This window comes from Sapajus apella, unplaced genomic scaffold (assembly GCF_009761245.1).
Source record: "Sapajus apella isolate SASKATOON/1434 unplaced genomic scaffold, GSC_monkey_1.0 scaffold55, whole genome shotgun sequence".
Lineage (NCBI taxonomy): Eukaryota > Metazoa > Chordata > Mammalia > Primates > Cebidae > Sapajus > Sapajus apella.
In genome coordinates, this window is record NW_022436995.1 from 2,832,931 (window position 1) to 2,905,019 (window position 72,089).

The 72,089-nt window shown below is 35.1% G+C and overlaps 1 protein-coding gene and 2 long non-coding RNA genes across 3 annotated transcripts; 1 reads left to right on the top strand and 2 right to left on the bottom strand.

Moving 5' to 3' along the window:
* Positions 1 to 10,915: 10,915 nt before the first annotated feature.
* LOC116527530 lies at positions 10,916 to 29,623 on the bottom strand. The gene is made up of 3 exons (XR_004258598.1): positions 29,610 to 29,623; positions 18,469 to 18,471; positions 10,916 to 10,991 (listed from the first exon to the last, which is right to left on the bottom strand). It is a non-coding gene; the product is annotated as an uncharacterized LOC116527530 (long non-coding RNA).
* Positions 28,727 to 29,851, bottom strand: RPL10L (ribosomal protein L10 like). The gene has a single exon (XM_032244513.1). It carries the CDS (start codon positions 29,546 to 29,548, stop codon positions 28,802 to 28,804), a length of 747 nt encoding a protein of 248 aa, XP_032100404.1. The 5' UTR covers positions 29,549 to 29,851; the 3' UTR covers positions 28,727 to 28,801.
* A 4,597-nt stretch (positions 29,852 to 34,448) lies between these two features.
* Positions 34,449 to 50,618, top strand: LOC116527531. The gene is made up of 3 exons (XR_004258599.1): positions 34,449 to 34,539; positions 40,986 to 40,991; positions 50,607 to 50,618. It is a non-coding gene; the product is annotated as an uncharacterized LOC116527531 (long non-coding RNA).
* Positions 50,619 to 72,089: the final 21,471 nt, after the last annotated feature.

Here is a 72,089-nt window from a genome sequence, read left to right on the forward strand (position 1 = left end):
TTTTCTTTTTTGGTTGTGTCCTTGTCAGTTTTGGTAACAGGGTAATGTTGGTGTCATAGAATGGGCTTGAAATATTCCCTCCTCTTTAGTTGTTTCGACCTTTGAGTGGAATTAGTATTATTTCTTCTCAAATATTTGATAGAATTCATTGGTAAAACCATTAGGCTCTAGGCCTTTCTTTGATGGGAGACTTTTTATTATGGTTTCAATCTCATTATGTTTACTGACTTGTTGAACTTTTTTTTCATTTCTTCATGGTTCAATCTTGGTAGGTTATATCTGTCCAGGAATTTATCCATTTCTTCTAGGTTTTCTAATTTGTTCAGACATAGTTGTTCATAGTAGTTTCCAACGATTATTTGTATTTCTGTGATTTCAGTTATTATGTCTCCTTTTTGTTTTCTATATTTATTTATTGGGGCCTTCTCTCTTTTTTTTTTATTCTTAGTCTAGTTACAGGTTTGTTGCTTTTGTTTGTCTTTTCATAAAAACAACTTTTCATTTTCTGTATCTTCTGTATTTCTTTTTGGTCTTAATTTCAGTTATTTCTGCTGAAATCTTTATTCTTTATTTCCTTTTACTAATTTGTGGTTTTGTTTTTTCTTGTTTTTCTAGTTTTTTTTAGATACATTTTTAGGTTGTTGTTTATTTGAAGTCTTTCTGTTTTGATATGGGCATTTATTGACGTAAACTTCCCTGTTAGTATGGCTTTTGCTATATCCTATAGATTTTAATATGCTGTATATCCATTTTCATTTGTTTCAAGAATTTCTTTTTATTTTTCTTCTTAATTTCTTCATTGTTCATTGGTTATTCTGGAGCAAGTTGTTTAATTTCTAGTCCATTGTGGTCAGAAAATTATTTGATATAATTTCTATTTTTTTGAATTTGTTGCAAGTTGTTTTGTGACCTATATTAACTTGTTAAATTGACCAGATTTTTGCAAATGCATCATATGTTTATTGGTCTGCATATGGTATCACATTCAAACTAAAAATTACAATAATTAAGTGGTTATAAGTACATAGTTTTGTTTAAATGAGACCTTGGGAATAGCTGACATTAATTAGTGATGTATTAAAATATCTAATCATATACTGTATCCCAACCACACATTCTTTCTCCTTTATGTCTGCAATTCTAATAGTGAAAACTACACATTTTCAGCCATTTAACCTTAGAGATACTGAGCTATTTTCTCTTCCTCTTACTACCTCTACATATTTAATTATCAGTCCTGCATTCTCTACAAATCTTTCTTTCAATTTTTAATATAATATTGTTCATCTTATCTCTTCTTTTAGTGATTGTATCAACTGACTGTTAATCTTCTTCCACATGTAACTTGTTTTCTCTTCTATTGCTAAGTTAATTTCTTAAGGCAAAACCATGATTATAGTCAGACGCTGTGTCATAAATATATTCTCGATTCTTTATGGCCAACAGAATAACATAAAATATATAACAGATCATAATCTAGTCTGAATCAGCCTCTCCTATCATGTCTGTGGAATTTTAACAAACTCTTCACTTACATTTTCACAATTAAGCACTGTTATTCTTCCACGTAGGTCTTGGCCATTTATATCATGACTATGTACCTTCAACTTGGAATACTCTTCTTTTCATCTCCAATATCAATATGTAACCTATCCTTGAAGGGGCAACTGATATTCACCTTCATATTTTAAGTTTCATTCTCTATTGAAAAATATTGATCTACTATACTTTATCAGCAATATAGAATAGATCAAAATATACCATGTCTTAACTATCTGTATGTGCGTCTTATCTTTATGCAGTAAGCTATAAAATCCTCAGGCATAGAAAACATGCTTCATTTATCCTTGCACCCTTATCTAGCAGAATTTCTGACAGATACTTGTAGAATATTTATTGAATTGAATTATTTGATGACATATAAAATGTCCAAACTAGCACATTGCCTTTAATAATTCCTTCTCACCTATGGTACCTCCACGTAATTAGAAGTGACCTGGCTGTCTATCCTCATGCCTTAGAGAATATTTCCTGAACTCACTCATTCCATTTAACTGAAATTTGCTTTATTTACTTCAGGTAGCTGCCCACACACTCTTCTTCAAAATCTCCTTGAATTTGGTGCTTTCTATTTCTCTTTCATTCCCAAAATTTTCATGGAAGTTTATCTTTTATTCAAAGAAACTTTCTTTGGCTTCTCTTGACCATTTCTTTTTTATCCTTTTGTACACACACACACACACAAACACACACGCATTGCTGTGGGACTTGGAAGTTAAGACTTGGCCAGTTAATTACTTTTGTTATTGTGTGGTGCTGACTATCATATTTTTATGTCTGGGTATTTTAGGTATTGCACATTTCTTAATAGCAGTAAGAGTCAGAAGGAAACATATGCACTGATTATTAATTTTACTGATATAAATCCAAAAATTAAAATTAAATTTATTATAGGAAAAGCAAGCAAGTTTGGTTAGGACAAAATAATAAAGAGAAAGTATTGTTCCATATTCAATCACCATGGCATTTTTCCCTCAATTTTTTCCATGTTAGAACTCTTGTATATTTTGCTCACATATTGCCTATGTGATCTTTAATATTTCCTTCTTTAGTTAAAATACTTTTCTTTCTCTTTTTTATCCTTTTCAGGATGTACGTATTTATATCAAAGAAAAACAAGCACACTTAGTGTCATTCAAGTAGAGATTTGAAGAAGTGGTTCTGCCTGATGCTTTGCATCCTTCATATTCTCTCATTCCTAGAACAAAAAGGAAGTAAATGAAGTTGCTAAGAAGTTGGAAACACAATTGTGCAGTGAAGAAATCAGATAACTTATGAGCAAATCCCCAAAGTGAGTTTCTTATTACTACATAATACAGCCTTCAAATTAGTTTGATAATCTCCAAGACAAAGAGAGAAGATAATTTACATTATCCTTACCACTACTTATATAGTTGGCCAGAATATTAGGTGAATGTCTTTATAAATGTGGAAGAGGAGGTGGCCATATGAGTCTCTTGAGCCATATTCCCTCAATGGCTAGAGGATATGTCCAGTGGCAAATATGTTTTGATTCAATATTTGTGTGCTGAACACACAAAATAAGATATGAACAACTGGGGTGTGAGGACTGCTCAGTAAAGGGTAGTAATTTGTGAAGTCTAATGTGAGCAGACAAATAAATATCAGGGAAACCAGAAGAAATAACTGGTTATAGACAAATAGAAATGTCAAGAAATTCACCCAAACTATAACTGACCAACTAACACTCAGATAAGACAAGATACTGAGAAAGAGAAAGAGATCAGTACTTAATGAGGAGAAATTTGAAGGCATGTCCAAAGCAGTAGGTTAACAAGGTGGAATGGAGTGAAAATTTTTCAAATGACTAAAGGCTAGAAGCATTAAATCAAAGAAAAATCAAAATTGTATAGTTGAAGTGTGGATATTAGGAAAGGAAGAAAAAGGATAAACATAGAAAGAGAGTAAAATAACAAAATCCAGTGGAAAAGGAAAAATATGCAAATGACACAAATTCTTGCGCTTTTGGTAAGATGATAGAGAAAACAAATAAATATGAGTTATTTATGTAGCTCACCAAATTGAGATACATAATTTCCACTAATCACTTTTTAACATTCAGTAATATCTAAGAAGGCAGGTTAGATGCAGCAGGTGAGTATTAAAACATTAAAGAAACACACATAAACATGCACAAATAAAACTCCTGGGTTGCTTTTATTATATAGTAATAAACAAAAAAAATGCCTTCAAATAGGAAAAAAATAAAAACAAAATGAAAAAGAGAAAGATGATGAAATTTTGGAATCTAAAGACTAGAAACAAATGTTTGAAAAATTGTCAATGTAGAGGAAATGCTCTGTACAAAGGCGTCTTTTATGAGATTTGTAGTAATTATCACCGAGAAGAAAAATGAAAGCAATAACATCAGGATAGGAAAGGAGGACTGTGACCATGAGGTTGAGTAACAAGGAAAAAATCTAAGGAATTAGTAAATATTTAATAGAGAAAACCACCGAAGGGAGGAGAAAGAATATGGAATTTAAATAAGCAAACAGTTAAAGGAAATCAACATAAAAAAGATTATGACATGACACAAATGCATTGTGTACCTTTGTGCAGTCCTGAGACAAGGTATATATAAGTTATACATAATTTGGTTATAGCTGATTTACAGCGTTTCACCTCAATAACTCCATGAGTGACAGAAATTTGAAAATGCTATCCCTTTGGGATATTTTAGTGAGGCATGATGAAGTAAAAAGGCTGAGGTTTGCAATCATATCTGATTTGGCCATGCTACATCTATTTGAGCTGAGGGTGGATGGCACAGTAAACATAATGGAAAGAAAACAAAGGAATGTGACAAAGAAAATAATAATTAAGCACATGTAAGCCTGAGAGAAAGAAAGAGGATAACACTTCAATAGTCAGCAATTTTGTATCCCAGCCACTAAGTATTGGCTAAAATCTTCCATTGAAATTCTGCCCTGCGCTACTTCCTTCATTGCGAGCAAAGCCATTCATCAGTTCTTTCATGCTGGTTCAATTAAATCCTATAGTGCTCCCAGGCAATGTAGCATCAGCTCTGGTGAAGAATTTCAATTCCGTAAACAGGCCTGTAAATATGCTACTGTGGATAAATTGGCCATCAGGGTGATAGAGAGTAGCAAACGAAAATGTGTGATTACAGCTAGTTTTAATGTGCTAGAAAGCTGCTGAGCCATTACTGTGAGCAAGAACAATGCTTTTGCCTCCTCTGCTTATCTAGTGGTTTTGCTCTTTTTCCATATTAGCTCTTTTCAGGCAAATACACTTTGTCTGATTTGTATTTCTCACTTAGTTACTCTCACAATGACCTTGACCTAGATTTTTTAGAACTAAAATCTAACGTACCCTTCAAGTCCATTCTCTACCATGTATCATCTTCATCATACTTCATCCTCCTAGGGTCTCCAATCTTAGAGTACTGGAAATGTAGGCTGGCTTTCTGTTTTGTTTTTAACCTTTAAAATAACTAGGAGAACTCTGACCTATCTTCACCTTTGAGTTTTTCTACTTTTGTATCTTTGTTTTTATATAACACTTAGACAATCAACTTCAGGGTGTAGTGGGAAAAATGATTTAATTTTTTTTTACTGTCATACCACTTGTCTTCAAAGCAAATGTCTTTTTAAAAAGTAATTTGTTTAAAGAAAAAAATACTACCGTTGTATAAAGCTATCAAAAGGGCTGTCCTCTAATAACCTAGTTATCTTAAAAACTTCCAGAGATAAGACTTGGACATTAACAGAAGGAAATAACTTTGTGGAAAAAAAGTTCTGTAACTAACTTATATCTATCAAATACAATGAAATTTGTTCTGCCAAGAGAGGTAATTGCAGGATTTTCTATGTTCAATAAAATAAACAACATGTTAAATCTTGGATTTAAGGGTTTTCAAATATAAAAGCCCCAGGAAAGGCAGCTATGTAATTGTTCTGACATCACTAATCACTATGTACTGAACTTTAGAATTCCACATATTTTTTCCTAATACAAAATTCATGTGAAAGTGGATTTTATGTTGAATATTTTAGGTAAAATCATAAATCAGAAGATTTCTATAATCTTCAATAGCCATTCACCAGCAAGGGAGGCAGCAGTCTCTGTGGCTGCTACTTTACTTAGTATTAGCAATCACAATTCTGCTCACCTAAAAATGCTGTATAGACTGGGCATGGTGGCACACACCTGTAATCCTAGCACCTTGGAAGACCAATGCAGGAGGATCCCTTGAGGCTAGGCAATATAGTGAGATCCTGTATCCATAAAAAGTCAAAAATGTAAAAATAAAAGCTGAGCCTGGTGGCGCATGCCTGTAGTCCCAGCTAATCAGAGGCTTGAGATGGGAGGATCACTTGAGCCCAAGGGGTAGAGGTTGCAGTGAGACATGATTGTGCCACTGCACTCTAGCCTGGGCAACAGAATGAGATATTATCTCAAAAAGAAAAAAAAAAATGCTGTGTACCTTCAGTGCATTGTTCTTTCAACTGTATTCTAAGAATTCAGCAGAGAAGACTCAACTCTACTGCTATATTTACAAGTAAATATATTTAAACAGAGTTAGATTAATACTGTCCTTGACTCTAACATCAGTCTTTTAATTATGTTTCATTATTTAAATGAAGTATGATAGAAGTGTGTTAGGTCACAGATTGATTTGTCAGAGAGGCATTTGAAACAATCTAAAAATACAAATTTTTTAAAATAAGAGGCACGCAGAGAAATGTTTTAGATCAAAGTAGCATTTGAAATAAATGGAGAAGAATATTTGAGGCTACTAAATGGGAATAAAGGCTGAGATACGTTCCCTTTATTTCAGTGTCTAGGATTATGATACACTTCTTAGACCTGCATGTCTTTTATTCAGAGTGAAAGAAAATGTGTTCTTATCCTTTATGTAAAATGAAAGTAACTATGTTATGATTAGTTCTATTTAAAAACATACTTCAGTCAGATGTGGGGTTTATGCAAGTTCAGAATTAATGATTTTAAAAAGAGATCTTATTAGATTTTATCAGAGCCATCTATGAGCATTCCAAAACTTTTATCTTTTACATTTTTATAAATATTCACATAATTGTCAGAGGTAACAGACCAAGTGGCCTCAGAATAGCTATGCAAACTGCAGTGCAATGATGAAGTGATTTAGCCTAGATTTGGATTGAAATTACAGATCTGCTATTAACTAGATGTAAAAGGTCATTTAATAATCGATAAGGTATTATTTAACAAGGAATATACATCTTTCCCAAACCCTGGTTATTTGTTTATCTCTCAAACTTCAGTTACTTCATTTGTAAAATAAGAAATAATAGTAATAACTCATTGGATTTTGAGAAGCTTAAGTCACATAGCACAAGAAAAATTCTCAGCATAGTGAGTGTTACAACAAATGTTAACTAAGCTAATGAATCATAATACATTGATTTAACTTGCAATAACTAGCACAATGAAGTGATTTTTCCTCCTTTTGTGATATAAATGCTGCCTCTATAAAGTGGCATACACATTTTTAATACAAATTTCGAAATAAGTGCTCTGAGATTCTACAGAGGTTGATGAACTATACACCCCATTGTACAAATCAAACTCGCAGGCTGACTTTTAGTCTTATTTGGAAGACAACCTCCCCATTTGTTTTCAAGTCTGTGGTGGCTTTTGAATGTCAACAAAAGTGTTGAGTAGTTATTACAGACACTGTATGGCCCACAAAGCCTAGAATATTTACTATCCTACCCTTTACAGAAAAGTTTGTCAACCCCAGGTCTGTATCATGCTAAACATCTGGATTTTTTTAAGCTCAGTAATTTCATGGGAATTTCAGAGTTTTCTCAAAGGTTTTATTATTATTAGCATATTCTTTCTGTCTGTAGGATGTCAGTGAACCAAAACATAACATGCTGAGACAGAAATATTAATTCCCTGCCATCCCTTGTCTGGTGTTGTTTTTCTCCCAGTCTTTCCTTTCTTAGCTAATGGCACTCAGTTTTCTAAGGCAATTTTTTATTTGTTTTTTGCTTCCACCCCACCCTATCTAATCCACCAGCATGTTTCATAGAACCTGGCCCCAAAATACTTCCTGATGCTCATCTCTCCTCTTCATGGCGTTACCCCACTCTATTTCAAGCTATCTGTATGAGTTTCCTATAGCTACTGTAACAAATTGCTACACACTTAGTATCAACATAAAGCAACACAAATTTATTATCTTATGGCTCTCATGGTCAGAAATCTGAACTAGGTTTTACTAGGCTGAAATCAAGGTGTCCACAGCTGGGTTCTTTTCCAGAAGATCTAAAGGAGAATCCATTTTTTTATTTTCCCCACCTCTAGAGAGGTTCCCTTACATCTTAACAGCCAGCAATTGCCACTTGTGTCTTTCTCATAAAAGAGCCATCTCTCTGGTTGTGACTCTTTTACCTCCCTCTTCCCCATATAAGGACCCTTTAACAATCCTGGATAATCCAGGATAATCTAATCTTAGAATCAGATGATTAGCAACCTTAATTCTATCTACCACCTTAACTCCCATTTGCCATTTAACTTAAACCATTCACATGCTTCAGAAACTAGGAAGTATGCCTTTCATGGTGGAGGGATGTTATTCTGTCTTTTTGTTGAGTTTAAATTATCCACCTGGACTACTGCAACAGGCTCTGACCTGTTGTTTCTATTTATATTCCCTTAAAATCTATTGAATCCCTGATGTCACCATATATATCATAAAACCATAAGACTTCATGAGATCATGCCTCTTCCCTAATAAAAACCTACCAGCAGCTTTCCACTTTATACAGAATAAATGCCCAAACACTTTATGGAGCCCTTCAAGGCTGTGTGTGATCTTCTCTGTTTATTTTTTCCATGGATCACTTCCATCAATTTCCAGAAAGAAGGGTATTAAGACAGCACCTTGACCTTTCCAAGCTTATTATTACTTCTATACCTATGTACTTCTTCAGTCTTTTCCCAAATCTTCACATGGTTAGGTCTTTTTTGTCACCTAGGTCCATGTTCAAAGGCCACTTCTTCAGAGAATTTTTCTGGCACCCAAACTAAAAGTGCCCCTCAACAAATAATTTACTCTACTACAATACCAGCTTTATTTCCTTCCCTAATTTTTAATTTGTTTGGTTGTTTATGATCCATCTTTTTATGTCAGATTTAACTGAGAGCTGAGACTTCATCTATGTTGTTGAGGATGCCATGTCTGTACATTGAGTAGGATGAGGAACAAATAATAAATATTAGATGAGTAACTAAAAGAAAGAACAAAAGAGCTGAAGCTGACAATCATGATGAAAACTCTCTCTGCCACTAGTATACCTCATTTAAAAAATAGGTTTAATAATTAATATGGATTGTAATAGTAAATTCACAGTAAATATTAGCTGTTATCATCATATTATTATTTCTCCAGTAGTACTGGTGCTATAATTTTATGCTCAAAGGTACAAAAGTGCTCTAGAGCAAGGGTAAAGGGTACACAGGCATGATAATGTAATTGACAGCTAATAATTATTTCATATTTTAGCATTTTATAATCATAGGAAATAATTTACAGAGATTATTGAATTTAAGTTTTATCTTCAATTTTACTTAAGAAGAAACTAGCCCTTTATGAATTTAAGCAACTACAAAGTGGTAGAGATGTGAAGCAAAATCCATGTTCTCAATATCTAAATACCCAAAGAAACTCATGAACTCTGTGCATAAGAGTTCAAATGCCACACAGGAAAGAAAATGAAAATGAATCAATAATAACAGAATGGATTTTGAATTCTTAAAACAATTAAACAAATAAACAAAGACGGCTATAAAACAAGGCAACAAATTCAGGAAAAGTTTATTAGATGTATAATGACTAGAAGGTAGAACCCTCTCCTACACACCACTCAGCTGTTTCGTTGAGTTCTGCCATAAATTTCAAAAACAAATTAGTAAAACTCATATTCTTAGTTAATGCTGACTTAAATAAAAATTCAAAAATGACTATAGTTGCTTATTGCTTAAACAGAAGCCTTTCCCTAAAACTAAATTAAAATGTCTTCAGGGACTCCATGTTTGGGTCCCCTTCCACAAACACTCTCATGGAAGCTGTCTTTCTCTCTCCTGGATTTCCCCTCTGGAGTCCCCTTCCGCACTCTCGTGGAAGCCTGTCTTCCCCTCCTAAACTCCATTCTCTCTATTCCCTTCCACTCAGTGTGGAAGCTGCTTTCCTCTCCTGGATTCCATCTTTCTGGATTCTCTCACTCTGTGAGAGTTAGCTGTTTCTCTCTCCTTCTCCTGTTTCTCTCTAAATAAATCACTTTCTACAAAAAAAAAAAAAAAAAAGTCTTCATCTATAAAAAGAGCTTTCAAATAATGATAAACAAGAGTAGTCATGAAATAGAAGCTCTGTCATGAAGTAAGAAGTATATTGCCATTTAAAAACAAAAAATACCGCCACAAAATGCCCAGAGTTACAAATCACATAGCAATCATAGAATAATGGATCTCATATCCGTTCTTGGAGTGCATCACTTGTCAAACAAAGGGGGCTCTCTCCACTTCTTTTACTCTGTGCTACTGAAGCACTACAAAGTCTTCACATGTGCAAGGAAACCACAAGTACGAATAGGTTTATAAGAAAGGAGAATAAAATTAGGCTGTATATGATGCACAGTGAGTGGAACATAATGTAATAGAGAAAGACTAACATGGACATCTCAATGGTTTGAAATGAGACATAACAAACAGGTAGAAAAGATAACTTTGCGACATTCATCTCTCACACACAAAAAGAGAGCCATCTATTGTGTTAAATGTGACAATATTAATAATGTAAGTGAACATGAAAAAAACACTAGTGTTACTATTTGGAAAATGGTTATTTTGATGAAAAATTGTGCATTTTTTCTAGCACAATATTTAGCTTTGTGTCATTTGTGTTCATTATAGCTGTTTTACAAATTTATAAATTGTAAGCTACTGATGGCAAAGCAAGAAAGTTCTTTTCATTAGGTATACAAACTGTGTCTTGTCAGGGAGTACCTTAACTGACTTCTCTCCCACCGGTAGAAGAAGTTAGTTTTACCTCCATTTATGAATTCAATTTAATGTTCCTCTTCTATAATTATGGCTGTTCTTTAGATCCTCTTTTGAAGCCATTATAAAATTTTCCTGGTTTTCTCATTATTAGTTAAATAAAATGTCTAGCATGCATTCATATTTATATCTGTATGATAGTCCTAATTTTACCTTTTTTGAAAATTATCTCATAACACTAATGTCTGTATTAACCATGCAAAGCCACCATGACTATACATAAATCTACCTTTTTTTTTTTCTTTTTATAAGGGGCTTTTTCCCTTTTGCTTGGCATTTCTCTCTCCACCACCATGTGAAGAATAATGTATTTGTTTCCCCTTCTGCTATGATTGTAACTTTCCCCAGGCCTCCCCAGCCCTGTGGAACTGAGTCAATTAAACCTCTTTCCTTTATAAATTATACAGTCTCAGGTATGTCTTTATGAGCAGTGTGAGAACAGACTAATACAATGCCCAAGAGTACCTTGCATAATCTTTTTCTATGGGGATCTGAGAGACTCTTTCATTGCTGAATATTTAGCATTCAGGCATGCAACTGATGACAAGACTTTTAGTCTCAAGTAATCCTCTGGTGTTGGCCTCTCAAAATGCTGGGATTACAGCAATGAGCCACCACACTCAGCCCTTTGTTCAGGATTCTTGATCTATGCTCATCAAGAATATTGACCTGTAGTTTTCTTTTTCATTGTGTCTCTGCCAGATTTTGATATCAGAATGATGCTGGCCTCTTAGAGTGAGTTAGGAAGGAGTCCCTTTTCCTGAATTTTTTGGAATAGTTTCAGTAGGATTGATTTCAGCTCTTCTTTTTATGTCTGATAGCATTTGGCTGTGAATCCTTCTGGCCCAGGGATTTTTCTGGTTGGTAGGCTTTTATTACTGATTAAATTTCTCAACTTTGTTATTGGTCTGTTCAGGGTTTCAATTTCTTTCTGGGTCAATCTTGGGAAGCGTATGTTTCCAGGAATTTATCTCTTACTTCTATGTTTTCTAGTTCGTATGCATAGAGATGTTCATAATAGTCTCTGAGGATTTTTTTTATGGTTTTGTGGGATCGGAGGTAATGTCCCCTTTGTCCTTTCTGATTGTGCATATTTGAATCTTCTCTCTTTTTTTCTTTATTGATCTAGCTGGTGGCCTATCAAATTTATTTATTCTTTCAGAGAACCAACTTTTAGTTTCATTGAATTTTCATATGGTTTTTCATGGTTTTTGATTTGCTCTTGTTTTTCTATTTCCTCTATGTGTGATGTCAGTTTGTTAATTTGATATCTTTCTTACTTTTTAATGTAGGTATTTAGTACTGCAAACTTTCCTGTTAACACTGATTTAGATATTTCTCACAGATTCTGATATATGGTACTTTTGTTTTCATTAGTGTCAAAGAACTTTTTGATTTCTGGCTTAATCTGTTTACTTCAAATATTCATTCAGGGTTAGGTTGTTTAATTTTCATGACATTGTATAGTTTGAGAGATCTTAGTACTGATTTCTACTTTTATTGTACTGTGGTATGAGAGTGTGGTTTGTAAGATTTGTTTTAAATTTTTAGAATTGTCTTATAGCTGAGCATGTGGTCAACTTAGCACATATGTCATGTGCAAATGAGAAGAATGTATATTCTGTTGCTGTTAAATGGAGTGTTCTGTAGATGTCTGTTGAGTCTAGTTAGTCAAGTATGGAGGTTAGGTCCTGAATATCTTTGTTAGTTTCCTGCGTCAATTATCTAATACTGTCAGTGGAGTATTAAAGCCTCTCATTACTATTGTGTAGTCATTTAAGTCTCTTTGTATATGTCTAACAATTTGTTTTATGAATCTGGGTACTCCGGTGTTTGGTGTGTATCTATGCAGAATATTTAAGTCTTCTTGTTGGATTGAACTCTTATCATTACATAATGCTTTTTTGTCTCTTTTCCATTTCCTTTCCTTTTTTATTTTATCTTATTTTATTTTGAGACGAGGTCTTAGTTTGATGCCCAGGCTGGAGTGTAGTGGTGTGATTATGGCTCACAGCAGCTTTGACCTACCAGGCTCAAGTGATCCTCCCAACTCAGCCTTCCAAGTAGATGGGATTGCAGGCATATACCACAACACCTGTCTCATTTTCTCATTTTTTAGAGACAGTATCTTGCTTTATTGCCCAGGCTTGTCTCAAACTCCCACCTCAAACAATCCTCCCACTTTGGCCTCCCATCTTTATCCTTTTTGATTGTTGCTGGTTTGAAGTCTGTTTTGTCTGAAATAAGAATGGCAACACCTGCTCTTTTGTTGTTTACCATTTGCTTGGTAGATTTTTCAACATCTCTTTGCTCTGAACTTGTGGGTGTCATTGCATGTGATATGGGTCTCTTGAAGATAGCACACAGTTGGTTATTTATTTATTTATATCCTATTTGCCACTCTTTGCCTTTAGCCCATTTACAATCAAGATTTATATTGATTTGTGCAGATATGATTTTGTCATTGTGTTGTTAGCTGGTTGTTATGCAGTAATTGCTTTATAATGTCAATGGCCTATGTACATACCTGTGTTTTGTGGTGGCTGGTAACAGTCTTTTGGTCTTTTAGCACTCCCCTAAGGACCTCCTGAGGGTAGACCTGGTGGTAAGAAATTCCCTTAGCATCTGCTTGTCTGAAAAAGATTTTATTTCTCCTTTACTTATGAAGCTTAGTTTGGCTGGATATGAAATTCTTGTGTGGAATTTGCTCTTTAAGAATGCTGAGCACAGGCCCCCAATCTCTTCTGGCTTGTCAGGTTTCCACTGAAAGGTCTGCTGTTAGTCTAGTGTGCTTCCCTTTGTAGGTGACCCACTGTTTCTCTCTAGCTGCCTTTAATATTTTGTCCTTTGTATTGATCTTGGACTATCTAGTGACTCTGTGTCTTGGGGATAGTCATCTTGTATAGCATCTCATGGGGGTTGTGTGCATTTACCAAATTTGAATGTTAACATCTTTTGAGATGTTTGGGATATTTTCATGGATAGTATCCTCAAATATGTTTTCCAAGTTGCTTGTTCTTTCTCCTTCTGTTTCAAGGATGCCAACAAGTTGTAGGTTAAATCTCTTTACCTAATCACATATTTCTCAGAGGTTTTGTTTATTAATTTTTTATTATCTGACTGAGTTAACTCAAAGAACTATTCTTCATACGCTGAAGTTCTTTCCTCAGCTTGGTCTATTCTTCTGTTAATACTTGCGATTGCATTATGAAATTCTTGATGTGAGTTTTTCAGCTCTATCAGATCAGTTTGATTCTTTCTTAAAGTGGCCTTTTCACCTTTCAGCTCTTGTATCATTTGACTGGATTCATTTTACTAGATTCCTTAGATTCTTTGGATTGAGTTTCAACTATCTCCTGAATCTCAGTGATGTTTGTTGCCATCCATATTCTGTGTTTGTCATTTCAGCCATTTCAAGTTCATTAAGAATCATTGCAGGGGAGTTAGTACAGTCACTTGGAGGTAAGAAGACACACTGGTTTTTGAATTGTCAGAGTTTTTGCATTGGTGCTTTCTCAATTCTCATGTGTGGGCTGATGTTCCTTTAATCTTTGAACTTACTGTCCTTTAGCTGAGATTTTTTTTTTTTTTGAGGCAGAGTCTTGCTCTGTTGCCCAGGCTAGACTGCAGTGATGCAATCTTGGCTCACTGCAACCTCTACATCCTAGCTCCAAATGATTCTCCTGCCTCAGCCTCCCAAGTAGCTGGGACTATAGGTACGCCACCACACCCAGCTAATTTTTGCATTTTTAGTAGTGACAGGGTTTCACCATATTGGTCAGGCTGGTCTTGAGCTCCCAACCTTGTGATCTGCCCACCTCAGCCTCCCAAATATCTGGGATTACAGGCATGAGCCACTGCTCCCAGCCTGGCTGAGACTTTTTGCTTTTGTTTTCTTTGATGCTGTTGAGGGTTTGACTGTAGCATAACTTGGATTCAGTCAAGTGGCTTTGTTTCTGGATAATTTTAGGGGGCCAAGGCTCAGCTCAGCCCTCCTCGGCTTTGTGCTCTCTCCCTGGATGGCTGAGATCAGGCCCAAAGCTTTGTTCTCCAGCCCCTCAAAGTTAAGCACCCACTGCATTTGAGGAACCTGGGTATTCCTGGTGTGCTTGCAACAATACTCCAATGGGCAGTGTCTGCAAGAGCACTTTGTCAGAGCAGTAACAGTGGTGTCTGCAATGTGCATTGGCAGGAGTGGGGTAACTGTAGTGAAGTCCATGCATGCACAAACACTGCTGGCAGTGGGGCACTGAGGTCCACTCATGCAGTGGCAAAGTGGTGTTGAGAGGCTGCAGGTGGTTGACTGCCAGGAAAATGGTGTGGGAAGCTATGTGTGGGTGCATGTTGGAGGGGGACCATCTGCAGAAGCTCTCCAACAGTTAGGTAGGAACTACCTGCAAATGAGCTATGGTGGTTGCTGCCAGGAAGTACTCCATTTGGGCATCCAAGGTTGTGCTTCAAGCAGACATGGCCAGGGAGGAATCCCAGGAGAGGCTGGTAGACAGGGGTGCATTCAGATCAGACTGGCTCCATCCCATGGGCAAGGTTGCCCTTATCTGTCCAGGTTTGACAGTCAACAAAAGCCAAGGCCACCTAAAGGTATGTTGTGAGCCTTGTGGCTTGGCATCCCTTGCTGTGCTCCAATGCCAAACCTGTATTCAACACAATCTGGAGTCCTGTCCCTGCCACCTTTCTAAGGTGGGAAAAATGTCTGTGGAAGTTGTGGAGTCTCCTGAAACTAGAATTCTGGAAGTATGTGGCAAGAGTAGGCCACTTCTCACCTATTTAACTCACCAAGAGCCACTGTGGGCCAGAAACGAGTCGTGGTGCTCAGCATCCCAGCTTCCTCCCACTTCAGCCCAGGATCTATGTCCACCCTCCATCCATTCTCAATGCCATCCTTTCTAAGACCTGCTCAGAGTATACCTGTCTTCTTTATGGTCTCATGTCTTGGTGGGAGATGCTCTTCTTTGCTGTGTCCATTGGCCACCTTAGTTCTTCTCCAGAAAAAATATTTTTAAAGAAAATATAAACAGTAGAAACAATAGAGGAATTATCTTAATGAAAATTTTTTTGAAAAAATACAAGCAATAGAGAAAATAATATGTATAAATAGACTAAATTTCATTTGCATGTATCCAAATACTATAAAGAAGTTGAAATGGTGAATCACAGATAAGTAAAAGACATAAGGAACATATAAAATATATTTCATATTTTCAAGTCTAATATTCAGAAAAACTCTGTGTCCAAAGGCAAAATAAAAACAGTTATGCAGAATATTTCCAAAAGAGAGCATATGTCATTGCACAAAAGAAGGAAAATGAATGGCCAAATCGCATTTGAAAACCTGTAAAAGCTCCTTAGAAAAATGAAAATCAAAATATTTAGATATCATTTCAATGTTATAAAATTGTTTAAAAGCATAAAAAGTCAAAAAAGTTATGAGAAATAATTGCAAATGGGAATCTCACACATTGCTGGTAGAAGAATAAATTCACATGGTCTTTTTGGAAAAGGTTGTAGCATTATTTGGCAAAATTGAACCATTGTATCACCTGCAATTCTATTCATATATGTTTTCCCTAAAGAGATTTTTGTACTTATATACCAAGAAATCTACAATATATGTGGTTTCTTCTAAAGCACATGGAGTAATAAAGGAACCACTTTTACTCAAGTTTAAAAACAGTTATACATACCATAATTATGAACCCCATTTTGAGCTTTTATCCCAATTCTGATAAGTTGATCAATTACTGTATTAATAAGAAGCCTATTATCCCTTTTACATACCTGAGAGTATCTTCTTAGTCTTAATAATACTTCTATCTGAAACTAAAGTCCTGTGGCTAAATCCAATTCTTAACGATTTTTTATCCTAGTAGTTATGGAGATTTTTTTCTTGCACTGAGACTACCAACCTCACTGGGACTGGAATTTCCATAACATTCCCACACCAGCTTGTAAAGATGCCTAGAGACTTCTTGAAATTACACCACTTATAATGAGAGCTTTGCCTATTGTTATCTGTGTCCATATTTTTAGTTAGAATGTTCTATGTTTTCAGATGAAATTGAAACTTCATCCCAGGGATTCCATTTCCAGGTCCCATTCTGGCTCAGTCAGCCACATCCCACTAAAGGTATTTAATATTCAGATTTACCTGATAAATGGAACATATTTATCTAATAATACATCTGTATTAATATATTATTTACCTTTCATATAGCTACTCCATATTTGCATGAATAATGGATTAATTAGGGGTTGATGATAATGAGCCTTATTACATTATTCAGACTACCTTTTGTTGTAAGACTTTTTAGGGGTATTATTGTAATTTGCAAAGAGTAAGCCTTACTAGAAATTATATACATAATTCTTAATTCCTTCTTATATATTAACATCTGATCAATATATTAATTTTTCTCAAAGTTCAAAATATTATGCATGATTATTTAAATATCAAAAAATTTTTTGACAAATAGTTGATATTTAAAAGGTTTCATTCCAGAAGTGATTTTTCCTTTCTTCCACCCTTAGTTGATTGGCCTGGGATTAGACTGGATTGAATATGAAACTTCAAAATTTGCTGGAGTACTGAGTTACTGATCATCTCAAATATATGTATATGTAAAAACTGTATACACATATACGTATATGTATGTGTGCATGTATGCCTGTGAGTGGGGGGAGGGAGAGAGAAAAAAATTCTTACAAATCAGAATCTAGCATGAAGAATTTGCATTATGTGAGAATTTGATGCATCGGTGGGGTTAAATTCAAGTGAAAGACAATGCCTAGGTCAACATTCTTTATGATCTTACAGTAGCATTCCATGTTTTTTAAATGGGTTTAATTTATACAGCTCATTATTTCATTTTATATGCCTCTTAAAATACATGAAGAGAAATTAAAATGCCTTCTCTACATTAATCATAGCTTTTCATGGTTCATTAAATCTAATATAATATATACCAATATCCTGCTGTAGCTTATAAGTTGGAAATAATGAATTGTTTTGGTATTTCTATACTGCTATAAAATAATTACTTTATAATATTCTTTCTCATAACATAAAAATATTCACCTGTGAAATTAAAATTATGATTAAATGCCTTAAAATATATTAACATATAATTTAAATGAGATACCATCTCATGCCAGTTAGAATGGCAATTATTAAAAAGTCAGGAAACAACAGGTGCTGGAGAGGATGTGGAGAAATAGGAAAACTTTTATACTGTTGGTGTGAGTGTAAATTAGTTCAACCGTTGTAGAAGACAGCGTGGCGATTCCTCAAGGGTCTAGAACCAGAAATACCATTTGATCCAGCAATCCCATTACTGGGTATATACCAAAAGGATTGTAACTCATTCTGCCATAAAGATGCATGCACATACATGTTTATTGCAGCATTATTCATAGAGGCAAAGACTTGGAACCAACCCAAATGGCCATCAATGATACACTGGATAAAGAAAATGTGGCAAATATACACCATGGAATATTATGCAGCCATAAAAAAGGATGAGTTCATGTCCTTTGCAGGGACATGGATGAAGCTGGAAATCATCATTCTCAGCAAACTAACACAGGAACAGAAAACCATACATTGCATGTTCTCACTCAAAAGTGGGAATTCAACAAAGAGAACACATGGGACATAGGGAGGGGAACATAACACACCACAGCCTGGGGGTGGGGGGCTAGGGGACGGATAGCATTAGGAGAAATATCTAATGTAGGTGACAGGTTGATGGGTGCTGCAAACCACTATGGCACATGTATACCTATGTAACAAACCTGTACGTTCTGCACATGTAACCCAGAACTTAAAAGATAATTTTTAAAAAGTTAAAATATGTCAGAATTGCATAAGCTACAATAGTTATTTCACATAAATTTTATGTGTCTTCAGAAAAAAATCAGAATTAATACACCAGGTTATACTGGATATGAGGGCTATTACATACTTTTCACATTTAGATTCAAATACTTCATCATTGTTGGATTTACTGAGAAAAGAATAAATACAATGTTTACCTTAAACATGAATTTTAAAGATAGCATCAAGAGATTTGGAGATTCTGCAATCAAAATCAGTTGCACCTGAATTTCATAACCCGAGTAATGACATAAATTAGTTTAGCTAATACATAGTGAATTCCTTTTAAGTTCTGATATTTGATAAGAAAGAACAATAATAAGAAGAAACATTATTCATAGTGTACCATGTCCTAGAAGCTGTGCTAAGTGCATATTCTCATAAATACCATTATAATGTTTATTTTACAGTTGGGAAGTTTATGAAGCTTAGGCTCTGAAAGATCCAATAAACTGCTTAAGATGAAAGGAGAAGTAGTAGGCAGAATGAAGATCCAAACAGAAGTCTATATATTCCTATATATTTGCTCTTTTCAATAGTTACATCAAACCAACTTTTGATTCTTTTTCTGATTTTAATGATCAATAATGGCCATAGCAATTACAGTTTGCTCAAGGAAGAAGTACTAAGAGTAATATAGAACAGGAGATTTATTATGGACATTATACTTTGCATAATAATGAGAACGACTGGGAAAATAACAGTCTTGAAAGAGACAGTGTGATCACATAAAAGTCACCTAAGTCACTCATATGGTTTGTATCTATGTCCTTTCCCAAATCTCATGCTGAATTGTAAAATGTTGGAGATGGGGCCTGGGAGGAGGTAATTAGATCATGGGGAAGGTTTTCCCCTTCCTAGTGTGTTGTCATAGTGAGTGAGTACTCATGAGATCTGGCTGTTTAAAGATATGTAGCACCTGCCCCCTCTCCCTCTTGGTCCTGTTCCTGTCGTCTAAGATGCCTCCTCCCACTTTGCCTTCAGCCATGATTGTAAGTTTCCTGAGTCCTCCCCAGAAGCAGATGTTGCTATGCTTCCTGGACAGGCTGCAAAACTGTGAGTGGATTAAAGCTCTTTTCTTTATAAATTACCCAATCTCAAGTATTTCAGTTATAGCAGTGTGAGGATGGACTAATACAGTCACCAAGTAGGGACAATGAAATTTCTTGAATGTGATTGCCTCTTTTCTGATGGTGAGCACACAATTGCTACAAGTTAGTAAGGCAGGCAATTGGGAGGAATAAAAAAAAAAAAAGCAAAGTAAAGGTAAGTATCTCACAGGACAAATGGAACTCACAAGGATAAATGGAACTCACAAGGATAAATTGAAATCCGTGAAAATAATCTAAAATCCAAGTCTGTCAGTACATCTAACTCCAACAATATCTGTGAAAAAAGGTCTGTGCCACTCGGCACAAAGATGCACTTATGCCTGGCCCAGGTCTACGAGAAAGTTAAGGGCAAGATCTAGCAAAGGCTGGAGGAACTAATGTTGCTGGCATCCTTCAATTCAGTGAGCCAACAAATCAACCACAGCATTTCTGAATCACAATGATGCCTGGGGCCCTGCACCAATTTTATAATTGTTGCTTCATTTCTGCCTTCCAAGTCTTATGTCAATTTCTCCATAGGGTGATTAAGCATCCTATAGAGAAGAGAAATCTGGAAAATATATTTCCAGCTTATGTAAGATAAGGCAATAAAAAACTACCATTTTGTACAAAGTATTTTGGATCTTAATTTTGGAAGCAGACAATAAAACTAGAAAGACTATATGATGTATGAATCTGTATACATCAATATGATTCCAGGGTATAGACATCATGGCATTTTTAAAGAAACAGAAGAAATTAAAATATATCACAAGACTTCCACTTAGCAGTATGGTAGACTATGTACTGTTAGTGATCCTCTCTTCTAGAAATAACCAGATTCTGCCTACAGTCTTACCTTTTAATACATTTCTAGATTCACTAGAAAATAAATAAATCTTCAAGGACTTAAAGGACTTAAAACAGAAGTAAACAAACAAGTGGGAACTGGAGCAGAAAGTTGTGAATGGTTAGTACATGTAAGGTGGTGGATTTATCAGGGACAAACAATTACAAAACCTGAGGGCACAGCAAAGTCAGAAAGCTCAACCTGAGTACGACACATTTTTATCTTTCATGACAGGAGAAATTGGTTTCAGGATGGTAGCATCCTAGGGAACAGGCAGAATCTACTACAAATTTTCTCCGGTGGAAAAGTGTAAGAATTAAAGAAAGAGGAAAGAAACACAAGTAAAAAGTACCCAACCTTGATCTTGGTATACAAGAGAATAAGTTAAGCAAAGTATAGACCCACAAAAATAAACAAAAACAAAACAAAACACACTACTATGAAATAGGAATGAAAGCATAAATAACAAATAATAAATTTACATTTCCCAAGACCTCCATAATAAAATTATTAATTTTAAAATATAAAGTAATCTATTTTTAAGTTTATAAATTTAATACATTTTTGAAGGCAAATGACTAGTGATTTTACAAGCTGGATTTTCAAACTTAAAATTGTTGGAAAGGAAAAGTTCCAAGAAGAGCCCAGAAATACTGATGAATAATGACCCAGGAGGACCTGCTTGGAAAGATAAAATTTTATAAAGTATCCTCCATAGACTATCCCTGTTCCTCCCCTGCCATACTATGCCCAACCCATGCCACCGCTATCCTAAATTTTCACAGTTAGCATAACTTTTAAAAACTAGATTATATATTTATTTACATATAACACAATATTTCCTCTGGTTTTTCTGCTTTTTGAATTTAAAAAAAAATGGCATAATACTATTTAGAGTCTTATTTTCTTTTTTCATTCAATAGTTTCTGAAAGTTATGCGTTTCAGCTGTAGATGTCGTTCATTGATTCTCACTGTGCATAGTAGCTCCCATTGTGAATATACCACAATAGATACGTATTCATTGTCCTCTTTATGTAAATTAAGGATAAAAAGTGTTTGCTATTATGAACAATGCTATGAAGGCTCTTTGCATATATCTACTGGTTCATATAATTGAGAGCTTTTCTGCAATAGATATCTATAGTGTTATTACTGGATCTTAGGACATAGCTTTTTCAAATCAATTATGTAATAAATTATTTTCTCAAGTTCAAGGGCCCATGGACTTCAAATTCACTAGTTCTGTCAATAGATCCTAATGGTGTTTGCCACAAATATGTCATGAACTGTACTTATGAATATAATTTTTAAAGTCTTTTAATGTAAAAAAATAGAATGAGGAATTTTTAAAACCTTCCAATGTAAAATTGGGGTTTAATAATAATAGCTTTTGAGCCTATTTATCATTAAGGATCTAGAAGAGAAATCTGAACTCTAGTGTGTCTAAATCAGGACTATAAGTCTAAAGGAAGTAAACTTCCAATCTTAGAACAGAAAAAATAAAATGCTATATTAACCTGAGTCCAGCAAGAAGACCATAAAAATGTCTGAACTCAAAAATATCCCCCAAGCTATCACCAAACCGAAATGTCAATACATTGAACATAGAACTTACAAAACTGACATAGATCAGTGAGTGCTCAGGTATTAAAATAGAAATATTCACTTAAACATTTCCCTGTTCAAAAGGAAGACTCCTTTGAATAATGTTTCTGATATATACACAATCCTCAGGCTTATATCAGCTGTCTCAAATTAAGCACCCAGAGATCGGGACTCTACATTCTTCATCTCACACATTTCTAAAATCACAGCTTACATTTGGGCAGTAAATCTCAATTATTGTATAAAAATTAGTGAACCATGCCACATGGCAAAGATATATGTAATTTGTAATGGCACGGCTGTTGAAAAGAATTGCCTATATTTCCAAATAAAAACCCTAATTAGAGGAAAAAAAAATATTTTTTAAAGTCTCAACTGTGCTTTTAGGTATGGTGATTTTTGACCTTGTAGACTGTTATATTTTGACAACTTAAAATTATCATTTGAAAAATGTATTCAACTATGAAAATGACATTTTTACTAATGTCATTTTTAGCAGTTTTGTTTCAAAAATGGATGGCTTACAATTGCAGAGTATTGTCATAAATTGAAGCAGTCCATTGTGTGTGTAAATCAAATCCCTATTGAGTAGATGGAAGATAGGCTGATTGATAGGCGTTATGTATGGGAAATTTGGGAGATGTATAGGTAGGTAGTAAGTAGGCAGATAGGTAGGTAGGTAGCTGAGAGACAAAATTTGACTATAGCCACATGAACATGGGTTTCAGTGATGATAATTTAAAGTGTACTTATATATAAACATTTATACAAGTTAGAGAGGTAAAGGGGGACCATTGTTAAAAGTGTATCTAGGAAGTGGTATAGAAGTTTCTTTGTGTTGAATGAGGTTGTACTTTTGTCTGGTGAAATTTCAATGGTATCATGCTGTTTTAGTAATTTGGACATTTGCTAGCATGCTTAGTGGAAGTTTTTCATCAAAATGGTTATGTAACTGGTTTGACAGGAAAAATACTGAACTGCACATGAAATTTTTATTTTTCAGGAACATCCAATTGTGCTCCATTGAAGTTCTATTGCTTTGTGAGTAGTAGATTTCCTTCATGATATCTGAGCCTCTTTGTGTAACTTTTCGATCACTGCCAATTATGAAAATTGTTACTTACTGTTTTTAAATCTTTCATCTGTTCCGTTCGTGTAGCCTAGACTAATAGTTTCAGCTACTTAGATCAGGAAAGAGGAAATTACATGCTTTCTTATTCCTCTGACTCTTTTTTCTCCCCTATCCCTAAATCAATAATTTAGATTATTGATAACAGAATATAAAAATAGGCAATATTCTCTTTGCTAAATGACTTCAAGTCAAGGGAGACAGGTTTTCTTCTACCTGTTGCTGGTTCTCTATACTATTGACTATCTCTCGATTCTCCATATATTTGGTGGCCAAGTGCTGAGTCTTTTATAGGGTCTATTTGTCAGTTTTTTAGAGGATAGTGGAGTTTCTCTTCCTATCCTATTCCCTCAAAGGAAATCTTGCTAAGGCACAGTGGCTCTTCTCTCCCTGCCTGCAGCTGCAACCATAGAGTAATTCCCAATGACAGCCTCTTGCTGCCATGTTTCCCCCTCGCAAGTAACAATGCTTTTGAAGAATAGGGCCCAGAACATACAATGTTGCTTAGATTTAAAACACCATAATGGCCCCATGCCACAGGAAATGTAAGTCTTATCCTTATTTTGCCAGAAGCTGGACGTAAGGGCTGTTTCCTGACAATTTCTACATCAGTTCCACTATCTCTTCTGTCTCTACCATCATCATTAAGTCTCAGTTTAGTGGCACATGATTTGGGCAAAAGAAAACACCATTCCCTGTCAATCCAATGTCCTGTTCCACTCTGAGAGAGATGGGATAGTTACTCCTTTAAGAAGACTGCCTTTGCCAAAAACATTCTGTCTTCTTCTTCAACCTCATATATTTCTATTTATCAGTAAACAGTCAACTTAGAACAACAGGAAATTTCATGAAGAGGATCCTTGGAGAATCTAATAATATAGTCCTCAAAATATATTTTCTACTGTATATATGGTCCTATTCTTTAAATACGTGAAGCACAAAAATCTCTTAATCAGTAACTCTTGCCTATTTAATTTACATAATTATATAAAACTAAATTAATTATTTATAACATAATGAGAGTTAAGATTTTGTATGGACACAAAAACAAAATTAATCTTTTTGGAATCAATATTAAAAGTGTATCATTTTGAGACTCAAAGTATTTTAGGTATAATTGAGAGCCTTACAATTAAAAATAACTAGAAGTTGTTACAAACATGGAAATATAGAGTTTTGCATGAGTTGTCTGAACTATTAAAGTCTCCAAAAGTAGATCATTTTTAGTCCAACATTAAAAAAAAATTCTGGCTGAATAACCTGAGGTTAAACATAATCAGATGATCTTTTTCCACAATACCTAATGAAATGGATAAAATGTGATAAAATAAATATAGCCAAAGGCAGCCAAGGAAAGGGTTATATATGCCATAAATTTGGAGATACAAAAATGGAGGCAGTGTTCTTATGTGATAAGTCAGAACCAAATTTTGCTTTTTTTAAATTAAAGATTTCTGGCTAAATACATTTAGTGTAATCCCATGTTTTGAGGGATTGGAGGAAATGGTGGGTTATATAACAATCATTTATAGAATGTACCTTTTCAGAACTTTCCAACCTCTTAGAATAAAAAAAATTCTGGAAAAAAAATGAAATAAAAAATATGTTTCACTAATACCTTAATATATAGAGAAATGTACTTAACATATACTTATGCAAGGAAAAATTGTGGGAAAATCCATTGACAAGTAGAGCCCACACCAACACCAAAGATGCACAGAGGTTGGGCTTGCCGTTTTCCAGGGGTGTGCACTGAAAAGTAGCAGGGCAAAGGTGAATATGCCACAGAAGGAGAGTGGACGGTGTACCTGGCTGACTGGAGTATGCTTTGGTATAGGATATTTAATGGATCTCAGGAGAAGAATTAGAATCTAGCCAGAGTCAAAGGGTATACTTAACCCTCCAAATTCTTTCTTTCTCCCATCCTCTCATCCCAGGGCCATGGAAAAGTAGCACCCAGAGAAAAGTCTAGATGAACAAAAAAATATCAAAAGTTTTGTGAAAGAGTGACAAGAGAAATGCACCCACAATTATTCTAATTAAATAGAATATCTGGGCAGAATAGTCTACACCACATATAAGCAGTATAAAAATAATGACATGATAGCCATATAATCATTCTTTGGAAAATAAAATTGAGAAAAAAGGTAAAATAATATTGAATTTAACAAGTGGTTAAAGTAGATAAAAAATCCAGTTGAGGGGCAGGAGAATAAGCTAATCCCCATAAGTGAGTCATATGCAGAGGAGAATCAGTAGAGCATAAATATTTTCAAATGAATTACTCAAAGAGTTGACAAAATACAATGACGTGAAACTGGGAATTACAGAACTAAAGATTTTTTAAAAACTTGGAACAAAATATTGAATCTAATTAAATCTAGAACTAAGAGTATGTAACTGGAAGCAATAATGATTGCAAGACAGAATATTAAGGTCATAAATCATGAAAAAATAAGTAATAACAAGCACCAAAGATTAGGAGCTGAGAAGTGAAGCAGGAACAAATGTAATAACATCGATATTAACTGAATATTAATTTTGTATAATTAATATGTGCAAAGCACAATACTGTTCAGTTTCTCAACTGAGTAGTGGCTCAGGCTTATAATTCTAGGACTTTGGGAGGCTGAGGCAGCACATTGCTTGAGCCCAGGAGTTAAGAGACCAGCCTGGGCATCATGGAAAAATCCCACTTCTACAAAAGATACAAAAATGTTAGCTGGGAATGGTGATGCATGCCTGCAGTCCCAGCTACTCAGGATGCTGAAATGGGAGGATCACCTAAGGCCGGGAAGGTCAAAGCTACAGTGAGCCATGATCAGGCCACTGCACTCTAGCCTGGGTGACAGAGTAAGACCCTGTCTCAAAAAATAATCATGATAATAATAAAAATCAATTTCTCAATGCATTATCTCATTAATCCTACAAACAACCTTATAACTACAATGTCTTTGCCTCATTTTATAGATGGCAAAATTACTAAGAATGGTGATACTTAGTAATTTGCCCAAGAAAGTAAAAGACTAAGATTCAAATCCAAACATCCTGACACCAGCTTTTCTTCTTACTGATTGTTGGGTGACAATAACCTCATTCTGAATTATTATCACAGGTCTAATTTAATTATTTTGACTTTACTATGTTTCACCTAACTTCCTTTTAAAAAATAATACATAGACATTTTTAGGAAAATAAAGTCTTTACATTAAAATACAAACAAAAAGGCATTATTATAAAGTCAGGTAGACGAATGGGGTGAAATGATGTTTTTGCTTAATCTTTAAGTCAATAAGTAACATTCTGAGAGCCAGAAAGCTCTCCTTAAATTATGTAAGGGTAGGCAGTACAAGGCTGCTAAAGCAGAGAGAAAATGCTTGCTAATGTTAGTGACAGCCAATTCAGGGCAGAGCTGATGTATATTTTTATAGAAATTAAAGACTTTTCAAGCTAAACATGCTTAATACAATTGCATACTTTGAGGAAGTAAAAATGATGGATTATATAACTATCATTTATGAAATGTGCTTTTTAAAACTAAATTGATATAGTACATAGTCCTACTGAAATTTTCTTTGTTTTCTTAGTCAGTATTTTCCATTAAAACCTAGAGATTTCATCAATTAAACAAAAAGCTTCTTTGGGCAGTATTTGCTTGAACTTAGTTAACTGTACTTGTAATTTTTTATTTCAAACGAGCAAACAGTTAATTTTATTGCAGTATTAGAATAACACAAATATATGAATATATGTTCCCAAATGCAATTTTCCATTTTGAATAGAAATTTTAAAATAATGAACTCTGCAAAATTATGATTACATTATCCTTCGGCCAAGTTGTTTTATCAATTTTTTAAAAAATAATCAGAATGACTCTAAAATAGAAAAATGCTGAAAAAACAAAATTCTGGCTTGGGGAAAATTAGTAGGAAGGATTTTTAACAAAAACAAGTAAAAGTGACTGTTATGTCAACATTTTAAAAAAGAATTTATATATAATCTTTATAATATGAAACTGTGAAATACTTCAAATAAAAAATTTATTGACAGCTACCTACCAGTTTTTAATGAATTTTTAATCTTTCATTTCCTTTTCACTTCCTATATCTATATGCATGAACAATTACTGTTACCAATCTCTTAGGACAAGGAAGTTGATGAGCTTATCTTTAGCTCTCCTCCTGTATATAGTATTTAGTGGGTGCAGAGTTCCAAATTTGAAGGTCAAGATGATTTGAGAGGTTGTAAGACCAAAGAGAATGGGAAATAATTAAGATGGAAAATATTTTCAAAGCTGGACCATGGTTGTACTAGAAGCTAAGGGGTTGCTTATTTTATGGTATTTTGTATTGCTTTTTTTTCTCTTTTTTTTTTTTTTGTTTGTTTTTGAGGTTTAATTTTTGTTTTTGAAAGTATGGTAAAATGCAAACATGAAAAACATCTTAAAATAGCAACCTAGCTTAAAAATATACAAATAAGAAATACAGCAAGCGCCTGAAAGAAATATCCAGCTAGATAAAACATGTTAAGACTGATATAGCAATTGTTTAAATAAATGAAAATTAAACAGTAGTATGTGTTTCTATACTATTTAGTACTCCTTTTGTTGTTTTCATTAAATGTGTTGACTTTGAAAATGAACCATTAGAATAAAAACACTGAAGGCACTGTTTGCAGGATTGAGACTCAAAAGGCTAAGTCAATGTTAAGAACAGGAATTTCTTCTTCTAATGTAGTACAAACTCAGGAATTTTAGCTTATGTAGTTTCTAAAATAAAACAAAAAGGACCTTTGTGATCAATGTAACTCTAAATGCAGGACAAGCACCTACAGTTGCAAACTGTCTCTAGTGTCCTGTTAGAGTACAGATTGCCAATTTAGTGTCCTTTTCTCTCTTCTTTTCGTTCTACTGGAGTTCAGATACAAGTAATATGAACTCTGTTGTCACCTATGACCTTTCCATAATGAAAAAAAGATTGGACTGTTATCTCTTGACTGTGAGACAATGTAAAGTTCGTCTGTAAAAGCCTTTTCAGTGATACTCAATTGTCCTAAGGCTGATAATCAGAGGTGTAAGGTAATTCTCAAAACAATGTACAGAAATTTATAGAAAAACATAAACAACCAAGTTAGAAATAAACTAGCTCCAAAGAGGCTGTAGTTGAAATATCATTAATGCCTACAATTATTTTCATCCCTATTGTTTAGTTTACATTCTATAAACAATAAATTTTTTTCACACAAATCTATTTTTTTATTCAAGGTAATGAATGATAGCCGCATACTTATGACTTTACTACAATAATATACTGTCCTATACTCTCCTAAATTTAAAGTGTTTGATTAAAATAGTAATGGCTTTCTCTATAAATTGTATAGTTTTACTTAAGCAAGGAAAGTTAACACTTGCCATTAAAACTGTTTGAATAGAAAAAAAAATTCTCAAGTAGTCTATATTCTGAAACATTGGATATTTAAAAATATTAAACTTAATAAGTAGTTGTTTTTTCCCAGTAAACAGAATTTATTAGTAAGCAAAGTCAAACTGGCATTGCCCAAGGAGACAGTGCTATCAGAGCCTTCATGAGTGTAGAACCCGCCACTTGTCCAAGGGGCCGCGATTGGGAACATACTTGACTCCACAACCATCAGGGATGATGTGCTTTTTGGCCACCTTGTCTTCAAATTCGTCAGCATTAAACTTGGTGAAGCCCCACTTCTTGGAGATATGGATCTTCTGGCGTCCAGGGAACTTGAACTTGGCCCTGCGCAAGGCTTCAATCACGTGCTCCTTGTTCTGAAGCTTGGTGCGGATGGACATGATGACTTGACCAATGTGGACCCGGGCCACCGTACCCTGGGGTTTTCCAAAGGCACCTCTCATACCTGTCTGGAGCCTGTCAGCCCCAGCACAGGACAACATCTTGTTGATACGGATGACATGGAAGGGATGGAGCCGCACTCGGATGTGAAAGCCATCTCTGCCACAACTTTTCACCATGTACTTGTTGGCACAAATACGGGCGGCCTCCAGGGCTTCAGAAGACAGCTGCTCATATTCATCAGACACCATGTGGCCACAGAGTGGGAACTCATCCACTTTTGCTTTCTTTCGACCCAGGTCAAAGATGCGGATCTTGGCATCAGGAACCCCCCGGCAGAAACGAGATTTGGGGTATGGCTTGTTCTTACAATACCGATAACAACGAGCTGGACGGCGGCCCATGGCAACGCAGGAACCTCGGCAGTGCGTTGAAGTAAAAGCGTGCTCCCCGAACTGCGCTTGCGCGCGTCTTACGTGCGTTGCTCCTACTCGCGCGAGAACCATAGAGTCCTGAGGAACATGTGACCTCTCTCTTTCACAACCTGTCAACCATAGATGCAGTGACACGTGGGGCCTCCATGCCTGCGTAACCTGATGCGCTTGAGGTAAGCCGAGAGGCAGCTGCGGGTAGACGCCCCTGGGCTGCTGGGCGAGGACTTGGGCCTCGCTCCAAAGGTGCAAGAGCCACTTCCTTCCTGCTGGCCATCTTGGGCTAGGAGGCCCTGCCTTCAGCTTTGCCTTAAGTATAAAAGAGGTAATTTCCAGGCAGGAGGATTGCTTGAGCTCAGTTCAAGACGAGCTTGGGCAATATAGTGAAACCCTGTCTCAAAAAAAAAAAAAAAAAAAAAAAATCAAATAGCTGGACATGGTGGCTCAAGCTTGAAGTTCCAGCTATTTGGGAGGCTGAGGCGGGAGTGGAGACTGCAGTGAGCTGAGATCGTGCCATTGCACTCCAGCCACAGAGAAAGACTTTGTCTAAAGAAAAAAAACATTTCTGGAATTTGAGAAGAAAAATCCTTCCAGTTATTCAACAAACTGTTTGTAGTTTGGCCAATTCATTTTCCACATCTTGTATCTCACTGTCAGCATTTGTAGATCAATTGCTCTTTCTTGTAGTATGTGGCCACCTTCCCTGGATAAAGTGGCTTCTTGGCATGAGTGCTGTGATGAGACTCAGGAAGAGATGAGAGCAGGAGTGGAGAGAGGGATAAAGAGAAGATATCTGTTGTATCTATAGCTTGGCAATTGTTTTATAAACATGAAACTGTTTTCTTTATTTGGCCTAAAGAAATGATTTTATTATCAAAATGATATATACAAAATTGAAACATCAACTAGATTTTTTAAAACTATTTTCATTTTCAAATGTTAAAGCTGCTGAAACCATATAAAAGAGTAATAGTTTGCGCTTTAGTAATCTTTTGTCCCTTCCTGAGACTAAATTTAATCTTTTTTTTCCTTCTCAGAGTTTGTAAAAATATTATGACAGGAATCAGAGTGTAGGAAAGGAGGAAGAAGATAGAGGAAAAGAAATTAATAGTTTACAAACCCTACTTGAGTTTTTCTAGCTTTTTTTTTTTTAATGTTGTTTCACAAATTCATGACATCATGGAACAAAATCACTCCAATGTGAATGTATTCTACCAATGCTTTTTCTTTAAGGGAGAAAAATAAGTTGTTACAAAGTAACTCCTGCCCTTAAAGTGAGTGGAGTTTTACAAAATACATAGGATAAAACAATTAAAACTCCCAATGTAGAAAACTTTCTCACCTTTAAGAAAGCTTGCACACCTCCCTTTTCTTCATTTCTTCTTTCCCCCTTTTCTCAACTAGTTTCTGTTTACTATATGCCTGAATATTGAGATAAAGTAGCTAACACTGTATTCCTCTCACCAAGCTTACAAGCCTAGGAGAAGATTTAGATGTTTCTCATATGTCATTATATTACAAAGTGTAAAATGTGCCAAAAAAGGAAAAGCAAGGTAAGCCCTGAGACCATGGGATGAGTCTAGGGATAAGACCTTGATCTAGATTGAGAAATGGAAAGGGAAAACTTTACCGGGATAGCAATTTCATGTAGTGACTATGGGCACATGGGATCTGACATATGCAAGGTTTGAAGCAGGCAGAAATATGGAACATTTTAAAGAACTTAAAGTAAGGCCAATGTGACTATGAGTGAGAGGTTGAGTCACATAACATGAGCCCAGAGTGTGTGTGTGAGAGAGAGCTTTGTGGTCATGCATATCATACAGGGCCCATTTTACCAAGTTAGGAACCCTGATCTTTGATGCAAGGCCATTAATGAGCTTTGCATAGGTTTTATCACTCTGGTTATGGTATGGTGAATAGACTGAAACAAGCCTAAAAAATGTATGCAGGGAGATCAGAAAGGAAGCCTTTGCAATGCTGCAGAAAACACATCATAGCTTGAACATACTTTAAAATATTTGACTTTATATACAAGTTAGTATCTTTTTATACTACTACATGCCCTGAATCTATGATAGTGCCTAGGAGAGAGGTGTTTGTGAGGCAAAAGGAAGACTCCCAGAGTTTATGTGCAATGACACACTCACACTTGCCTGATCTCCCACCTGACTAATGTTGCCAAAACCCTAGAATTCTCTGACCAGCAGATGCTGTGTTGCTGTCGGGGCCTGTCTGCATAAGTTTCTTTCTTTAATCCAAAGCTTACCAATCCTGGTTTGTCCAGGTCTGTACCAGTGTTAACACTGAAGTCCTGGGTCCTGCAAAACCCCTTAAAACCAAGCAAAGTGGGAGGGTTGGCCACTCTACTCCACTTATGCATGAGGCCCTTCACAGTTGCAGATTAGGAGGGTAGAATGAGAAAAGGGAGGGCCACCTTGGGATCCTCTATTTATACTCCTTTCTGGAGCTCAGCAGATATTAGAGGAAAGCCTGTGGGAAAATGCATTTAGTACCACCATTCTGTTCAAATATTACAAGCATTCCTCGCAATCGATCCCAAAATTTTGAGTGTTTCCCTATCTCTCTACTCTTGCCATGCACGGCATATACCGTGCTAAGCAAACTTTGCCAAAAACTATGTAAAACTTGTCTGCTTTGAAATATATAACTAAGGGAGACAGTAATATCATGGAAAATAGAGATGGCTTAAAGAATGGGTAGAACATTCTCAAGTAGAGATATGGGATAAGGTAGGAATGAAGCAGAGCAACTACATAAGACCATTAAGGTGTATGAGGACAGAAGTATGTCTGGTCTCTATGGTTCATTGTTTTGTCCCCTGTTTTTGGGCATCAGTGTGGCCAGTAGCACAATGAATACATACACTAAGGAGGTGCAGTGGGGTATTGATAAACACATAACAACCTGCTCATAGTGGGGTTGGGAATTTGAGGAGAAATCCCTGATTTGTAGTGTTTGCTGACATTTTTGGTAGAAATACTCTCTCTGTCATCAGTTTCGAACATCAGTGTGATTTACCGAACACAAAGATGGGGAGAGATGTGCACAATCAGCTTCTGTAAGCCAGTGTTAGCCAGGTCCAGCATGCTGCCATTTGGTGTGTATACACAAGACAGAAAAGATAAACTTGTCTTGCTAATGCTATTAATGCATACCCAGTAATAATAAATTTTAGAATGATCAGGGAGAGATCTTTTTTAGGAGCCCTTAGAAAGTGGGCAGACATGAATGTTTCAACTTGATTCAGCTTCAACTGTAAAACAGTTTCCCTCTGTGGTTTCTCCCTCCTGTTCCACAACCCTTATGTAACAGGCCTGCCCTATTCTTTACTTACTGATTGTAAGTACTTTACTTATTGATTACTTACTTGTAATTAGCACTAGACAGTGTGAGAAATACAATCAAATTCCAGGTATCCTCTGCTTTCATGCAAAGGCTGGAAAATAACAGTTCTGTGTATTAGTTCCACACAGCATTTACTTTCCTTTTTTTCATAGCATCTTTCAAATGTTTCTAAACCTGACTTTGTTCTCAAAGAAGAACATGCACTGGAGTCTAATATGTTGAGTGGCACACACCATGGATGCCCTCTCCTGCTACAGGAGGCATCTGCATTGTTGATCATTCAGTCATTACATAGAGTACCATCACTGGGTGTTTTACAATATACTGTGATTCATAGATCATGTTTCACTTAGGCTCTCAATGAAGTATGAAGGCTCCACTGATGACTAACAGTCATTTTCATCTGCATTTCTTAGTAGCTTCACACTGGGGGCTGTAATCTCAATGTTTTTGAGACTAGGTGAGCAATTTGACTGTCTATATACAGTATTCCTAGAGTTGGGTCATGAATATAAAAGAGTTCTGGCTATGACTGGCCTTTTCTTCAAAATCAGTGAATTGTGCCTATTGTCATGGCTAATGGGTGGTCATGCTGCCAGTCTCTCATGCACTTGATTCACAATGGTCTCTTATCTATTGACAAGAAAATGTGCAAAAATGCACATATTTTTTAACAGAAATATAGTCAGATAAGTTTAACTGTTTAGCCCAGAGCCCTAATAAATATCCTTTTTGACTGGTATTTTTGACATTCTTCTTTTTCTCTCTTTGGGAATCTTTTTTTACTTTGGATATAGGAACTGAGCATGTACACTGGCCTTTGTGCTTTGTTTGTAGAGAATGAGTTCCCCCCAAATGAATGACTTTTGACATTGTTCCAGAAAGCTGAAAAAAAGTAGGAAAGAAATCAAGGAAAGGTGGCATACAAATATGCTTACTAAAATTTGGTTGATTTTTTTCCCTTATACTTTTTAAATTTACTTGTTTAGGTTTCATACTTGTACAAAATATATAAGCCATCAATTAGTTTTATGATGATAAATATTTAAGAAATGCTATCATAAAGATATTTTATATAATAAATAATTTGAATCAACATAGGACTCTACATCAGTTTTTGAAAGTCCTTTTCTCTTAAATTTGAGAAACACTGAATTGCTGTTGGGGTGCTGTGTATGAAATTTGCCTCCCACATATTGAAGGCATGGGCTTCCTATGCTTTAGAACCAAATTCCTGTCTATTAATTTAAAAAGCATAATGATGGGAGCAATGTTATTACTTCCCTTGCTAAGTTTACTTAGCAGTAGTTTGTGTGATTTACAACGTTTACAGAAATTCGTGAAGCACATATTTATAAATATATACATTATTTAATCATTTATATCACAACAGCCAACTCTTTTTCAGGTTAAATTCATCTTGTACTTTTAATGGATGACTACTTTATCCATTAAACAGTTTTTTTTTTTTTTTAATTTTAAAAGTGAACAATCAGCTTTAGTAATTACATTATGGGTTATTTATGAAACCACTAATTCCAGTTGATAAAGCACTTTGGAAAGCTTTTTAAAAAGCTTTGCTTCACTTATTTTTATAGAGGAATATTTGGTGCTTCCCAAATTCATATGTTGATATTCCAGCCTCTAAGGTGATGGTATTGGGAGGTGAGGCTTTGAGAGATAATTAGGTCATAAAGGTGACACTCTTGTGAGTAGATGAATACCATTATAAAAAGAGACCGGAAGAGTACACCAGTCCTCTGTTTAGTACATGAAAATATAACGTAAAGTTGGCAGTCTGCAACTGGAAGAGGACACTCAGGAGAACCCAACCTGCGCCACTTTAATGTATGACTGCCAGTCTCCAGAACTATGAGAAATAAATTTCTGTTGTTTATAAGCCACTAGTCTGTAGTACTTAGTTACAGCAGCCCAAACTCACTAAGATGTCTGTCCAACCTTTTCATTCATTCACATTATGATTTTTCTCCATAGCAGCAAATACAGAGACTTAATCAGAGAAGGAAAAAAGAGGCAAGTATGTATGGCTGGATATTTTATAAGGCGCCATACTATTTGGTGCTAAAGAATATTTAAAGGCATTCAGGAGGAAGCCATCCCTGAAAGCCTTACTTATTTCATCATTTTACTTGAAAGCCTCTGTATCCTTTGGATAGAGGTAGATTAACAATTTTTACATGCATTTTAATTTTAAAATTTACGTCTTAAATTTATTTGAATAGGACATTTTAACATAATTAAATTACATTGCCAAGTTATTTCTGGAAATTTAGCAAATTTTTGAGGATTACTGTGTTGAACTTAACTATATTGCCACAGCATACCTTGTATATAATACAATAATAAAGCTAGGTTCAGGGATGACGTATATCATTTTAAACTATAAAAATATTTTTCCATACATTACTTAACTTGATTCCCCCAAAATAATTATCTTAGAAATCACATAAAAACCTGTCAACCTGATTTTTCAAATGAAGAAACATCAAGGGACACCCAAAAATAAAATTTATAAGTGATGGATTTTGAAAAAACTCAGCTCTTGTGTGAAATATTTCCCTTCAAAATTCACCATTGGAGGACAAAACTGTTGCAGACTGTTACTTGGCATCTGAAAATTAATCTGGGTTTAAGATAAATTGTGAATCAATAGTGGGATATATTAAGGATCATAGGATCTGAAACTTATATTCTGATAATACTTTTTAAGGAACAAAAAATAGGTTGTAGAGAAAAAAGAACCCTTATACACTGTTGGTAGGAGTGCGAATTAGTTGAACCATTGTGGAAAGGAGTATGGAGATTTCCTCAAAGAGCTAAAAGCAGAACTACCATTCCACCTAGCAATCCCATTACTGGGTGTATACCCAAAGGACTATAAATCATTCTACCATAAAGACACATGCATTCATATGTTACTGTAGCAGTGTTTACAATAGCAAAGACATGGAATCTACCTAAAAGCCCAGCAATAACAGACTGGGTAAAGAAAATGTGGTACATATACACCCTAGAATATTATGCAGCCATAAAAAAAGAATGAGATTATGTATTATGTGGGAACATGAATGGAGCCAGAGGCCATCATCCTTAGCAAAACTAATGCAGGAACAGAAAATCAAATATCACATATTCTCACTTATAAGTGAGATCTAAATGAGAAGAACTTAACGAATGCAAAGAAGGAAACAACAGACACTGAGACCTACTTGAGGGGGAGGGTTGGAGGAGAGAGAGGAGCAGAAAAGGTAACTGTTGGGAACTCAGCTTACTAACTGGGTGATATAATATGTACAAGCCCCCGTGACACGTGTTTACTGTGTAACAAACCTTCACATGTACCCCCAAATCTAAAATAAAAATTAAACAAAAAAGAAAAAGGAAATAGATTATGAACACAAAATTAGAGACAAGGTAGATTTTTGTTTGGATTGAAAAAGAAAATAAATTGCAAATTATAAGTAGCTAATAAACAGCATTTACATCGCAAGCATTTAAATTTTTTTAAATTGCCTAATCCATCTTTATATTCTATCTTCTTTATATTTTTCTCGCTGCACTTGACCATTACTTCCTAATGCCTTTATGAAAAGATTGAAAGCCTAAGTCAGTATGTCCGCTAGTAAATTGTTTGAAATTTGTATTGATAATATATGTTTCTTTTGGCCTCACAACTCAATATGTATATCATATGTATACTTAGGATTGTTGTCAGATTGAGAAAGTCTTATCTTTCATATGTGAACTATAGTATTTAAAAAATTTTCATTTTTCTGAGTACTGACTACTCTCAAATATTAATGGAAAATCTTCATGAATCAGTTTACAGTTGATATCCTCCTTGTAATATAGCATTTGATGGGATGGAAATAACTTATACCAGTTGGATCAGAAAAGCTGATTGTCTGCATCTCTTCCCGACTTTTTAGTTCAATGACATAATATTGGTAGGTTTAATTGGCAATGGAGTATTTACAGCATTGGAAAAACTACAAATCCAATCTGTTTCTCCCTGGAGAGCTGCTTATTAAACATGTATCAGTATACCATTGTTAATGCCTTCTTTCAAATTATATGCTTCCTTTATTGGTTTCAATAGTTCATGTCAGGTCAGCCAGAAACTTCAGGCTTTTTCTAATGAGCTCAAACAATTTATTATTCTTCATTAATTGGATTGTAAAATATTAATAATCTTTTGCTTTTGAGACAGAGTTTTGCTCTTGTTGCCCAGGCTGGAGTGCAATGGTGTGATCTTAGTCACTGCAACCTCTGCCTCCTGGGATCAAGGGATTTGCCTGCCTCAGCCTCCCAAGTAGCTGGGATTACAGGCATGTACCACCACGCCCAGCTAATTTTGTATTTTTAATAGAGATGGGGTTTCTCCATGTTGGTCAGGCTGGTCTCGAACTCTTGACCTCAGGTGATCCATCTTGCCTTGGCCTCCCAAAGTGCTGGGATTACAGGCATGAGCCATCTCACCTGGCCAGTATTAATAATCTTATAGCCAGTTAACTGTAGTTAAAATATTTGCTTAATTTAAAACATTGATGTTATCTGAAATTTGTTTTGTCAGCATTTTGGTTCTTTATCGTTAAATACTTTCTATTGATATTATTCATCTGTATTGCATTTGTTTTATATTCTATTAGTTTTTACCAATTTTTTCCCATTTCTTAATAAATAAATTTGAAATTACTGCCAAATAAGGCTGTATATTTCAATTGTTTTAAGTGAAATGCTCCAAAATGTCTTTTTCAATTGCATTGAAAATAATATTTCATAGTTTGAATTATTTAAATAAATACTTACCTCTTTGGCCATATATCTTTGCATCAAAATGTCAAATGCCAGATGAGTCAGCATGGTGGTAGTCAGAATACTTTCAGAATTCCAACACTAGACACAGTAGCAATACCTCATCCATTCATTGATGTGAGTACAGACCACATAAACCACCCTATTAAATGTGAACTAAATGCATTATTTAATAAGTGTCTTTTAGCAAGATCCCCAAATTGCCAAGATATCTTCAATTATGCATACTTTGAGAAGTGTGAAGGAAAGTGGGAATACAAAACAGACCGCAAATTCTATAAAAACAATATGTGAGCTTATTGCTAGGGCCCATCCTATGGCCTGGGAAGGGACCTGTGTACGTGAAGATTCCCGAATCCAAAGCTTTATTAATTTTGTTAGAAGTTAATTTTATTTCTGAGCAATCGATATTATTGTTTCCTAAAATCTCTTTTCGTTTTTGCCTAAGTGGTGTTCTTCACTTATTTGCTTTCTAGGCATTTTCCCTAATGCCTTCAGAAATCTGTAATACCTAACTATCGTCAAGTCCTTTACTCACAGTAAAGTTATTTACTGTTCTAAAGTCCTTAACTGTCCTTAAGACCTTTACTCACAATAAGGACTTGAGGGCAGGTAGGGTATAAATACTGTTTACTCAAGTCCTTTTACTTACTAAAATGTGAATTATAGTTTTCAACTTAAAAGCATTTCTCTCTTAAGATTTCCAAAATCAAAGCCTTACAATAAAAAACATGGGTAATAATAGTAAACAATTTCAAGTAACCATAAATTAAGACAAATATTTTGGTGCATGAGACTATACAGATTCTTGTGAAATTATAGTTTATGTTTTAATTGGTTGAAGAAATACAACTATTTAATACATGCTGGTTTATTTGAAAAAAAAAAACCCAACCCTGTATACTTACTGAATTTTTTATAATGAAATAGATTCTAGAGGTATTACTAGTGATTTAAACATTAGAATAAAATGAAACACTAGAAGAAAAGATACAGGAAGTTATTATATTGTTGAAGTGGGAAAGGCTTATTGAAGCAAGACACAAAGAACAGAAACGGTAAAGGAAACTTGTGACATTGTAAAATATTTAAACATCTGCAAGATTAAAATGTGCACATATGTGTATACACACACACACACACACACACGCAAGTATATAGATATAAAGATCTCAGTACTGAGACACACAGAATCTCAAACACACACTATGTAACAGTCATAGTTTTTGACTTTATTTTTAGACAGTGTTTTCCGAACAGTGCCCTGGATTTGATCTTTGCCTGAAAGCTATTTCTGAATTTGAAAATTGTTTGCCGTTTGGAGAATCTGGGAATGAGAAACAGTTTTATTTTGAAATCAGCAAATTTTGGCTCTTTTATATTCAACCATCTGTTCATTAGCTAATCTCTCTCTTCATTTTATTATAGGCAAATAGAAGAAGCCAGGTGGCACTTTCAACACTTTGCCTGAAATCCCTTTAGCCAGATATCCTGTTCATTAAGCACATTTTCTGTTTTCTGTGCTACCACAGACAACAATGTTGCTAAACTTTCTGCCAGGAGATAACAATGGATTCCTTTTTTCTACTTTCCAGTCACATTTTTCTCACTTTTTATTAGGTACTCACCAAAAGCCTTTTCAAGTCCCTTCAGAATTCTATCAGTAATCTCAAGGTACTTCCAGCATTTTTCTGCTGTTAGTTCTCAAAGACATTGCCACTTATTTAAAGTTTGGGTAGTATCCCAAATCTGTGCCAATAATCCATGACTATGTTACCCTAAATTTAATGTCATGAAATAATAGTACCTTACTATTATCACTAAGATTTCTGAGAGTTAAGTTCAGCTATGAAGTCTTTGCTCAGGATTTCTTGTGCAGTTTTTGTCAGATGGTGACTGAAAACAACTTGAAGGCTTTTCACACACATAGTTTTAGTTGCCTGTGGCTGTTGGCTGGGGTCTCCCCTAGCACTGTTAATCAAATTTTCTACACTTAGCCTCTCATATGTCCTGGGATTCCTTGAAGCATTGTTTCTGTATTTTAAGGGATGGCATCTCAAGAGTGGAGTCAGTTTTTATGTTGCCCTTTACAACCTAGCCTTGGAAGGGTTGCAGTACCACTGCCACCACATTTTATTTGTTAAAAATTATTCACTGAAGAGATTTACGGAATGGTGAATAAAGGACCTATGAAAATCTATTTTTCCATAAAGGCAATATGAACACTGCCAAAAGTTGTCAAAATCAACTTTTTCAAAACTCTGGAAACTAAACTAAGACTTGCAACAGTCCACGGAACTTTTATTCTAGAATACTTGCTTCTCCTCAAGGACACTGAGCTTTGTGGTTAACTTGCCCTATGTCCATTTCCTCCTCTTCAGATCCATGGCTGCTGTGAAAATCAGCAGGCAAGCAACCACTAGGGGGGCTGACTGGGTAAAGAGCTTTTCCTAAAGCTGTATCTCCAGAGAATTGTCACGATTTGACTTGTTTGCTGATACCCTGGTAAAACCTCATACACAGGGCTGTTGCTATTTGATCTAAATCAGAGCTTGCTCAGTGGGAAAAGCTCTATTACTGAGTTGTTTTTTGGAAACAATCAATAAATAGCAATTGTTTAGTATTGCAGCTGCCTGAGGTGGAAATACCCATTGGGAAAAACAAGAGACTGGCCAAAAGACTTAAAAGAAGGATCGTGGGAATGAGATAGCTATAGGGAACTTTGAAGAGCTCTGACTTAATTCTGGGGGTATAGAAAACCACACACGTAAAGAGCTGCGTACATGCTCGAGAATTCTTGAGAAGGCTCTAATCTCTTGCCTTTGGCTGGCCTTGGGTCCCTCTGCATATAGAAAGTAAAGCCTAAGACAGAATTGCAAACTGCCAAAACATTGAAGGAATGCCTTAATATATATGTAAATCCCAGCCACATCCCGGTGTGTTTTAGCGACTTGAGGCCCTCCGTAGTTCATGAGATTAACTGGAAGAGACTTCTTCGACTTACTTATGCAACGAGGAGGCATCCTTGTGTGGGAGTTGTAAGCTGCAGAATTATTGTTACTTGGATGAGCCTACAATTTACTTCTTTCAGTTTTGGCTGAGAATTTGCGTTTGTAATTGTTGGCAGACAGAGGAAGAAAGTGTTCCACTCGGGTCCAAGGAGCATACAGAGAGAAGGCAGGGAAGAAGGAACATGTGCAGCCTTTCTGTAGAAGTCAAGGCAAGGTTGGAAATGCTCGTTCCCTGCCTGAGGGGCTCCAGGGTGCTGTGAGTCTCTGATCTTCACTGTAAAGAGGCCTATCTGAAGTTGGAGGTTGAGGCATACATTTCTGCACTTCTGGCTGGAAAGTTGAACCAGATTTTCCCAAAACTGTCATTTTTTGCTTTCTAAGTATGCTAAAGGCAGGAAAGGATTGGGCAGTGAATAGAAAGTAGCACAGCCAAGTTCTGGTTAGCTAAGCAGCATGACTGTCATAAAGTGTTTTTTTTTTTTTTTTTTTTTTTTTGGTCTAAAAACCAAAGTCTGGGGCTTTGGGCCATGAGGAGTTGGGTTATCGGATTGCTTAGTTTAAACTGCCAGGATGAGAAATGTCTCAGATGCTATTAAAATTAGGCCGCTCAGTTTAACTCTGCCTCATTGATCACCAACCACCTTCTTCACTCTTTTCGGTGACTGAGTTAAAACGAAAAGACACAAAGAGAAAAGTGGTCTTTCCCTTTCCCTCTATTATAATCAGGCCTTAGTCCATCTTGGCTCACAAAAGATGGAAAGAAAAATCTTGTCATCTTTGCTCTTGACCCTGAAGAATAGAATCTCAAAGAAATACCTGAGAGGAAAATTCTTTCCTTCACTGAAATTAAAGTTGGAGTGTTTGCAAAACTGAGCAAAGAAAGGAAAGTATTAGTAAACATCGCAGGCAACTTGCAGTTATATTCAGATTATTTTTCAATACTTGAGGAGGTTATACAATAAAAAGGGTAGGAGGGAGCCAGGAATAGAAACAAGGAAAAGAGGTGAATGAACTGCTATGATCTTTTAGGCAAACTGTTCTTTCTGTGACTGTTTTGTTCCTCCGGATGTTTGGCAATGGCCAGAAGGTGGTGTTCAGGGGCTCATTTTTTCAGACTCTGTGCCCATGCAATGCTGGTCCATCCTTCTGAACCTCTGTCTGCCAAGAACCTACTTCATTCGGCACAGGAGGTATCATTTTGGAAAGTGAAGGGACGTAGGCTTTTTCCACCTAATAAGGAGAACATCTTTGGGACCTTAAAAAGGAATGTGGCTCAGGAAAGGAGGGCTGGTTGGGCTTGGAGCTCAGGCCACGTTGGATTTGGGCACATCAGTCCTGACCCGCCCCACCTGGATGGTCAGCAGTGGTCTGTACCTGTCTCTTCCAGGGACTCCCTCACCCCACCACCACTCCTTGGGGATGAAAACTGGCAGGGGGAACATACCAGTATCACAGAATTCAGTTGCAATTTACAAATACCGTTTCCTTTCATCTCAGCAAAATGGGCAGACCCACCAGACCCAGTTCTGATCATGCCATCATCCTGGACCACATGACCGGAAAATAGATAACCAAGTTCACCAGCAATAAAATCCTGGGCCCAGGCAGCCTCCAACAGCATGGCTTCCAGACACCGAGGTAGGCCCTGGTGCATGGCAAGCCACAGCAACTGTTTTAGAGGCTGTCAGCAGCCAGGGCCATTGAGACCCTGGACAATTTCCTGGGATGACTGCCAGCATAAGTCTGCACGGTGCTGCTGAGCTGGGGAGGAGGAGGGAGCCAGGCTTTTCCTAAAGGTGGCCCCTCCTTCCGTTTCTCCAAAAAGTTTACTGAATGTGTAAATGTGAAAGTAAAATAAAATTTAAAGTATGTGCCAATATATATAACATATATACACACACACATAAATTTCTTCAGCCAAGAGTGGAAACCATGTTGATTCAGAGCAATTAAGAAAATATCTGTCCAGTTTTTCCAATCATTAGCAGATGACTAAGCCCACTGAGCAGTGTCTTTTAACCAGTACATACCACAGGGAATACAAACTTGAAAGAATTACTCAAGAAATACTATTTGTCAAATAAAGAGCAACAGTAGCAGCAACAATAACAACAAATGGGAAGACAGAGATCTGATTTCTTGAGCTGCCATGTGGTATTTAACCCAGTTTCAACTAAAATGTATGGGAACTCAAAGTAACAGGTATTATCCATAGATAGAAGAAAAAAAGAATACATGGAAACTGCCCTGAAGGAAGTTCAGATGTTGGTCTTATTAGACAAAGGCTTAAACTTAACTATTATAAGTATCTTCAAAGATTAAAAAAATCATGTCTAGAGAATTAAAGGAAAGTATGAGAATCACCAAATAGAGAATACTCATAAAAAGTTAAAAATTATAAAAATAACCAAGTGGAAATTTTGCACTTAAAGTATACAATAACCGAAATTTCACTGGCGGTACTCAGTAGCATATTTGACTTTGCAGAAGACTCAGCAACCATGAAAATAGGTAATTGAGATTATCAAGTCTGATTATCAGGTAAAAAAGAATAAAATAAAATGAATAGAGTCTCAGAGGAATGTGGGATACTATATGCATGTCAACATATACATAATGGTAGACTAAGAAGTGGAGGGAAAGAAGGGGACAGATTCCTAGAGAGAGAGAAACTACCAAAACTGACTTAAGAAAAAAAGAGAAAATCTAAATGGACCTGTGACAAGTAAAGAGATATAAATAGAAATTAAGTTGAATTAATAATCTATAAACTTCTTACAAAGAAAACCAAAGCCTAGATAGTGAATTCTACCAACTACTCAAAGAAGACTAAATGTCAATCCTGCACAAACTGTTCCAAAATATACAAGAGGTGGAAATACTAACTTATTAGTCAGTGTTACCTGACTACCAAAATTAGACATAGAAATCACAAGAAATGAAAACTATGGATGAATATTTATCAGTATAGACATAACATCCTCAACAAAACCTTAGCAAACCAAGTTCAGGAACATATAACAATGATTATATTTGTACCCAAATAGGATTTGTCCCCAAAATATATGATTGTTTTAATTCAATATAACATTAAAAAGAGAAAGTCTAAATGTCATTTATTAGACAGAAAATACTTGTTATCCGAAAAGACATATATAAAAAAATTTGACAAAATCCAACACCCTTTTATAATAGAAACTCTAAATAAATCAGGAATCAAAGAGGGACTTTATGTGATAAAGGGCATCTTTGAAAGCCATCAGTTAACATCATACTTAATGATGAAAGAATGAATAATTTTATCCTCAGAAAAGGACAAATATATTTTATTTCACACTTCTGCTCAGCAATGTGATAAATATTTTAGACAGCAATATGGCAAAAATAATACAAGAAAATGAAAAATATACAAAGTGGGAGGAAAGCAGTAAAATTACCTTCATTTGCAGGTGTCATCTTTGATATAGAAATCTAAGAAAAAAAAATATTTTGGAACCTAACACCTAACTTTAGCAAGGTTGCAAGATATGAGATCAATACATAAATATCATTGTGTCTTTCTTGAATGTGGCAATTTTTGTTTTCCAAAAATTAGGAAAACAATTACCTTATGTATTTGATAGTATTGAGAAGAAAATAGGAAAATATAACAATTTTCAAGGCTGTACACTGACAATTACAAAACTGTTGAAAAAATTAAAGATGTAAATTAGCAGAAAGATACTCATCTTTATGAATTGGAAGACTTAATATTGTTAAGATGGTGATTCACTACAAGTTGCTAATTGATTTAAAATTTCAATACAGGCTCTATCAAAATTATTGCTGCTTTTTTTGTGGAAATTGTTAATTAAGCTGATCCTAAGTTTGTATAGAACTGCAAGAGATCAGAATATTCATTAAAGTCTTGAAAAAGCCAAACAAAGTTGGAGGACTGACACTTCTTGATTTCATAACTTATTTAAAAGTTGCAGTAATCAAGACAGTATGGTCCTGGAATAAGGATACACACACACACACACACACACACACACACACACACACACACACGTGATTTATATGCTAGTTGACTATAATTGAGGACTCTGAAGTAAACTCTTTTATTTATGGGCACCCAAATTTTGACAAAAGTGTGAAGACAATTCAAAGTGGGGAAATAACAGTCTTTTCAACAAATGGTTCTGAGACAACAGCTATACATGAAAAAGGACAAGGCTGCACCTCAACTTCAAACCATGTAAAAAATTAACTCAAAATGGATTATAGACTTAAATATAAGAACTAAAAAATATAAGACTCTAGAAGAAAATATTATAATAAAACCTCATGCTTCTTATTATATAGCACCAAAAGGAAAAATGACAAAGGAAATAAAATAGAAAAATAGAACTGCATCAATTTAAAAATCTTTCATGCTTCAAATGACACCTGCAGGAAAACGAAAACACAACCCATAGAAGGGGGGTAAGTATTTCTTACATATTCACCTTTTCACACTGATCAGCATATCCTAGCTAACTTCATGTATAGATTTACTAGAGTTTGTCCTTAAATGTATTTTTAAAATACATAAACCAAATGGTCGTATACATTGGAAGTGTTTTAAAATGTACTTTGAAATCATTTTAGCTATTACATTTATGCCAGTTGAAACAATGTAAAAGATGTATAGAAAGTCTTTATTAATAGCATATGACAGTAGGAGCTGAACTGGCTGCTTTGCATGTCTTTTCTGCTTTGATATATTTAATACAATTAAAATGCATATATTTCACAAAAGAACAGTATTTTGAAAAACTCTGCATGATGCATATTTTGTTCAAGCCCAGCTTTTCCTGGAAAAACACACTAGCACTTTGTTTTCTTCATATTTTTAAAATAATAAAACAGGGATAAATTGAAACCCAAGAATGATCCTTTAGAGAAATATGAAATATTAAGGAAATTGCTTATTAATGATTCACTTAAATTAATGTGAAACAGTACTCCCAAGCAACTCTTAGCTAATTCTCAAATGCAACTCTTAACTAATTTTGAAAAACAAAAACCCAACCAAGCGTTTCAGGACCTGTTTTTCATAAAGCATCATTACCAGAAGATGTAATTCCTGATATGCTAAATATTGCAGCATTTATATGATGCACCAATTGTTTTCATGGATGATATGATCAATTGAAATGATTATTATAAAGCAATTAATTGGCTCCTGCAGATAAATAATATAAATATAATTAAAATGTGTGAAGACCAGGATATTACAATACACTAATTTTTAATTTCAATATTGATCCAGTGTTGCAATCCCAACTCATCTTTATTGTATGACGGATATAGCTTCACCCTCCTGGAAAGTGACTTATAGAAAGGATTTCACTTTGTCTGGCACATCAAGATTCACACATCCTCTCCTAATTATAACAGTGTCAGTTCCTAATCCAATCAGCAGCACAGTGAATCAGACACTCTCTCTTGAGTACAGCTGCATGAATCTGTCAGCTCCAAACTTGTTAAATCTCAGTGTTCTCTGGTATTCTTATCTCTGTTTATTAAACAAAGCCTAATTTTAATTAAGATTTAAGCTATTGTAAAAATTTAGATTGTGATTTATATACTATTCACCTATTAGTTATCCAACAGGCAGAATAGCTTTTAAATTTTTGAAAGGGCAGAGGATCAGTGCTAGTAAATTAATACTGTACATATGTCTTCATAATAGAATGATTTTCATAATATATCTGTTGGAAAATATTTTTTTCATTTCAGTTAACTACATCTGAATCAAACTGAAGTCCATATAAATTTTATATAGAATTAAAGGGATCCAATTACTTAATGAACAAAGATGTATCGAATGCCAAATGCTCAATTCTGCTCTACTATTTTGCACATGTGTAGGTGGATATGATCTGGAATAGAGGTGGGAAAATCTAATTTGGGAGATAATATGTATACATATTAGAAGATAATTAAAAACTCAAGCACTATAATAATCATAATTTAATTGGTGTACACAATTAGAGATATAAAATTGGCGGAAATTAATAGTTCCTTAAATTTAGATGGTGAAAGACGCCTTACAGAAGAGGTTTCCATTATAAATTCAAACACCATCCTCATTTCCTGCTTCTAAGATACTGCTAATATCTGAAGGAAACTTGTTTTTTAATCTCTATTTCCATAGTTGCCCTTCTGTACTTGTCTTTTCCAGTGGCTTGCAACCTGCTGGAATGGATAAATTCTACTTTAAGACAGGATGTTGAGACAGAAATATTTATATCCATTACCAGTGAGACACAAAATTAGACTCTCAACATATTTAATCATGAATGATTGTTCCAGCACACACATACAGTGACTTTTATCCTGATAGTTCTTGAAACCTTAGATTGGAGACATTTAACAAGCCTTAGCAGCTCTAATAGGAAGAAAAGTGAAAGTCAGGTTTTCTTATAGTTTACTTGCTCTCACAGTGCAAATATATGTGTTTTAAGAGTGTTTCTATAGTTTCTGTAACTACCTTAACTAGATAAACATTACTTTCTTTGTTTGACAGGCTTGAAGGTCTGCAGCCCATGCTAATTTGTTTCCATTTCACATCACTTCTTTTTTAAATTGGCACAAAATAGCTGCATGTGTTTTTGTGGTATATGTGGCATTTTAATACATGTAAATAATATGTAATGATCAAATCAGTGTAATTGAGATGTCCATCACATCAACTATTTATTTTTACTTTCTGTTTGGAACATTCCAGTTCTCTTCTAGCTATTTTGAAATAAACAAGAATTTATTGTTAACTATAGTTACCTTACTGTACTATCAAACACTAGAATTTATTCCTTCCAACTGTATTTTTGTACCCATTAATCAGTTTTTCCTAATTCCCCACCCCTTTTCAGCCTATGGTAACCATTACTCTCTACTTCCATGAGATCGCCTGTTTTAGCTCCCACATTTAAGTGAAAAGGTGATAATTGTCTTTCTGTGCTTGTCTTATGTCACTTATAGTAATAACCTACAGTTACATCTATGTTGCTGCAAATGGCAGGATTTCATTCTTTTAATGGCTGAATAATCTTCCACCACATTTTTCATTATTCATTCATCCACTGATGTGCACTCCGGTTGATTCCATGTCTTGGACACTGTGAATAGTCAGTAAATCACCTTTTAATGAAGAATTGAAAACTGCTTCTACTTGTTTCTCTTTGTCTTGCCTGGCATATCTTATGCCTTCAAGATATTTGGCATTACACTTAAGTCTTTCTGAGGAGGAAAAGATTGAATGAATAATCATAGTAAATTATCTGATCATAACTTTCCACATACATGATGCTCCTCACACTTACAAAGTAGCTTATTCTTTAAATATTATTCCTTTCCCTTGGAAATCTATTAATAAAAAAATAAAAATTGAATCTAATATTACAATATTGTGATCTTTCTTTTCTATGGCACCAAGTGTTATATTTATTATTTTGTCATATTGATATATTATTACAACTCATAGTATTTTAATTATTAATAACTAATAACTATATTTTATACACATCAGGTGTGGAAGAGGTGATTCATGTTTAATTAGAGATTAGCAAAACTCCCTACATATCATTAAAGTTTATGTGACTCAAATTAGATTACAGGGGTAAGAAAACAATATTGTCTTGACCCAGTGCTGGGAAAATAATAAATATTTCAGTAGATTTAAAATCAAATCAGAAGAAAAGTCATTTTTAACCTTGTTAGTGGGGTAAGTTTTACTGACTGGGGAGATTCAACTGGGCACTTGGGAAATATAGGAGCACAGAGCTTGCAGCTGGCAAGTGAAATAGGAAAGACACAAATCAGAGTTAAGATGCTGAGTCGTCAGCAAGCTGGTTCTCAGGTAAATGATAAGGAAGTACAGTAGTTGAGATAAGACAGAGAACACAGTAAGAGGGACCTTAAGCCAGACCGATAAGCGGCCTGTGTATGGGCAGGAGGAAAAATATGGGCTGAGGAACTTTAAAGAATGATGAAACAGAGCAGTTTAAAAATGTTAGATTTGGGCCGGGCAGGGTGGCTTACATCTGTAATCCCAGCACTTTGGGAGGCCGAGGCGGGTGCATCATGAGGTCAAGAAATCGAGAACATCCTGGCCAACATGGTGAACCCTCGTCTCTACTAAAAATACAAAAATTAGCTGGGTGTGGTGGCATGTGCCTGTAGTCCCAGCTACTCGGGAGGCTGAGGCAGGAAAATTGCTTGAACCCGGGAGGCAGAGGTTGCAGTGAGCCGAGATCGCAATACTGCATGCCAGCCTGGGGAACAGAACAAGACTCCATCTCAAAAAAAAAAAAGAAGATTTGATCTTTTAATACTGTTTTTTAAAAATGTTCTTAATAAATTAACATATCTCCTATTTAAGTACAAAAATGGGCAAAACTAATCTATCAATCTACAAGTCAGGATAGTGGCTACCTTTATCAGAAGCAGTTAATGACTGGTAGGTGGCATATGGGGTACTTCTTGTGGTGGTAATGTTTTTCAATCTGGATAACCTTAACAGGAGTGTATTCAGTTAGTGAAAAATTTATTTTTACATTTACTAGGTGTGTACTTTTTATGGATATTACACTTAAATGTTGTAACATTTATATATTAATGTTATATTTATATTACCATAGAAGCAATAAAGGTTTTTTTTTTGTTTTTTTTTTTTTTTCTTTAGGTGGAGTCTTGCTCTGTCACCAGGCTGAAGTGCAGTGGTGTGATCTCAGCTAATTAAAACCTCCACCTTTCGGGTTCAAGGATTCTTCTGCCTCAGCCTCCCAAGTGCTGGGATTTCAGGCGTGAGCCACTGTGCCTGGCTTCAATAATGGTTTTTAAAAGTAAGGTAAGACATGAATGTATTTAAAATGAAATTCACCTCTGCAGTGCATCTCTCCTGAGTAAATAGTTGGTAGGTACCTATCAAGCACTGGGAGATGAGCTAGTGCTACAGAATGGCTTCTGTACTAGCTGACCAGTGCTCAGAGAGCCTCTGTGGATCCTCTCCAGCCCACCTCTGTGCTTCATCCTGTGTTAGTAGTCTCAGCACCTTACTAATACCAATAAGAAGAAAGCTTCGTCATTGTGTGGTGGGCAGGGATGGATAAACGAAATACAACAATGGCTTTGATGTGTCTCCACTCCTAGTACTGAGGTAGGATATCTTCAAATACTGGATCATCTTGCTCGAAATAGATTTGGCTAACAGTATATATTTGCAATCCCTGATGGACAAGAAAGTGATGGTGTTTTGCCTTTCGATCCTTTTGTGGTCATGGTGGTTGTTTTAAATCATGGACATACGATTAAAATGTTTAAGTTGGGTCTTAGTAACTTAGGATCTGAGATTTATTGCTGTTGCCTTCCCACCACCCACCCACATGTGCTTTACATTACAATGATGCTCTCATTGATCCTGTCTTCAAAGTGCTATTATATCAGGAGTGAAATCTTTATTTCTCATTAGCTTATTCCTTCAAATAAGATGAGACATGGTGTGGCAGCTAATTGTATGTGTTAATTTGACTGGACTAGGGGTGCTGATATAGCTGGTCAAATATTATTCCAGGTGTGTTTGTGTTTAAGATGAGATGAATATTTGAATTGACAGAATGAGTGGAGCAGATTTTTCCCTTCTAATGTTATACTCCTTATCTAATCAGTTGATGGCCTGAATAGAACAAAAAGACTAATCTTACAAAGAGCAAGGAGGGGATTTCTCCTGCCAGATTATTTGAAGTGAAACATGAGACTTTCCTTGCCTTCAAACTAGAATGGAAATGTTGGCCCTTTTTTGGTCTTGAGCCTACTTGCTTTTGAACTGGAACTTATACCATCAGCTTTCCTGGATCTCCAGCTAGCCAACTGCAGATCTTAAAACTTTTTAGCCTTCATAAATGTGTGAGCCGATTTCTTACCCTGTCTTCACTTCGCCCTCCTCTCTCTCTCTCAACAGAGAGGTAGCTCCTGTTGGTTGTGTTTCTCTGGCAAAGCTTAACACCTGTGGTCTATATGGTCTAGTAACTACAGTCTCAACAACTATAGCTTATTTATGTAGAGACAAGGGACAAGTTTATGATAGCTAAAACAAAACAAAGTCAAAATATTATTCTGGCCAGACTATAGTAACCAATATTGACTATATTTTATCTATAATACCTTTTATTTTAAAACACAGCTATATTAGCTATTTTACAAAGGAAATAAAAACAACAATACATTTAATAGAAAAAAAAAATCTCCCATAGTCAGGGTCACACTGTCACTGAAGTTTAGATAATCACAAACAGAATTTTAAAAAGATAATGGTTTTCTCCAGTGTACATGCTGCTAAAGGAGGGAGAACTTTGTTCTTCTGGCGTAGAGCCAATGAGTGTTTGGTCATCCCTATTAAAAGAAGTTGGAGTGACAGGTGGAGTGACCTATTTGAGAAAGTTTCCATTTTAGTTAGAACCAAGAGTGGGGTCAGGAAAGGACTCTGCACGCTATTTAGACCTCACTAGCAGGGAGAATGAGACTTAGTGGTGCTGGCTATCTATTTTCAGTAAAGTCGAGTAACTTCCGCCCTGGTGTGGGTAGTATTTATTCTATCATTTGGCTGTTTTAGAGTAAAAATGGCTTCAAAGTATTCTTATTCAGGATGAAGAGAAGTCAATTTAAAATTTCAACTTATTCTGGAAAGGCTTCAAACACAAAACCTAGAGAACATTTTAGAAAAAAAATTGGAAAGACTAGAGAGTCACCTGTTTGATCTAAGTTGTATAGTACACCCTTACTTTTTAATTTAGAGCTTATACAGAGAATGTATTAGCTAACTTAAATGAATGCATATATATAAGGAGTGGTACATTACCTTGTTGATTTGTAAAAGTTTTTAACTACATGTTAATTAACTGAAATCAGTGCTTTAAAATGCTAACTCCCTGGCTCTAGTACCTAATGCAACTACAAAAGGCAAAGAGCCCCAAATAGAAACTTACCAAACTCTAACCAAGTCTACTTAAATTGTAACAATATCAAATGTTACACTAGTTTAATAGACTTTGTAACTTTTCAATGAATGTTAATCAAATATTTTTACAGAAAACATGCTTAGTGTCATAGGATATATTGTATTCTTCAACTCAAAATAATAAAATTTTTCTTTGGGTGGATAGCATAATTATTAGAATATAATGCTATAAATATTTTCTCGTTCAGTTGAAGACTTTATACCTAGAAATGCTAAGAAAACAGATTGTACTTAAAATATGTCAATGCTTTTAGTACATAGGAGAGATTTAGACTGTACATTTTTGACATGGATAATTTATGATTTGAAAAAAACTTGAAAGTCTATTAAAGCTATTTATAAACATCACAGTAAAAACAATGGCATGCTATTACACTAGCAAGTAAGAAATATTTCTGTATCACACCCATAACTAATATCTTAAAGCAAAATTTTGGCCAATGGCTAGGAAAACACATTTTCCATTGTTTTAAATGTACACAATTATAAAAGGCACTCACATTTAAAAAGCATCTGGCTAACAACAACAAATGTGTTTTAGTAATCATCTACCTGAAGATGACCTCTAAGCTTTATCTTTTGGACCAGCTTCAGCAATATGGGGAAGACTAGGCACCTCGAATCAAGAGTTTTGAAGGTACTTTGGGTTCAGTGAGAAAGACCAGTTGGCAAGACTGATTTACCAATATTTGCCTTGGAAAACTCGAGGGTAGAAAAAGCGTGGCAGCAACTTTTTAAATTATAGATAAATAAGTTATCTTAATTACTTAAAATAATGAGAGGTATCTATAGCATTAAGTTCTTTGAATTTTCAGAGGAACTCTTCACTGAAGTCATCAGAGTTTCTTCAGAGTTTGTGCAGAGGAATTTAAACCTAACATCCTGGTAGATGACGTGGTAGAAGAAATGAATGGGCAGTTGTCCCTTTACTGTATAAACAGTACAGATTTAAAAGAAAAATTTAGATGAAGCTTCTGTAAGTTGATAAAACACAGCAATGGAAAAGATGTAGAGATGCAGGTATTTATTCTATTGGTGGGAGTATAAAATAGTACAATTTTTAGGGAGCATAATCAAAAGATACTAATCAAAATGTATAATATGCAAACTCTTCAACTTCGTTATTCTGTTTCTTATGTTTTATTCTAAAGCATTAATAAACAATTTAGTGTATTATTAATTAAAATAGCAAATTTGTAGGCAATTTAAATGTTTTACCCCAGGAAACAGGGAACAAATAGGATTGCAACATGCAGTTACAAAGCTAGTATATTGATAAGGCTGTCGAAGTTATGTTAAAAAGGGTAAGGCTACACAGACATCAAAACTGTTGGACTAGACTTAAAAATCAAAAGCAGGATAAGAAAAAAAATGGAGTGTTCTTTTTGTATAGTGGGTGCTAGATTTGCTGCTACTTTCCTGGGGACTCTCTATCTGATTTCTCCAAGCACTTGAGGGCTCTCTCTGGCCTCAGAAATATGCATGGCAGCCCTGAAGCGCCAGGACGTTAATACCCGTAAGTACACTGTCAGCCAGTAATGGGTAGGAATGTATGAATAAATATTCCAGCTTCCTCACACATTGGGTGGGACAATTCTGAACCATGTTCTCTGCAGTTTCTCAGATGTTCCCAGTAGGACTGATCCTGTGTCTCTCATAGTGGCAATTTACCCGTTAATGCCCCCAGTGGGCTGTCTTTTCACTGCATGTTATTTATCTACACATGCTTCTGGTTTACCTTCCAAATAAAATGATTTGCACTTCAGTCCTCACTTAGGGTCTGCTTACAGAAAAATCCAAACTAAGGCAATGTTTTATGTGTATTATATAGTGTGTGGGGGGATGTGAGTGTGTGTGTGTGTGTGTTGCGTGTGGTATAAGGCAGTATGAGAATATAAACCAAAATGTTAACAGCACATCTCTGTGCAATAGAATTAGAAGTCATAATTTTCTGTGTTACATTTTGACTCTGTTCATCACAAGGAAGATTTGTGGACAAGAAAGGCAGTACACTGGGCCTCCCGGGTATAGTGCATCCTAGACTGAGCAGAGATATACTCTAGATGGGAGAAAGAAGATGTTTGCAGTTCATCTGCTGCCTTCCTGCAGTGGGATTGCCCTTTTTGTTCTGCAACTTGGCAGGATACAGGCTGAAGGTGTGGTCTCTCGGGGCCTGCAGTGAGGAACTGGAGCAGGCAAATGTAAAGGAAATGAGGTGGATCTGTCATAAAAGCAAAAGAAAATCAAGCTTCCTGGCTTTCCTAAAGCATGTCAGTTTAGCACACAGTAAGAATGACTTAGTAAATTCTTTTCCTGCTAGAGGACCCTTTCTGTCATCTTGACTGCTGTTTTTTATAATTGCTTTTAAAAAGGACTATGTGATTCTTAAAAAAAATTGAAGTCTATTAAAATAGATATGAGTATACATATCAATATCATATTATGGCAAAGGCATATTCATTAGTGTGGTGTAGGTTCAAATGAAGAAATGTCAACAGTGAATATATACAAATTTGAAGGAATAGAACTGCAGATTATTTAGACAACCTCCATTAATTTTCTTGACATATGAAAGACAATGATTTATTACCATATCTCTATGCATATTATGTTATGATTCTCTACTCACTCCCTAATAAGAAGATATGTTTTTATTATAAAAATTAGATATATATTGCTCTGAATTTGATTTTCACTCATTAAAATAACAAACTGAAGAAAAAAATAAAAGCTATATATTTTTATTTATTATTCACTAGTGTCATGGATTGGTAATTTTACCTTATTAAGCATTAATGTCCTGTTTATTCCACTTAATTCTAAATAAAAATTTGGCGTGACTTTTTACTAACTAAAATTACATGTGATCCTAATATCATATTCTCCTCCAGAATTTAGTAATAGCTGGAAAACACAGATTAGTGATGAGTCAGACTTGCAAATGCATTACCTGTAAACCATACCTATTCAGATCTTTTGCCCACTTTTTAATTAGATTATTTATTTTTTGCTATTGAGTTGTTTGGTTTCCTTATATATTCTGATTGTTAAGTCTTTGTCAGTTGAATAATATGCAAACTAGACAATATTTGGACATTTATGTGGAAAATATACAGTAAAGTTTTTTGATGCTTTGACAATGGAACAGAATAATATTAACTGCAGAATAAAATTTCATTACCTTTGTCAGGGTGATTACAATGCACTATTCTATTTAGTCAAAGTTAAAGTTGTAGCTACATGACTACTGAATAATTCCATAGGGAAAAACTTGTGTTTAAGAAACATGATTAATTTAAAAATGTTTTGGGAGTAAAAAGAGAAGGTGGAGCAAGGTGGCTGAATAGAAGAAGCCTCCACTGATTGTCCTGTCTGAAGGGACACCAAATTTAACAGCTATTTACACAAAAAAATCACCTTCTTAAGAATCTAAAAGGTTAAGGGTCACAGTACCTGGTTTTAACTTCATATCACAAAAAAAGGCATTGAAGAGCCTAGAAAAGAGTCTTAAATTGCCAGTGCTAACCCTGCTGCATCCCCTGGCAGCAGACACATGGCACAGAGAGAGAATCTATGTGCTTGCAGGAGGGAAGCACAGTGATTGAAGGATTTTGCACTGGAACTCAGTGCTGCCCTGTCACCACCAAAAGCAGCAGTGGGCAAACAGCTGGCACCCACTGAGGAAGCATTTAGACAAGCCCTATCCAAAGGGGAGTTGCCCATTCCAGTGGTTGGAACCTGAGTTCTAGCAAGCCTTTCCCCTGTGGGCCAGAGTGCTGTGGGATCCTAAATAAACTTGAAAGGCAATCTGAGCCGCAAGGGCTGCAACTCCTGGGCAAGTCTTGACCCTGGGGTCAGAGCCAGTGGACTTGGAGAACCATGCAACCTAGTGACACCAGCCAGGGTGGATCAGAGAGTCCTTGTGCCACCCCTCCTTCAACCCCTGGCAGTGCAGCTCCCATATCTGGGAAATAATTCTTTATCCAACCTGAGGAAAAGGAATAGTGAAGAGGACTTTGTCTTGCAACTTGGATATCATCTCAGCCATAGTAGGATAGGGCCCTATACTAAGGCCCTCATTCCAGGCCCTAGCTCCTGCACAAAGTTTCTAGAAAAACTCTGGGCCAGAAGAGAAACCCACTGCCTTAAAGGGAAGAACTCAGCTCTAACGCCATTCATCATCTGCCAACTAATGAGCCCTTGGTCCGTGAGTGAACAGCAGTGAGAGCCACATAGTACTTGCCACGGACCCTGGGTGAGACCCTGAGAAATACTGGCTTCAGGAATGACACAGCACATTCATAGCTGTGGTGGCTACAGGAAGACACTCCTTCTGCTTGAGAAAAGGATATGGAGTAGTAACAGAGACTTTGGTCTTACAGCTTAGGTGCCAGCTCAGCCACAATGGGGTAGCACACCAAGTGGGCTCTTGGGATACCTAATTTCAGGACTTGTCACTTGGATGAAATTTGTGGACCTTCCCTTGGACACAGGAGAGCCCACTGCTCTGAAGAGAGAGTCCCAGGCCTGATAGAATTCACAACAAGCTGACTGAAGAACCCTTGGGCCTTGAGTGAACATAGGTGGTAGCCAGGTGTTACTTGCTATGGGCCTGGGGTGATGGTGGCCACAGGGGGAGGCTACTCTGCTTGTAGAAAGAGGAAAAAAGAGTGGGAAGGATGTTATATTGTTGCTTGGGTGCCAGCTCAGTGCAGTAGAATAGAGCGCTAGGTAGACTCCTAAGGTTTCTGACTCTAGGTCCTGGCTCTTAGCATCTCTAGACCCACTTGAAGCCAGGGAAGCTTGCCTCCCTGAAGGCTGACTGACTTCACCACCTGCTGGTTGTAGAGCCCTAGGGCCTTCAACAAACATAAGCAGTAGCCAGGTAATGGTGACCGAGGGCCTCTTATATAAGTAGCAACATGCAATCTTTATCTTTCTGTATCTGGAATATTTAGTTTAACATAAAGACCTCTGGTTCCATCCATGTTGCTGCAAGTTAACAAGATTTCATTCATTTTTATGGCTGAATAGTGCTCCATTGTATGTACAGATGATATTTTCTGTACCTCTTTGTCTGTTGATGTACACTTAGGTTGATTCCATATCTTGGCTATTGTGAATAGTGCAGCAATAAATGTGGAAGGTGCAGATAATCTCTTCAATATAGTGATTTCCTTTCTTTTGGATATATACCCAGCAGTGGGATTGCTGGATTGCATAGCAGTTCTATTTTAGTTTTTTGAAGCAGATCTAGACTGTTTTCCATTGTTTACATGTTATCAACAGTTGTTAAGTGTTCCATTTATTTGCATCCTTGCCAATGTCTGTGATTTTCTGTCTTTTTGATAAGAACCGTTTTAACTGGGTGAGATGTGGTTTTGATTCGCATTTCCCTGTTGTTAGTATGTCATATACCTGTTAGCCATTTGTATATCTTCTTTTGAGGCATACCTATTCATATCTTTTGCCCACTTTTTAATTGGATTATTTATTTTTTGCTATTGTTTGGTTTCCTTATATATTCTGATTATTAAGTCTTTGTCAGTTGAATGGTATGCAAATATTTTTTCCCCTTTCAGAAAAGGGAAGAAGGTTGTCTCTTCCCTTTTTTGATTGTTTTCTCTCCTGTATAGGTTTCTAGTTTGATGTGATCCCATTTGTTCCTTTTTGCATTGATTGTTTTTTAGGTATTACTTGAGAATATTTGTCCAGACAATGCCCTGCATTTCCCCAATATTTTCTTCTAGTAGTATCATCATTTCGTATCTTACATTTATGTCCTTAAACCACTTTGATTTGATTTTTATACATAGTGAGAGACAGGAATCTGTTTTTATTCTTCTACAAGTTGATATCAAGTTTTCTCAGCACCATTTACTGAAGAGACTGTTCTTTTCCTGATGTATGTTCTTGACACCTATTTTAAAAATGAGTTTTCTATAATGCTTGGATTTATTTCTGGGTTCTCTATGCAGTTCAGTAACATTCTGTATTAAGTACTATAACTATGAAATGTATTTTGCAGTTGAGATGTATGATGCTTTCAGTTTTGTTCTTCTTAAGTCAGGATTATTTGGTCATTTGTGGGGTTTTTTTTTTATATTCCATACACATTTTAGAATTTTTTTTCTATTTCATTAAAGTATATCATTGGGATTTTGATAGGGATTGCATTAAATCTGTACATAGCTTTGGGTAGTATTGTTATAATCTTAATATAACAATACTAAAAATTAAAAAGTTTTCTAATCCATAAACATGAGATATCTTTCTATTTTTGGCATCTTCTTTCTTACCAGTGTTTTATTGATATTCATTGTAAAGCTCTCTTTCTCCTTTAGTTAAGTTGTTCCTAAGTTTTTCTTTTTGGGGGGGTTGGTAGCTACTGTAAATGAGATTGCTTTCTTGATCCCTTTTTCAGATTATTTCGATTGGTGTATATAAGTGCTGCTGACTTTTTGGATGTTGATTTTGTATCTTGCAGCTTGCCTGAATTTATTTATCAGTTCTAACAGGATTTTTTTTTTTTTTTTTGGATATGGTGTTTTGAGGTTTTTAAAAGTATAATCATATAATCTGCAAAAAAATAAAATAAAATAAGAGGCTAATTTGATTTCTTTCTGCCAATTTGGATGCCCTTTATTTCTGTGTTTTACCTAACTGCTAAGCCTAGGACTTCTGGTACTATGTTAAATAAAGATGATGAAACTGAGCATCCTTGTCTTGTACAGATCTTAGAGAAAACGTTTTTAAATTTTTTTCTGTTCAGTATGATGTTAGCTGTGAGTTTGTCATATTTAGCCTTAATTATGTTGAGGTATGCTACTTTTATACCAAGCTTGTTAATAGCTTTTAGCATGAAGGGATGTTGAATGTTATCAAATGCTTTTTTGAGTATCTATTAAAATAATCATATGGTTTTTCTCCTTAATTATGTTAATTTGATATATCATGTTTATTGGCTTGAGTATGTTGAACCATTCTTCCATTCCTGAGATGAATCCACTTGATCATGGTGAATACTTTTTTGTACAAATTGATGTTGTACAGGAGAAATTTTGTTACATGTATGTAATCGGTAGTGATGAAGTTGAAGTGTTTAGGGTGTCTATCACCCTAGTGTGATACATTTTTGTTAAGTGTATTTACCATACTCTGCTATCAAACACTGCATTTATTCCATCTTACTGAATGTTTGTACGCTTCCCAGTTTTCTCATTTTTCTCTCTCCACATTCTTCCCAGCCTCTGTTATCTATCCCTTCACTCCCCACCTCCATGTAATCAAATATTTTGGACCACACATGTGTGAGAACATGCAATAGTTGTCTTTTTATGTCTTGCTTATTGCACGTATGATAATGACCTCTAGTTCCATCCAGATTGCTGCAAATAGCATGACTTTATTCTTTCTTATGGCTGAATAATATTCTATTGTGTATACAATATAATCTTTTTGCATTCCTCTGTTCTTCAACACTTATGTTTATTCCATATTTTTGCTGTGAATAGTGTTGCAATAAACATGCAAATGCAAGTATCCCTTTGATATGTTAATTTATATTCCTTTGGGTAGACACCCAGTAGTGGGATTGCTGGATTTAATGGCAGCTCTATTACTAGTTTTTTGATAAATCTCCATGATGTTTTCTATAGTGGATTTACTGGTTTACATTCCCACAAACAGTATATAAGAGTTCACTTTTCTCTGCAACATTGCCAACATCTTACTTTTTGTCTTTTTAATAATAGTCATTCTGCCTAAGGTGAAATAAAATCTCATCGTGGTTTGAATTTGCATTTCTCTAATGATTAGTGAGCCTTTTCCCCTCATATACGTGTTGGTGATTTGCATGTCTTCTTTTGAGAAATATCTGTTAAAGTCATTTACTCACTCATTGAGAGACTTTATTTATTTATTGAGTTTCTTATACATTCTGGATATGAGTCCCCTGTCATATGCATAGGTTGCAAATAGTTTCTCCCATTCAGTAGTGTCTCTTCACCCTGTGGATTATTTCCTTTCCTGTGCAGAAGCTTTTTTGTTTAATATTGTCTCATTTGCCTATTTTTGTTTTTGTCGCCTATACCTTTGAGATCTTAGTCATAAATTCTTTGCCCAGATCAATGTCCGGGAGAGTTTTCCCTAGGTTTACTTCCAGCCTTTTTTATAGATTTTCAAATCTTTCACTTAAGTCTTTAATCCATGTTGAGTTGATTATTGTATATGGTGATAAATAAGGTTTTAGTTTAATGCCTCTGCATGTGGCTATTCAATTTTACCAGCAATATTTATTGAAGAGGGTGTTTTTTTTTCTCTCAGTGGTAAAATTCTTGTTGGCTTTGTTTAAAATTGGGTGGCCATAAATACGTAACTTTATTGCTAGGGTCTCTATTGTGTTCCATTGCTCTATGTTTCTATTTTTATACCCATACTATGCTATTTTGGTTACTATAGTCTTACAATATATTTTGAAGTCCGGTAATGTGCTACTGCCAGCTTTTTTCTTTTTGTTCAGGATATTTTGGCTATTCTGGCTTTTCTCATCCTATATGAATTTTAGGATACTTTATCTAATTATATGTAGAATGACATTGGCATTTTGATAGGGATGCCATTCAATTTGTAGGTTGCATTAAGCAATATGGTCATTTTAACAATATTAATTCTTTTGATCTATGAGCATGGAATGTTTTCTCATTAGTTTGTGTCCTCTTCAATTTCTTTAACTAGTGTTTTGTAGTTTTTCCTGTAGAGATGACCTCCTTGGTTAAATTGACTCCTACAGGTGTTTTTGTGTTTATTTGCCTTTCTGATTTCTTTCTCAGCTAGATCATTGTGGATGTATTGGAAACACAAGTGATATTTGTATGTTCGTTTAGTATCCTGCAACTTTCCTAAATTCATTTATCAAATCTAAGAGTTTTTTGGTGAAGTCTTTAAATTTTTCTCAGTATAAGATCATATCATCAGAAAAGAGGGACAATTTGATTTCCTTTTCTTTTATTTTCCAGTTTGGATGTCTTATATTTCTTTTTCTCTGCCTGATTGCTCTGGCTAAGGCTTTCAAGTACCATGTTGAATAGAAGTGGTTAAACTGGGAATCATTGTGTTGTTCCACTTCTCAGGAAAAAGATTTGGACTTTTTCCCATTTAGTATGCTGTTACTTGTAGGTTTTTCAGATATGGCCTTTATTATTTTAAGGTATAATTATTCTATTATACCCTAGTTTGTTGAAAGTTTATTTTCATGAAGGGTTGTTGAATTTTATCAAATGCTTTCTGCATCTGCTGAAATGTTAAAGTGTTTGGTGATCTTTGACCTTGCACCTCGTTATCTATAATATCTTTCTCTAAATTTGGAAATTTCTGTGTTATTATTATGATTATTATTTGAGATGGAGTCTCACTCTGTCTCCCAGGCTGGAGTGCAGTGGTGTGATCTTGGCTTACTTCAACCCCTGCCTTCCAAGTTCAAGCAAGTCTTTGCCTCAGCCTCCTGGGTAGCTGGGATCACACTTGGATAATTTTTATATTTTTGTAGAGGCGAGGTTTCACCATGTCGGCCAGCCTGATCTGAAACTCCTGACCTCAGGTGATTCACCCACCTTGGCCTCCCAAAGTGCTCAGATTACAGGTGTGAGCCACCACGCCCAGTCTATTTTTAAAATAAGCTTTCTACCCTTAACTTTTTCTCTGCTTTATCTTTAAGGCTGATGATTATTAGATTTGCCCTTTCTATGTTATTTTCTAGATCTCATACATGTTCTTTGGTCTTTTTTATTATCTTATCTTTTTTTTCTCTCTGTATTTTCAAATAGCTTGTGATTGAGTTCATTAATTCTTTCTTCTGGCTTGATCACTTCTGCTTTTGAGGCACTCTGATGCATTTTTCACTTCATCAATTGTATTTTTTCAGCTCCATGATTTCTGCTTGATTTTTCTAAGTTATTTCAGTCTTTAAAAACTTTCTCTAATGAATTTCTAAATTGCTTTTCTGTATTTTTATGAAATTCATTGAGCTTCCTCAAAGCATCTACTTTGTATTCCCTGTATGAGAGCTCACCATCTTCTTCTCTCCAGGGTCTGTTAATGGTGACTTGGTCCATTTTCTGAGGTCATTTCCCTTAATGTCATTGATTCTTATGGTTCTTCATTAATATCTGGACATTGAAGAGTTAGGTATTTATTGCAGTCTAGCCTTGTTTGTATCTGTCCTTCCTCAGATGGCCTTCCAAGAATTCAAAGGGTCCCTAAGCCTGTGGTCACTGCAGCTGTTTCAGCACTAGAGGGCACCCTAAACCCAGTTACACTGTGATTCTCTTGCGGACTTCTAAATACCCAGTACAGATGGGGTTGAGAAAGATCAGGGAGAATTCCCTAGGTTCCCAGGCAAAATACTCTATTACCTCCTTTCATCAAAGTAGAAGTGCCTCTCCATGATGAGCTGCCTACATTTTGGGGAGAGGTAATGAAGGTACTGCTGTGGTCACCACAGCTGGCACAGTGTTGGGTCATACCTTTAGTCCTTGGCCTGACTATTGATGCTTTGCTTACTCAGCTATGGTCTGACTGCCACTGATGCTTATTGGAGGCCTAAGGCTACTTTATTCAGCCCCTTGGGAAGCTTCTAGGACTGTGGTCTATCCTGTGGGGTGGTGGATTCTAGAAGCAATGGCCTGTAATCAGCTTTTCCAGGATTCAGCTCAGTCAGTCCTGTGTTTGAATATGTCAAGGCTGGTACTAGTTCCCAGGCAAGTCCCCTGTAATCTACATTCTCCTTCACTGCCTACAGTTGGGTGATGGGGGACAAAGGCATCATCACATTGTTGCCATAGCTGATGTCACACTGGGTTTCACCCTGAGTTCACAGCCTTTCAGACAAGAGCAGCACTGGAGTTCCCGCAAGGACTGTGGTTATCACTGCTTAGTTGCCACTGAAATTTTTTCAGGGCCATAGGCTACTTTAGTCAGCTAGTGGTGAAGCAGATTAGAGCTCAGATTTCTTTTGCCAGGGCAGTGTATTTCCCTCTGGTCTGGCATAGGCCTCAATGTTTTGTCTGTGGAATCAAGGGCTGTGGAATTCTGCCCAGTGCTGTGTTCCACTGTGGTGGGAGCCAGCACTGAATTCTAATGCAAAGTTTCACACTCACTTCCATCTTCCACATGCAAGCACACAGATTCTTTCTCCTCTCTGGGCTGCCTGGGGTTGGGAAGAAGAATGATATAAACAGTGTGACAATTTTTATTTTTTACCCTCTTTAATAAGTCTTTTTACTACTGTGCTAAAACTAGGCATTGTGATCTCTCACCTGAATTTTTACTTCTTGTGAAGGTGTTTTCTTACATGAGTAGTTGTTCAATTTGATGTTCCTGCATGGGGACAATTGCTGGAGGGCATTATTTTGCTATCCTACTCTGCTGAACCTTTAATTATTTGCACATTCATGTTTGACTACAAATGGAAAAACGAAATAGGTACCTGTTTTATTGTTTTTAATTGTGGTTCTGGTTGTTTTAATAGCTTACTATTTGTCATGTATTTTGGCTAAGGATTCAACATATATTAACTCATACAATTGTCAAAGTAATTCTACTAAATAGATTAATTTCTTGTTCCCATTGACCAGATGAGATCATTGAGACTTAAGCAGCTCATCTAAGTCCACACAGTTTCTGTGTGGCAAAATTGAGATTTGAGCAGGTCTAATTCAGAACCTGGGCCCTGATCATTTAGTGTAACTAAGAAATTATCTTATTGTTTCTTTACAAAAAGTATGCAATTTACCAAATTCTTAGGTCTGTAACTTTGTCTAAGAATTTAATATTTTATAATGCATCTGTTCATTTCTAATACACACTTATTTTTTACATCCTTTAGAAGGATATGATACAAGATACCATCTAAAAACTACAAGTAACTTAGTATACCAATAATAAACATCTTGTCATGGACACAGGGAGGGGAGCACTACACACTGGGGTCTGTTGAGGGGAAATAGGGGAGGGACAGTGGGGGTTGGGGAGTTGGGGAGGGATAACATAGGGATTAATGCCAGATATAGGTGAGGGGGAGGAAGGCAGCAAATCATACTGCCACTTGTGTACCTATGCAACAATCTTGCATGTTCTTCACATGTACCCCAAAACGTAAAATGCATTAAAAAAAAGAGTGTTAAATAATAAAAAAAAAAGTCTTATGCTCCCTTTCTACATTTCTTAAATTAGGAAAGATAATTTTTTTTTTGGAGTAAGGTTATATTGTGTAAAATTATTTTGCATTTATCAGGCCCATCATTGAAGAGTGGTAAAACAAAAAAATCCTGCAGTTAGACTGGCGTCACATCCTTGTTCTACCATTTACTGACTGTAGGCTACTAGGAAAGTTAAATCTGTTCTTTGCCTCTGATTCTGTGTTTGTAAAATGAGCAAAGCATTAACACTTTGTGGAATTGCAGTGCAGTGACGATTAATATATGCAGAATATTTAGAATAATGACTAGTAGAGAGTACTCAATTAATATTAGGTATTGTAATGGAAGCAATAATAGGTAATAAAATATGTAAGGTGCTCTGGTCCTTTCCTCCTACCCTGGTCCCTATTCCGGTCTATGTCTTCCTTTAACTTATTGTCTGTTCTTATACATCTTGAGGACTTTTGTTTTTCTCGAAATATATTATTTTACATTTTATTGCACTAAAAAAAGATCTTGGTACTTTATAGCACTTTTTAAATTTTTTCTGTGCTTTTGGCCAAGTGCACAAAGTTTTCAAACTCAGTTCCAATCAGTCACTCCAACTATGTGGGTTTGGCATTGCATACTGGTTGGTTAATAGCTCTAATGATGTTCTCAGCAGTAGGATGGTTTTTTTTTAGCACAAGTTTCAGTTTTCACTAATATTCCTGTGGAACATTCTCTTTTATCATTTTGTCATTCTTCTGATGAATTTTCTTACAGTAAGATATTTGCAAAATCTATCAACTGTCAATTTAAGGATTACATTTTCATTACAAAAGGTAAGCTTTCTAAGTGTTTCATTTCAAGCTTACAAATGATCGCTTCTTTCCTTTTTATGAGAATCATTTCCTTCTCATTATAAAACAGCTTATAAAATCCTAATTCATTCTAAATTTCTTCTTTCACAAAGGTAGGCAAAAAGAAATGTCTCGGGTATTTTCAAGTAACTCTATTCTCCATATTCATTTATTATTTCAGTGAATTGGTAAAGCAGAAAATCAAGTTTTGAAACTTAAAGAAAAAACTTTAAAAATTCTTAGAATCAGATTAAAAGGATACATCTCTGGGATATTTCTAATTAATATATTTATTTCCATATAATCATAAATATTCAACATATTTATAAATCATCTTTAGAGCAATTAAATTTATATAATTAAGAAATTATACAAGAAATTATTTTAGACAAGGTATTTTGGGTAGTTTCTGATCAAAATATTCACATAAATAAACTTATACCTTCCATTAAAATTTGGTGTTTTACAGAAATATTCTCTTTTTTCCTCTGTCAAGTCTAATATCATATTCCTAGAAAAAGAAAGCCAACTATTTATAAGAAAAGAGAAAAGCAAGTATTTCTATGCCCTGCTCAGAATAGCTTCTTGAAACTTGTTAAGGAGGACAAATTAGCTAGACTACATAGCAAATCAAAGGCAAAAAAATAAGATCATTATAGTCAATATGTGAACACATACACATACACACACAAGAGTTTGGAAGTAACATTTTCATTAAATGTAGACTCACCTAATCATCTAATTTGACCTTGTACTTAATCATCTAATTTGACCTTGAACTTTGGGGTCTTACCAAGTCTTTTGAAAACCCTGTGATAGTTATTGATCCTCTCTCCAGAACTGCGTAACCTGAAACCTATCTATGTAAGAACTAAAGATTAAGAATACTCTTAGTTCTATGAACTCATCAAATAACTATACTTTAGTATTTCTCACTTTAGCAGCCTATACTCACAATCATTCTCAGAAAAACTGACTTTCTTAGAATTTTTGCTGTTCTAAATTTTTTTCATATCTGTATTCCAACAACTAACAAAAATCTTTTATCAGTTTGATTTTCTCATCTGTATCATCTTTTTCTACAAGATCTAAGTCTACTAAGTTCATAGAGAAAAAAGAGCATATACCACCTAATTATATAGTTTCATTGAGTTACAGTGAACTTTGAGAGAAGTTCTATGAAAATAAATATTATAATGTATAACAGAATACAGGGGAACCATTTGTCTTTAAGATTTTTATATCCTGCAGAAGCCTAATTCAAAAGGCTCAGAAATCAATCTTTAATGATATCCAACGTTCTTGTCCTTTCTCCTAAACTTCCAGGATTAATTTTAGGGTTTTAGCAACTTTTCAACAACTCCCAAGAAATACAATGAGTGCATTTTTCCCATTCTTAGTAGAGTCTGATCTCCCATCAGCAGGAGGCCTGTCTCCTTAGTGCAAAACAACAGCAACAAAAATAGAAATTACCAAAGAGCTTGTTTATGCTTTCCAAAGGCCCAGCTACTTTCCTAGAACAATAGTTAATCCATTTATTTCCTCCTCTGATTCACTTTCTTCTCTGTCTTTCCAAGCCAGCAAGAATAGATGAATATTTTTTCCCTCTGGTAGGAACAGAATAAAATCAAACACATATGAAATCTCAATATGTCATTCTATCTCACTCATTAAAATGAATGGCTTTACCCATTGTGACAGCTACTCTGGTTGCCTACCCAATAGACACCTCTGCTATTATTCTTCCTAGCTAGAAACACACAGTAATTTTGTTTGAGTAGTCTTCTGCCATGTAATCAGTCTCAGATGTGGTTATAATCCTCACCTACCACTAGGCCCTAGAGTGAATGATGAATGTTCTAAGCCAATCATAAAATCTTATTACTCTAGCCATTGGTTGGTTTATGTATGGATATTTGTCAAATTCTTTGCCAATGAAATGAGATGGAAAGCTTCCTTCTTAGAAAGGTTATCCTCACTAGATTATACAGACAGATAAGAAAAAAAATCCTCAGTTCCCATTGGATGATGTTGCATCTACATGTGATGACTGAAATTGTGGAGTCCTCATACATCAGTGTACTAAGTCATGACTGGCATGCTAAGTATGGCAACACAGAAAGATGGAAAACAGTAGGGCATCACTAATTCCTGAAGTTTTCATCTGGAAAGACCTTTCCTGTTATGTATGAAAACAAAGACTTATTCCTTAAGCTACTTTAATAGGGTGTTCAGTTACAACTGGAAGAAACCTACTTGACACGTCAAATTTTCTTATAAAGGTATTTTTATAAACATATTTGTCTACCTATAATGAGCATTAAAATAGCAAAAATAAACTATAATAAGCACATTTAATTGGTAGGAATGTTACTATATGAAATAAAGTCATCTGGTATATAAATCAAATTGTACAGAGTCTAATTTTTCTTACCAGGAAACCAGATTGTTTTATTATCTGATAATACTTATACTTACAACATTAGTTAAGAATTCAAACTAACAAAAATGTTGGTCTCATTGATGTATTTCTTTTTCAAGGAAGTTGTGGTCACATTATTAGCTGCTTTCCCTGATAATTACTTTTTTTGCTTTTACATAAAGGTACACTGGATGATTGACTGATTGATTTTCAGACTACTGTCATGAAGCAGAACCTCTGGGCCTCCATTTTCTGTTTCTCTATGTCTTAAAGAATCACATTTCTCTTTTTTTTAAAAGACTCTCTTACCCTGCCAAGGATGTTATCTTAGAAACCTTTTGAGCAGTGGTTGGAAAGGCTTCTACCAAGACACCATTCTTGCTACATATATCAGCACATGTTCTTGTTAAACATCTCAACTCTCATAAGCATATGCCAGTGTTATATCCACTTCAGCTGTATGATGAATCACTTTGTCACACAGGTGAGTCATGCTCCATTCTTTCATCAGGGCTGTCACCTCCAATCTACTACAACTTAATACTTCATTGAGAGAATAGTGCTTATGAAGGCTTGCCAAACATTGCAAAAAATTCATATTTGACATATGTTTAAAATTTTTCTTGAATTTAACTAGTCTTCAGTTTCTCATTGCTGTAATTATTGCTAAGGTTTTGGTGGGGATGATATTCACTGATTATAGAGTATTATTTTTGTAGAGAACTAAACAGAAAATGTCTTTTGGTTCCTCCTATCAGGAATTCTTATGCTTCTTTTAAAAAGAATGATTCACTTTTATCCTCTAAGTACTGTAAGAAATTATGTATTTATCTCTTTGTGTCATTTTCTAAAAACATTAGAGGTAGTAATGTGGCCCATATCTGGCAGAATTCATGTATCCATCTCCCTTTTTGCTTTCTATTCCTGTTTTTGTCTATTTTTAAAACATTTTTACCATCCTTACTTTCCTTTGCTGTAATCTTCTCACTTATAAATTTGCCCACTTCCACATATCCACCCCACTTTGCTCATCAAAATGCTGAGAGTCTTACATTTAAGTTTTTCAAACTATTTTATTTCTAATAAAATCACTTTAGGATAGATTGCTAGAATCTCTTTTAAAGCTTTGAGAGTTAGCCAAATTCCCTTTGTATCCTCTCTAATTCATTCTGTTTACCGTTGGCAAATAATCCTTTCAACATGAAAATCTTATTGGGTACTTCACCAAAATTTCTGCTGAATCAAAACACACACACACACACACACACACACACACACACCCCTCAAATTTTATTGCCTTAAGTAAAAATTTTTATTGCCAAATCCTGGCAAATTGTAAGACCAAGGAGAAGCTATCTCCATTCTCTCTCCGTGTTACTAGCCCTGACCATAAAAGAGAAACTTTCAACTTCCTTGGAGATGCAAAGGTGGTTTCTTCGCTTCCTTTTTTCTCTTGTACATGCTCTTTACAACATGGATGAAATGTTTATGTGCTTGGGAAGATTGGAGAAGTGATTAAACGTATATATCTCATATCTTCTGCACATTTTTCTTTGTTCTGCAAGCATCAAATAAATTGTGGATTCATGAGGAAGCTAATGATGGAGACTTGGCAGGAAATAATATATTAGTTTCTTAGGGCTGCTGTAAAAAGGTACCACAAAATGGGTGGCTTGAACCTACAGAAATATATTGCCTCACAATTCTGAAGGCTAGAAGTCTGAAGTCAAGGCTTTGATGGGTCAATGCTCTCTCTGAAAACTATCAGGGGTTATTATTTCTCTTTTTAAATTTTGATGATGGTCATGGATTGTTGACTACATTTGTAGTAATCTTATCCATAGGCTGTATATTTGGATGATACCAGCCATGAAAATTTTAATAATGTGATAAGTACATTTTAGCCAACTATACAATCATTCTGTAGCTAAAACACACTGAAATTTGGTCACACAGTAAACAAATCTGAATGAAATTGATATCTAAACTATTATTCTCTAGTCAATGTATTCTTATATTTTTTGTTATATCTGTCTCTGTTTTTATTTAGCTGTTCTTATAAACATTTTCCGCAAGACTTAAAATTTTTATCTTCATGCAAAGATTTGCATCTCAGCTCTTTACTGTTGAGTAGTTTTATTTCCTAAATGTTAGTTTACTCATCCTAACTTAAAGTTCCACATTACAATATATTTGTAGTATATTTACTTTAAAGGCATTAGAGAAAAACTTATTGAGAATTCTTGTAGCTTTTACTCTGGTACCTCACCTGCAGCATAAGTATTTAACAAAATTTCAATTATATATGTTTTTGAACATAATTTGCTTTTTAAAAATGTGAAGACATTCATGTGCATCAGAAAATAATATGCAACTAAAGACAGAAAATTACTTCTCTGAAAATTCAACAAAATGAGAGCATGCATTTTTACTAAGAAAATAAAGTTTTTTACTAGGAAAAAACAGTATATTATATATAATAAAAATAATTATCCCTCAAACATTAGATCTGTAATGACAAGTAAAAACTAAAATTGAATATTTAGGAAAAAAATCTAATACAGCAAATTCAGAGTTTTTAAAGTGTAAAATAAAGTTAGAAAATGTGCTAAATTAGTCAGCAAACAAAATTTTACTTGAGTACTTCATATTCTAAAAGACGACTAGGGAAACTACTTTGTATTTAGATAGAAAAGTCTGAATTATAATATTATTTTCCCATAGGAACTTGAATGAAACTAATTGGGAGACATTAATATTTTTGTTTGTTTTATAGTGACCAGTATAACTCCTTCTTTCTAGTAAATGCAATACTTTACTTTTTAAAAATATTATTGTGTTATAATGACATCAAAATTTTTGCTAAAGGTGTTTTTCAGTTCCTGGATAATTTTCTTTGTGATGTATTTTCAATATAGGAATACAATATAAGGCACTACAAATTAGAGTGAATTCATAAGTGTCCTCAACTTAAAAGGATTTCCTCTTTCTTGTGTAGATATTTTAATAAAGTTGAGGTGATCTGTGTAATTTTTATTGTGGCTCTAGAGGTTTGCAGAAGAGTGGTTTCTTAGATTTGATTCTGCACATATTTAGAACATAACTATTTTTTAAAGTACCAATCATACATAGGGAATAGTAATAATTTATTTTGTACTAGTTTATCATTTATTAATGTAAGCAGAAAAATAATTCAGTTATCTATTTAAATCTATTTAAAATATGGCGATCAGTTATACCCCTTTTCTGAACAGTAAAGTAAGAAAAAATAAATACATGATAAATCTAAGGGATTGACTTTAAATATAAGAACTTCAGTTTTACAGGAAGTCACATTGAAGGTAAAAGTAGACAATCAAATTTTAAGAATTGTATTCTAGTTATGTTCCTGCAAAAAGCTGCATAGTCAAAATATAGATTATATAAACATAGATCTCTCCTTAAGACAAGAGAATGTAATTCTGTGAAGATTCGGGAGTTAAGTGAATAGTAATTCTGATATCTGTGAAGGAATTTCTGTATGATGTAAAAAGTTTAATTATGTTCATACCAAGTTAAATTTTCTCATATTTAAAGCGCATGATCAGTCAAAAAAGTTAATGTAGGAAAAAGGTTGAAACGGAGTTAACTTCAGAAATAAAAAGATGAGACCAAGACATTGATTGTACATCATGAGCAAAATTATTGTCTCTCATAATTCTAACATCACTTCATCACTGTGTTCAGAGTTCAAAGGAATTGTCTTATATTGAATTCCATTTAAGTGCAAGGAAAATCTATGAGAAACTCTGCAATAGACCTACCTTCATATATCATTGGCTAGAAGTATGTGACATACTGTGACTAAACCAATGAATTAGCAATGGGAGCAAGACAACCATGATTGGCTGTGATTAATCAAGGTAAGGCTGAGGAGAAGTCAATTCCCTGACCTCATGGCACAGCAAGGAAGAAGCAGTGGAGGACTAAACCTGGGAAAAGAAGTATCTGCTACAGTTTTTCAGGAATCCTGAGGCTGCAAAAATTTTATTATTTTGAGATATTGCAGTTTATTTGAAGTCATGAGGGCGATGATATAGAAGGTATCATACTCTATTTATACATAGAAATTTGGGGTTTTCTCTACACAACAGATCTGGAGAGTTGAAAATTAATCTTTATTATCTATTATAGAAACATTTAATCAAACCCAGCGTGTCAATTACACAATGAAAGTAAACAAAGAACAAAGACTGAAGAAGTATCTGCTACACATTGAAAGGACCCCTGCAAGTGTAAAAATCAGGGAACAACCATAGGAACAAAATAATATGATGCATTTTTTCCTCTGTACATTTCACTTGAGACTCTTAATACTGCTATGTGACTAGGAGAAAAGGAAGAATTGTGGGCTGTCCACTCAGAATAAGGGCTTATATTGTAGCACTCAACTGTGACACTGTTAAGTGAGCCAAGTTTTTTGACATTTCTTTCTGTGCTATCATTATGATGATGATTATTACAATTCTAAATCTAGTCAAATGCGATTGGATATAATTTCATGAGCCTTGAACAAAACACTCAAAATATTTACTTGTTTGATTTTTCTCTTGATATTACCAAAAATATATCTTTTGTTTATGTCTTTCAGAGGTCTATTGTTTTAATAAAACCTAATCATAATAGAGAAGACTTAATAGTTTCAATAGAAATTTTTTTACATTTTAGTTGATTACACCAGAAAATTAGCTGCATTTTCTGTTTACTGTGTTACATCATACTTACCTTCTCTAAATGTAAGCTTCTATAGAACAGAAAATGTTTTATTTAATATTGTATCATCACCTATTTTAGGAGAAACTTTTTTTTTTTGATTAAAGTGACCTATAAAAACCAACAATGCCCCATTTGTAGTAGCA

Bases quoted from the DNA above. Each gene is read 5' to 3' on its own strand.
- RPL10L (XM_032244513.1), bottom strand. From the start codon at position 29,548: ATGGTTCTCGCGCGAGTAGGAGCAACGCACGTAAGACGCGCGCAAGCG.